General features: G+C 38.4%; 6 protein-coding genes across 10 annotated transcripts; 4 read left to right on the top strand and 2 right to left on the bottom strand.

Annotated features, from left to right (window-relative positions):
- Positions 1 to 3,222: 3,222 nt before the first annotated feature.
- On the bottom strand, positions 3,223 to 7,747 carry LOC130569729 (zona pellucida sperm-binding protein 3-like). The gene is made up of 10 exons (XM_057359547.1): positions 6,574 to 7,747; positions 6,359 to 6,474; positions 6,082 to 6,185; positions 5,521 to 5,698; positions 5,015 to 5,132; positions 4,800 to 4,885; positions 4,265 to 4,536; positions 3,940 to 4,113; positions 3,617 to 3,823; positions 3,223 to 3,510 (listed from the first exon to the last, which is right to left on the bottom strand). Exons 1-10 carry the CDS (start codon positions 6,973 to 6,975, stop codon positions 3,371 to 3,373), a joined length of 1,797 nt encoding a protein of 598 aa, XP_057215530.1. The 5' UTR covers positions 6,976 to 7,747; the 3' UTR covers positions 3,223 to 3,370.
- A 252-nt stretch (positions 7,748 to 7,999) lies between these two features.
- Positions 8,000 to 17,142, top strand: taf6 (TAF6 RNA polymerase II, TATA box binding protein (TBP)-associated factor). Its single transcript, XM_057360278.1, has 15 exons — positions 8,000 to 8,187; positions 9,267 to 9,430; positions 9,903 to 9,989; positions 10,082 to 10,235; positions 10,340 to 10,396; positions 10,719 to 10,838; positions 10,916 to 11,031; positions 11,349 to 11,426; positions 11,930 to 12,031; positions 12,245 to 12,427; positions 12,759 to 12,833; positions 13,348 to 13,473; positions 13,850 to 14,023; positions 14,115 to 14,306; positions 16,125 to 17,142. The coding sequence occupies exons 2-15, from the start codon at positions 9,275 to 9,277 to the stop codon at positions 16,404 to 16,406; spliced, it is 1,902 nt and encodes a 633-aa protein (XP_057216261.1). The 5' UTR covers positions 8,000 to 8,187; positions 9,267 to 9,274; the 3' UTR covers positions 16,407 to 17,142.
- Positions 17,143 to 18,546: 1,404 nt separating this feature from the next.
- LOC130563492 (transmembrane protein 272-like) lies at positions 18,547 to 22,313 on the top strand. 2 transcript variants are annotated; one of them, XM_057349043.1, is made up of 4 exons: positions 18,547 to 18,818; positions 20,476 to 20,559; positions 21,462 to 21,512; positions 21,599 to 22,313. In XM_057349043.1, the coding sequence occupies exons 1-4, from the start codon at positions 18,803 to 18,805 to the stop codon at positions 21,826 to 21,828; spliced, it is 381 nt and encodes a 126-aa protein (XP_057205026.1). In that variant the 5' UTR covers positions 18,547 to 18,802; the 3' UTR covers positions 21,829 to 22,313. The 2 variants fall into 2 exon arrangements, with proteins under 2 accessions (XP_057205026.1, XP_057205035.1); XM_057349052.1 differs by having other exon boundaries at positions 18,551 to 18,739; positions 21,599 to 22,305.
- A 31-nt stretch (positions 22,314 to 22,344) lies between these two features.
- On the top strand, positions 22,345 to 25,541 carry LOC130563484 (transcription initiation factor TFIID subunit 6-like). Its single transcript, XM_057349029.1, has 3 exons — positions 22,345 to 22,422; positions 22,514 to 22,705; positions 24,524 to 25,541. The coding sequence occupies exons 2-3, from the start codon at positions 22,532 to 22,534 to the stop codon at positions 24,803 to 24,805; spliced, it is 456 nt and encodes a 151-aa protein (XP_057205012.1). The 5' UTR covers positions 22,345 to 22,422; positions 22,514 to 22,531; the 3' UTR covers positions 24,806 to 25,541.
- Positions 25,542 to 26,961: 1,420 nt separating this feature from the next.
- LOC130546677 (transmembrane protein 272-like) lies at positions 26,962 to 33,393 on the top strand. Of its 2 annotated transcripts, none has more exons than XM_057322048.1 (5): positions 26,962 to 27,138; positions 28,890 to 28,973; positions 29,876 to 29,926; positions 30,013 to 30,219; positions 32,834 to 33,393. In XM_057322048.1, exons 2-5 carry the CDS (start codon positions 28,910 to 28,912, stop codon positions 33,037 to 33,039), a joined length of 528 nt encoding a protein of 175 aa, XP_057178031.1. In that variant the 5' UTR covers positions 26,962 to 27,138; positions 28,890 to 28,909; the 3' UTR covers positions 33,040 to 33,393. The 2 variants fall into 2 exon arrangements, with proteins under 2 accessions (XP_057178031.1, XP_057178023.1); XM_057322040.1 differs by having other exon boundaries at positions 27,126 to 27,232.
- Positions 33,394 to 33,491: 98 nt separating this feature from the next.
- On the bottom strand, positions 33,492 to 43,238 carry LOC130546657 (uncharacterized). Of its 3 annotated transcripts, XR_008961800.1 has the most exons (4): positions 38,438 to 43,238; positions 38,154 to 38,222; positions 34,606 to 35,208; positions 33,492 to 34,520 (listed from the first exon to the last, which is right to left on the bottom strand). XR_008961800.1 is itself a non-coding variant. In XM_057322028.1 (3 exons), exons 2-3 carry the CDS (start codon positions 35,204 to 35,206, stop codon positions 34,459 to 34,461), a joined length of 663 nt encoding a protein of 220 aa, XP_057178011.1. In that variant the 5' UTR covers positions 35,207 to 35,208; positions 42,987 to 43,238; the 3' UTR covers positions 33,492 to 34,458. The 3 variants fall into 3 exon arrangements, 2 of the variants coding, with proteins under 2 accessions (XP_057178011.1, XP_057178003.1); XM_057322028.1 differs by lacking the exon at positions 38,154 to 38,222 and having other exon boundaries at positions 42,987 to 43,238; XM_057322020.1 differs by having other exon boundaries at positions 38,154 to 43,236.
- Between the last annotated feature and the right edge of the window lie 9,110 nt (positions 43,239 to 52,348).

Below are 52,348 nucleotides of genomic sequence, written 5' to 3'. Positions count from 1 at the left end.
TCCCCATGGGGTCTTGAATGCAGTCAGTTCTCTGGACTGGCAGGTTAATAGAATTTGCCAGTAACCCTTTGAAAGGTCCAGCGTGGTCAGAAATTTGGAACTACCTAGACGATCAGTTAGGTCAGTTATGCGTGGCGTTGGATAAGCATCAAATTTGGTCACAGAGTTCAGGTAACGAAAGTCGATACAAAATCTGATCGTACCATCCTTTTTCAGTACAAGGACTATAGGGTGACACCACTCGCTTTTCGATGGCTCTATAATCCCCAGCCCCAACATCAGGTCTACTTCCTGCTTCATAGCCTCTTGAAGACATTCAGGAATTCGGTAACTCATCTGTCATACTCCTGCTTCGGGTTTCAGCACTATATCACGTTCGACCAGGGTAGCTCGTCCTGGATACTCAGAAAACACCTCAGGTACACAAAGGTCTCTCACCTCCTGTTGACATTGTGGGGTCAAGTGACTTAAATCCACTTTCCTAAGGCAGGTTGAGGCAAGTATTGATCATCCATATCCTCTTCCTCCTCCACTTTCTGAATCATTAATACAGATGTTGGATTATTGCCGCGATCCGTCCACGGTTTAAGGAGGTTAATATGCAAGACTCGGGTCTGTCTGTTCTGGCCTGGCGCACTGATTTCATAGGTAGTAGGACCTAGTTTCTTCTTTACCTCATAGGGACCTTGCCATTTTGCCAATAGTTTACTGTCCTGACTGGGTAATATTACCAACACTTTCTGGCCAGGTTCAAAGCAGCGCTCACGAACAGATCGATCATACCAAGTCTTTTGTCAAGCTTGGGCCTCTGCCATGCGAGATCGAGCCAGTACGGTCATCTTCTCCAGACGATCTCGCATCTGGATCACATAAGACACAATATTAACTGATTCTGATTCCTTTTGGGTTGCTTCCCAAACATCGTGCAAGAGAGCAAGTGGGCCTCTCACCTGTCGTCCGTATAACAGTTCAAAGGGAGAAAATCCTGTAGAGGATTGTGGCACCTCTCTGTAAGCAAACAACAGGTAGGGGATCCATTGGTCCCAATCCTTACCAGAGTCATTAACAAACTTCCTTAGCATTTGATTAAGTGTCTGGTTGAATCGTTCGGTCAATCCATCTGTTTGAGGATGGTAGGGAGTGGTTCGTAGACTAGTAATGTCCAGTAGTTTGTACACCTGTTTCAAGAGGTTAGACATGAAATTAGTTCCTTGATCCGTCAAGACCTCTCGAGGAAATCGGACCCTGGAAAACAACTGTACTAGACAGGTTGCTACATATTTGGCTTGTATGGATTTCAGGGGAAACACCTCCGGATACCATAGTCAGTCACAACAAGCATGAATCGGTTACCTGTACAACTTGTCTCAACCGGCCTGACAATGTCCATTCCTAATCTTTCAAATGGCGTACTTATCAAGGGAAGCGGTTGAAGAGGCACTCGGCGCGGACCCTGCATAGAGACTTTTTGACATTGTGGACAACTTTTACAGAATTGGGTTACCTCTGTTGTCAATCCAGGCCAAAAGAAGTATCTCCTTATCCTGTCGATTGTTTTACGTTTCCCCAGGTGTCCAGCCCAAGGAATCGAATGACCCAGAACAAGAATCACTTCACAGACACACTGGGGTACCACCAGCTGTGTCTCCAAGCCCCGATGACGGTAAAGCATCCCTTTTCGAACAAAGTATCTCTTCAGTGAACTCACCCTCATAGTTAGGATTCTAATCCCCCTCTTGCATTTCCCCTTTCCATAGAGGGACAAGGCTTGTATCCTCCTGTTGCAACTGCACTATGTTTAAAGGAAGCTTGAAGTCTGTCTGTGATTTCTCTCCAGATTCAGCTGACAATTTAGAACCATTGTAATGAATTTTTCCCAACCTTTTCTGACGGCAGGAGTGGCGAGATTTTACAGAGCTTGAAGTTTCCACCTCGTCATACACAGTTTAACATGTTACAAGCGCGACACTCATGGATTTGTCTGTATATCAATATCCGAGGACATAGACACGAGTTGTTCAGAGTTTATTTCATAAATGTTTCACTCCCTGCGTTCCATTCAGAAGTGACCATCCCTATGCCCTACTCCCTTCTAAGAGTAAAGCTCGTCATGTGTAAACTGTAGAGGGAAATTGCAAATGCAAGTTCTTATTTGTCAGTTTCAAATGACAACAATTTTTTCTTTATTTGGAGCTATGTTTTGTGTGGTGTTCCCTTCCCGTAGAGCACTTCGGGGGGGATATATCACGTTTAGAACGCACCAACTGTTTGAGTGAAGCTGCCTCAAACACACACTGAAGCGTCTTCACGATGACCCGCCAAAATAAAAGTCTGGCTAATTGGAATGAAAAATTTACTTTTAGTAAACTCACAAACTGTAATAGACACTGTAGTATACTTATAATATATAAATATTAATTATAATATATTTAATATTTAGTAGGGTTAAAAATACTGAATACTATAGTACCCAATTTCACTATAGTGAAATTATTATATTATGATTACTATAGTATACTGCAGTTTTTTATAAACAAATGCATTTACTATTGTATAGCAAAACACCGCACTTTTTATACTTGTGCTACAACTTTGTCCTGCGCTACGAAACTTTAAACCTCTGTAGCACCGGTGCGATCGATGTGCAAAACAAACAAGTTAACGTACAGCCCTGTTTATAACTGACATGGTTTCTACAGAGCTAAGCCTTTTGTCATCATGGATTATCAGTTACGTTGAATTTCAGCTATAATGCATTTTTTTTAACAAAGCAGCTGATATTGCCATCACGACCAAAATGGCGGAAATCGTAGGGCATTGCCGTTGTAATAGAACGTTCTATTGAGTTTCGCCTCTTCGTATCTATACACTTTGCTTAAGAAAAAAGATATCAGCTGACATTCTCGCCCAATGAGCATTTAAGATGTGTCATCAGGAAGTAGTTTCCCCATCACGCCTTTTTCAACGCAGTCGGTGGGAAACAACTGCACTCGCCTGCGGATTTCGGCCAGGCTGCATCGCAGTCACGAGGTTTTGGCACACGTGAGCATGACATCAGAGCAAGGCGGACGTAACTCCAACACATTTCTAACCGGCATGCACCTTGCGCTGACCGATTCTGCGCAGAATTTGGCAATCTCAAACAAGCCTACTGTAAAAGCTCATGTTTCCCCTCTCTGTTAACGATGAAAATGCAGTTGCGTAAATGAGGCAGAAGCAAAATAAATTAAACCGTAATTTATTTCTGAAACTAGATCAAAATGGTGAAAATGTATTACATCTCATGATTGTCTTGAGCATGGTTTTACTCCACCACAGTTCGATCAAATGTAATATCTAGCAGTATCTACAGCCTTTAGATTAAAGGAGTTCAGGAGTCCTTAGAAAGGTGATAAGCATCAGCTGGCTCCACATCATCCAGTGGTAAAGGGTTTATGCCCAGTGCATGCACTTCAAAGCGTCTATCATTGAGCATGGCCGGGGCACGAGTTGTAAACATCCCTTCAAAATCTGAAAGACAAAAGCAGCTCATGGAAACACATGCATCGCAAACAGGAGATGTGCTGTGTCATAACTTCTTCCCCCTTAAATCAACTTATAAACATTATAATCTTACCTTCTGGTAGGTCTTTAGTTTTCCACAGGCCTCTACCATCTTCTCCAGCATTTTTCTCTTCTTCAGAGTAGTTATCTGCAGCATTGCTTGCATCACCATAATCATCTTTATCCTCATCCTCATCGTTGTAGTCATTGTCATCCTTTTCCTTCTCCGGTTTTTCAGTGGGTTCCAAAGAGGGGGGATGAGTAACATTCCCTTCAGAGTCTGGTTGAAATGATCTTAGTTTAGGCAACTAGTTTTTCCTCACACATGCAACCTTGGTGCCAAAAAGAAGAGTTTTAAAACACAAAAGGAAACTGTAGCACATTTCATATACAAACCCATCTCTGCTGTGACACCATTTGTCCATATAATGTTATGAGGCATTGGTGTCTTGTCTTGGAGAGAAGGCAAGGGAGGGACTCCCTCCTTCACTCGAGGGGGAGGCAAAAATCCCATTTTGGTTTTCTTTGGAAATATGGCCAGTGGACCCAGAGTTTTTTCCTGTTCCCATCCTATAGGCACAGTTATCAAAACAGTCAGATTTGCATTGTAATTGTAATGATAGCACGGATAACATCTCCGCTCTAAAGATTTAAAACCGTAAATGGTAATAAAAACAGAAAACACTGCCAGTACCCCTAGACAATTACCAGCACTGCTTACCCACTGATTCACTCTCTTCCTCCTGAGGGATAATTATACTTGTCCAGGAAGGAGCAGCCTCTCTTGATGTTTGCACGGATTTAACAGAATCTGCGGAACCTGCTTGTATTCTGGGTTGGAATTTCATGAGCCTTTGGGCAGATGAGGCCTGGTCTGGTGTGGGATCAGAAGGGGGCCCAGATTGTTCCTGTGTAGAGCGGAAAGATGGAGCAAACTCCTTCCGTCTTTGGCAGCTGTAACAAGCCCAATCACCTCCATCTGCAGACTTCCAGCTTGTAAAATAAAAATAAAAAAGTGTGTTCCCAGAAGAAAGCTGTAGACGCTACAGTTTGTAAGTACATAACTATCCAAGTTCCCACAACGTTTGACCAATAAATTTCCATAATTTTCCCAGTCATCTATAATACGCAATATAAAGTTAGTTTTGAGACTGCACTCCCCATCACTTTTATAATGGTTTTAAGACATCTGGAAATTAATAAATCTGCTGTGGGAACCCGTAATATACAATTACTAAAGAACAGCTGCAAGTCACCTTCCGTCGATGAAGGAACATGCTTTATAAGTGGGATTAACTGCATCCATAACAGGGTAAGCTTGAAGAGTACAAGTGATGTATATCTGCATGACAAAGTGAAGTATGTGAGTAACATCAGAAATCTATTTTGGTACAGCAAATGATTCCTACTCCAACATTAACCTAAAGTATCAATTACAAACCCTCAATCAGACCCTAGACACTATATACACCTCTGGCCTCTCCTCTTTGTGGAACTTGAAGGCATCGAGCTGGAGTTGAAGTTTGTCATTCCGAATTCTGGGCAGGAAGCGAGATTTTGAGCCTGTTAGCTGTCCATCCGTAAGACACCTAAGGGGGAGAAGTGTTTGTAAATGAGTCTAGGGGTTTGGGAAAGGGACTACCAATAGCAAAATCAATAAATTAGAACGCATTCTCTTTTGTTTACCTACAAGAAGCACAAACTGCATTTTTTTTCTCAGAACAAAACAAGAATGCCAAACACCAAGTAATAGACACACACACTGTCCCTCACCAAGCCATAGGATTCAACTCGCATGCCAAAGGTTCATACTTACTGCCACTAACATACTAGCATTTAAAAACATATTCAGAAGCCAGAAGATAAAAGTAAATGAAATCAAATTTAAAAAACAATTTAACGCCTTCTGCCAAGACACAAAACATCCTTTTAATTACTAAAAATGCAGCTTGAAGATACTCGAATGAATGCACTTACCCATGGTTTTCAATAAATGTGTATCTTGGAACAGAGTTAACATCAGGAGTCACTGTAGCAACACAGCTCTCAAAATATACATGGAGGTTAGTGTGATGATATTGCCGAACAGAAGCCTCCATGTTTATGATGTCACCCAGGAAATACACAGAAGATGCCCGTTCATTGTGCCAATCAGCTGCACAAGAGAAAAGGAACATCTTCAACATGCCATCTAGACCGAGGCGAGTTAGAAATAGCAACAATATCATGGCACGAGGGCAGTTAATGAACAACAATCCAGTGTTTCTCTGTCATTTTCATTAAGTACAATGTTGCTGTCGTGAGTATCAACTCTACAAATCTATTCAGTCCAAAATCTATTGGTTTTCAAAATCTACTAAAATGCCTGTCAAAGGTTTGAATATTAATTAAATTGTACCACTCCGTAATGAGTGCGATATTGAAAGTAGCGAAGTAGAAGTATTAGCTAAATTTGTAACGAAGTACAAATATACTCAAAAGTATTCAAAAAATACTCTTAATTACAGTAACGCGAGTAGTTTAATTCATTACACATACTTGTCATTAGTTTTAATGAAAACTGCAAGTCTTCCACTGCAGATTGTGTTGAGCCGTAGGGAATCCACGTTGGTCTGATGGTGTTACTGGTTACGTCAAACTTCCTGAGAGACAAGACACCAACAAATACTAACATGTTATATGGGGTTACCAAAAGAATTAGCCAAAGGACTATGGTTTATTGATGGTATCAGAGCCTTGTTAAAAAACCCTGGATTTAAACACTGACAAAATGAACCAATATTTATGGGATTAAGCAAGTGGATTATCCTACTACCTGCTATAATAGCATTCAATCGGAACCACAGACTCCTCCAGACGAATCACCCCGTCTGGAGATAGTTGTGGAGAGAAGATGAGGAAGTTGGTGTAAATAAGGGAGTCGTCTGTAATCTGAACAGAAGTAGCAAGGTGCCTAAATTTAAGGTCTTAGGTTCGGAATAAATGAAATGCGGCATCATTAGAAAGCAATCAAGGAAAGGATGCTCATACCCAGTGTTGAGTGCCACAGTCAGTGAGTTCAGCAGCTATAATGTACGTGTCATTCGAGAACGCCCTCACTTTGCACGCAGGTATGGTTTGAGTGTCGAGGCCCAGCCGCAGCTCGGCAGCATCCACGGGTAGACCAACATGAAAAAGATCCGCTTTAATAGCAATTTCCATATAATGCTCGTGGCAAGTAACGGTTACAGTTTTAACACGCGTAATGTGTCTCCCCAGTGAATCTTTAACTTGGTTTGAGGGTTTCCTTAACGGTAAATGTTCGCTCATCTGCGACTGACTGGATGGATAGTGTATACGGGGCTCAGAGCTCCGCGGAGAGTACCTCACATCACTAAACTTTACTGTTAAAGTCAGGAGTAGGAGATGCAATATCAAACTTTCTGTCATCATCCTCGGTAAACTTAAAAGAGCCAAATCTGCAAGATAAAACCCCGCATCAACTAAGCGAGCCCCAGTCCACTTCCGATCCTTTAAATGAACAATTAAGCATATATTCAGGGAGTGATATAATTACTAATTGGTCGTTGAGTTGGATAATTAAAGTCCCTCCCGCTTGTTAAATAAGGCTGAAGACGTGTTCGACTTCACGCGCAGCTGCACTGACCGATCTGCGTATGACATCACGGTACCGCGACAATGAGTCAAAACTTGTGGTTTCAATTCTCTCACGGTACTTGGGTGTCATATGCAGATCATCTTGCGCAATACCGCATCAAGTCGTACCACGCTGATTCTTGGGGCGAACGTGTATTTACTTATTTAAACGAATAACAATGACTTACAGTTTCGTTTTATCCGCTCTTTATCTTCTGTGCACGTTTCCCGTTTTTTAAGTGTACACCTAGAGCTGGCCATAAAGGCTAAAGCCTTAATATAGTCTAACGTTCATACGGAACACGCTCTTTTTATCCACTCACTGAGATGGCTGGTTTGCGTTTTCCTGTTAAGCCGGCATTTCTCATTTTTACATTTGTGAAAATTTCGTTATCATTTATTGTATAAAAATATGATTATCGTCTTTCAATTACCTTTCTCCTATATAAGTCATAATAAAATGTAATATTCACATGAAGATTAACGTTTGCCAAATAAAATATTGCTATTTGATCAAGTATGTGTCATAAAAGTGAGCACGATTAGTTGCAAAGCTCGTGTTTGCGTACAGCGGGAACCTTTAGCAGGCTGACTAATGGATGACGAAGCAATCGATCGTGTCATTAAAGAGGCATAATAATTAAACCTCATAAACTTTATGATTTGTCTCATAATATTGATTTGTTTGACGTTAAGATGATTGAAGATTTGTATATAGGTGATATGAAGTGACATCGTGGACAAACAAGTATATTTAGCATTTGCTTATGTTTTTATGTTTCGATGTTCTCTTGATACACTCAGGACCGTTCATCAAATTCAAAATGGCGGATTTTCGGAAAAATGGTTCGGAGCTAGACAACACATATCAAGTATAAATAAAATAACAAGTACAGTGGTTACATAAACAAATAGCTGTGCAAATACAAAGTGAGTAGCGATAAATACAGGATTCGTTCGTTTTTATTTGTTTTAATCGTTCTATTATCCTGGGATACTCTTTTAAAGGTAAGAGCCCTGCAGTTCATTTCTTCTGCTTTTCCCCCCTTATTTTATTGCAGGACAACATCTACGAAAAGAGTCTCTTTGTATTGAAATAATCAGTTAAATTCATTTTAAGACACTTGCATGTGTGTGTGTATAACTTTTAAACAGCGTAATATTTAAGAATTAAGTGTTTGGTTTCCGCATTAAGTGTGTTATTTGTGCTCAAATGTGTGCTTTGAAATCCGCCAGGTCAGTTCAGTTCAGATAAATAAACACTTCCACTTTTGTGGGATTGTGTTTTGGAGCGAAATTAAATCTGACAGATCTTTAGAGTGAGAGAGGCACTGAATGAAGTCTTGATGCTACTTGATGCAGTACGGAGGAGGAGAAGGCTGCAACTATTTTGAATGAACGCGTAGCGGATTTTAATTGGAAATGTGATTTGGAACTAAATATATCTTTAGGGACCCAAATAGTGATTTTGTCTTCTTTATTCATAACACAAAACAAAAACTAGAAACTACTGTTTAAACACGGTTATAAATAGGTATGTTTTGTTTTGTTATGATCATCAAAAAGTCAATCTTTATGATTTAAAAACTCCTGCAACTATAATTAACCTCGATCAAGACTTTATCACATCACATCTCTTCTTGTATTGTATTCAAATATTATAGTAAAATAAAAGATTTTACATTGTTCTATAGGTCTAGTGATAACCAAGTATATATGCCAGGCCAATACATTTGTGATATTTGCTGATATTTGTGCATTCTGCTAATAAACATTTATTAACAATTTTAACAATACTTTCTTTCTGTTTTCAACCTGTTATCATTTTGGTCTCATTTCTTATGTATAAATTAGAATTATATGTAATTTATTGGCATTTAATTAACCTGTCATTCTTCCCTGTAGATCTGTATTGGCATTGATTGCTACAAAGGACAATAAAAGTTCAATTCTAGTTTCTGTAAACATATAGCATACATTGTGATCATATGTAAAAAGCAAGGTCTCGTTTCAACTGCTGTGGCTTTCAGCTTGCTTTGCACATGTATTGATGACAGTTACATGAAATGTAAATATATGTTCCGCAGTGTGAAACATGGCAGAGGAGCGCAGGCAGAAACTGTGTTCGGTGATCTTGCCCACTGAATCCATGAAGGCCATGGCAGAGTCAGTGGGTGTGGGCTCTCTGCAGGAGGACAGCTGCCTGGCCCTCAGTGAGGAGGTCAGCTACAGGATCAAAGAGATTACACAGGTATTTATGTTTGCACCTAAAAATGTGTGTTATGTTATACCTACTAGGAATTTATTCATGTTACAATCGAAAAATAAAAATGTTTAAACAATACAGGACCCTGTAAACAAACATTTAGAAAATTGTAAAAATAGTAAAATTGTTACAAAAAATACATTTAAGATTATTAAATACAATTTTAAATATCTAAATATCTCTGGTTCATTTGAGTTGTGATATAGCATAAAAATATCATGTAATTATTGTATTATACATTTAAAAATAGTATATTGAAAATACAATTTAGACAATACGCTTTATTTAGAATATTTGTGTGATAATTATGCAATGATAATTGCAGTAAGATCAAACAATCAGGTCATTACGTAATACATTTTACATCAATTGATCCTTTTAATCGTGCTTTCATAATGATAGAGATCGCACAAAAGCTGATGGTCTTGTTTGTGTGTTGATATAATATCTCCCACAGGATGCGATGAAGTTTATGCACCATGGCAAAAGACGCAAACTTACTACTAGTGACATTGACAATGCACTTAAACTAAAAAATGTAGAGGTGAGAAGTGTTTTCTATACTCTTGTTTCTCCTACATGCAGTTACCCTTACAAACGCCTATATGTATTTTTAATCGTATGCATCTCTTTTAGCCGCTGTATGGCTTCCAGTCTCAAGAATTCATCCCGTTTCGCTTTGCGAGTGGAGGCGGCAGAGAATTATACTTCTATGAGGAAAAAGAAGTGGATCTCAGTGACATCATCAACACCCCGCTCCCACGAGTCCCTCTTGATGTGTCACTCAAAGGTATTTAATAAGTTTTGATCTCAAATACCATTTAAATTTGTTTTAGTATTTAAAATAGCATTTAATGTTTAGTAGCAAAAATAGTATTTCATTCGATTTTTCAGCTCACTGGTTAAGTATTGACGGTGTCCAGCCAGCAATACCAGAGAACCCACCCCCTGGTAAGAAACCTTTCTTGTCAACTTGCTCACGACATCTTTCTCTATTTTTGGCCAAAAGGGAGAAACAAAACTTTGGAATTGCATACTAATATTTTTGTAGTACTGAAAATAGTCTGTATGTGTGATATATGAAGTTTTTTTTTGAGTCGTCATTTTATTAGATAGTTAATACTTCAGACTTTTTTAAACAAAAATGGTTAAACCTGGATCCACTTGCTGAATTAAAGAAGCAAAATAGTATAAAATGGATCACTACTTACTGTTTCAACATTAAAACATTTTTAGCCAGTATTTAGTATATCATCTCTTTCATCTCTCTCAGCTCCTAAAGAGCAACAAAAGGCAGAGTCCACAGAGCCTCTTAAAGCTGTCAAACCCGGACAAGAAGAGGAAGGTTCCATACAGGCCAAGGGTCAGGGTGCAACCGCAGCAGAAGTCAAAGGTCAGTAAATTAAACTATTTAAAATGAAGTGCATTTTTTATTTTCACTTTTCTCACATTTCTGTCTTCGGGTTTCAGGAAAGGAGAAGGTCCGGATGAAGCCACGCAGCACACACGAGCTGTCAGTGGAGCAGCAGCTGTACTATAAAGAGATCACTGAAGCCTGTGTGGGCTCCTGTGAAGCTAAAAGAGCGGTATGTGTTTACAAAACACATCCACAATTAATGTTCAGTTTTATCTTATATGGGGGAAATATATTTGTCCTCATTACAACTTAATTATTAAGTTGTTCATCTGAGGTATGTTTATGTTAAACGGTGTATGCCTTTTTGTTCACTGACACATCATAGTCATGCTTGTATTTAAGTAAAAAGCCACATGGTACAGAAATGTTGACAAATCAAAACGCTGTTCCTCATATTTCTGTTGCAACACCTTAACATCAGGAATGAGTTATTGCACTTATGTGTGTGTATGTGTCACGTATGTATGTTTGTGTATGTTCCACCAGGAGGCGCTTCAGAGTATAGCCACAGACCCAGGACTCTATCAGATGCTCCCAAGGTTCAGTACCTTCATTTCTGAAGGCGTGAGTATTTTCTTGGTTTATTAAATCATTTAAACAGAGATACACAGGTTGCCTAAAAATGTAAGGTAAGCTCTGTCCTCAACAATTAAGGTGTGCTGTCTGTTACCACAGAAAATAATTTCACTTCTTGCTTCAGTATATATATTTAATTCAGTTCATACTTTATTTCAGAACCTTAGGTCCATATCAAAAAAAGTACAAGAGACAGACAAACAATTACATGCAACAGACACTATTAATCATACAAGCTTTCATTCCAATGCTTCCAAAAGCCAGCGCCTTTATAGAGGGAAATTATTAACCAACTATATTGGTTTGTTATAGCTGCCTTTTTTGTGTTGTAGTCGATATGACGGTGGTAATAAATTTGATCAGAAATCAACTCAAATTTTGCATCTTTACTTATTTTTGATTTGTGACACACAGGCAGAGGCCTTAGTTGTGTAATTGTAAGTGTTGGTTTATACACTCTTGATGTGACACATATCATATCTCTCTATCAGGTGCGTGTTAATGTGGTTCAGAATAATCTAGCTCTGCTGATATATTTGATGAGGATGGTAAAGGCATTAATGGATAACCCAACTCTATATTTAGAGAAATATGTAAGTACTTCACACATTACATATTATAACACATTCATTATATAAGCTTGTATGTTTTAAAATGATCATGTCATATAATGAGTTTTACGAGGACCATTTTCTACCCTCCTACTAACCTGTGTTATGTATAAGACCCTAATGGTGGACCTTTAAGACATCTAGTTGAAATCTATTAACATGTTTCATAGCAAAGCCTCTTTCTGCTTCCACCAGCTCCATGAGTTGATCCCTGCAGTGGTGACATGTATAGTGAGCAAACAGCTTTGTTTGAGGCCTGATGTGGACAATCACTGGGCTCTCAGAGACTTTGCTGCAAGACTGATGGCTCAGAGCTGCAAGACGTTCAGCACGACCACCAACAACATCCAGTCACGTATCACAAAGACTTTCACCAAGGTATCTGTGTGTCAAAGATTAAACTTGTCTGAAGCATGATTATGTAATTATTCTATTCTATTAATTATCCAATGTTTTAAGGTTTATACAGTTGTTGGTGCTTTGTTGAACAATTAAAAAAATAGTGGGGGTGGTTCTCATAGATAAATAACACAAACTGAAGGAACACAGTTAGAATCATTTGAATATAGCAACTTGTATTTTTATGTTACGTTTGTTTTTCTAAGTAGAGATTATTATCTTAGCCTGTGTCTAAAGTTTTCAGAGTTGGCCAAGTATTGCCATGTCAGGTTGAGTCCCTACATCCTTAATAATTCTTTCTCTCTTTTAGTCTTTGTTGGATGATAAGACTCAATGGACAACTCGGTACGGCTGCATTGCCGGACTTGCTGAGCTTGGACATGACGTGAGTTTCTGAAATTCCACAGCCACTTTCTCACATACTTCAGCCTCCTTTATTGCGTGATGCTGACTATAAGTACTATTCTGTTTAACGTAGGGCTTCACAATAAAAAAAATACAAAATCAGTTACGACTGCCACAATTGCTCATCAGTTATTTACTATAAAGTGTCGATTTCGTTTAAATCTACTTCCGTTACGACATGTTTTGCTAGACAGCAGTAAACCAATCACAGACTGGTTTTCATTGTGTAAACGGCTTTTAAATGAGGCCTTTCAGTAACGGCTGTAAGACAAAACTAGAATGCGTCACGTGTAAATAAGAGATGTATAGTGCAATGTAGACAGCTTCATTGATTGTAAGGGAAATATTCAGAGGAGCGTAGAACTCACGGACAGTCAGTAAGTAAACACTGAATTGCAGGGCCCACACCTTCATGTGATTTTAGTCATGTAGTTCAACTATGTTAGTGTTGCATGGAGAAAAAAACATCTAAACTTCTTTTGCTTTTCATGTAGGTGATAAAGACGTTGATCATTCCACGGTTGTCAGTAGAGGGCGCTCGCATTAAAGCAGTGATGGATGGCCCGGTGATGTCAAACATCGATAAGATCGGAGCTGATCATGTCCAGAGTCTGTTACTGGTAAGCACAGCAGAGTAACACGGATCAGTCATTTACATGCACTGCTTATACTTCTTGAATTAAGGTCTGAAAGATTATGAAAACAACATTTTGTGGTTGCAAAACAAGCTTTTAGCACTCACACTTTTTTGGAAACTCTCACAATACATTTGTTTTAAAATGAAACACACAGTCGGTTCTGATTTCAGTATGAAAACTTAGTTTGAGTAGCACTTTGAGAAAAACTGACACACACTTTTGTTTTAGTGAAGGCAGGCAAATATCTATGCAACTAGATTTAAAGGTCTAGAGGTTAACATGTTGAGCTTTGGTAAATCTTATGCTTTATCAAAAAACAAATGTCTGACATGCATTCTCTCTCTTCACTTGTGTTTAGAAACACTGCGCAAGTGTGATTGCCAAAACTAGGCCGGTCCCAGATGTTGTGGATCAATACAAAGCAGATTACGGTTATCTGGGCCCCATGCTCTGTTCACACGTGGTGAAGGCTCGTGCACAGGCTGCCTTCCAGGCCCAAACAGTCAACAGAACTACACTTACCATAACACAGGTGAGTAAATGTGCATAAAAAGTAGATTGTTCTTTTATCTTATTTAAAAGGAAAAATATTTCAATCAAATGCAAACTGTCTCTCTCTGCAGCCCAGACCAACTCTGTCAATGTCCCAAAGCGGGTTGACGGCATCAAGCGGTTCTCGTACACCCAGCATCATTAAAGTGCCCAGTTCTCTCACACTCATGTCTACTCGGCCCGGAACGCCCACCCAGCCATCACCCCCAGCCACCAAATATATAGTCATGGCAACCAGTGCAGGTGCTGCCTCTACACAACAGGTAAAGGGTTTTGTAAATTTACATTTCATTTACATGTTATCATGTAGCAAACATTGTTATCCAATGGGTCATTCCGTGTCAACTCAACCAGAGGTCCCCTGCTCGAATGTTTTAAGCAAGAGCAACATCAGTAGTGATGAAAGCCAAAATATTAAATGCCACTGACGAATAGTTATTACCTAATCAATTAATTTGTAGAGGGAGTTAAAAACTTTAATTTTCACTTTAAATTTGGAGCCATATTTGAGGAGGTAAAAATTACATGAGAAATATGCCAGCATCCTAATTTTATTTTTACACAGAGATCGGTATGTCTGTTAGTAAATCTGTTCATTTTAGCAATCCTTGATGCATTTTATGCCAATGGTGACAGCTCAAAAATGAAGAAAGGGCATTTTTTGTGTTCTTTTTACTAAATTTGCATGCCTGTAATTCCAGAACTGTTAGAGATACCTTAATGTCCTTTTAGATTCTTGTACGTGACCAACTTGTCTTTTAAGAACTAGATATTTAAAGCCCTATATGTCTCAGTCCTAGAGATATGAGGATCTAAATGTGGCTTCATGAGTAAACTGTTAAAATGGACACATTTTCAATCATCAAAAACTAAATGTCAAAAATATGGCACTTCATTGCCCTTAAAGAGGAAATGTCTGAAGAACAAATAATGTAGAAACTAGAAATATATATTTTTTCCTTTTATCAAAACAACTGCACTAAACAACCATTTCAGTGTCCGTTTGGCACTGAGTTACTGTTAAAAATGATCGGGGTAAGGCACATTAACTTACTCTTAATAGTTTATTTATAAGATTCTATATTTCTTATATTATAAGTTATAAGGAAAGTTTGATAAAGGGATGTTGTTAATTATGACCGGAGCACTGATGATGTGAGGAATTGCTCTGGTTGTTATAATCCTCAAAATGAATCACGTTCTTGAGAGCCTAAACATGCTTGAAAATTCATAAAAGTTTACATACATGTCAGAGGTGGTAAAAATGTACATTTTATATGGGTTTCAGAATGAAGTGTGACAAAATGGCTCTACAGCGCACCTACAAAATATCTCTGAACCTTATAGGGCTTTAAAAATTTTGTTCCCAAAAGACAAGTTGGTCAAGTACAAGAATCTAAAAGGACATTAAGGTATCTCTAACGATTATGGAGTTACAGGCATGCAAATTTTGTAAAAAGAACACAAAAAATGCCCTCCTTTCATTTTTGAGTTGTCACCATTGGCATAAAATGCATCAAGGATTGCTAAAATTAACAGATTTACTAACATATACCCCGATCTCTGTGTAAAAATTAAAATTATTTCACCCAAATTTCGGGTGAAAATGATCATTTTGACCTCCCTTTACAAATTAATTGATTACTTAATTACTATTCATCTGTGGCATTTCATATTTTTTTAACATCACTCCAGATGTTGGTCTTGCTTCTGTAAAAAAATAAATAATTTGAGCCTGGCAAATATTCCTAATTTGGTTGATTTGACACGGAATGAACCCAACGTCACTTACTAATGACGAACATGAGGACCACGAGCAATTTGTCTTGCAAGATCCAGCAATACAGTTTTTCAATGGCAGGTTTCGAGCTTAAGCCAGAGTAGACTTCATTCATTTATAGTTGTGTTCTGGTATATAGCTCAACATATTTTTTATCATTTATACCATTTACTCGTTTTTACATTCAACCATTTCTTTTCAGTGCATAATTTACATTTTACGGTTATATTGATATATTATAGAAACACCTCTAATCTAGTCTGTAATCTGTTGTAATTGTAGATGTAATGTTTTCCTTTAGGTGATCACTCTCAGTTCCTCCCAGTCCGGATCACCTGTCACAAGTACTGTCCCCAGCACCCCCACATCTTTACAGTCACTCGTCAAACTGGAGTCTGGAAACGCAGGAGCAGTGGGAGGCTCACGCCCTCTCCAGAAATATATTGTGGTGTCTTTGCCTTCATCTTCCTCACTGGAGAACAAAGGCATTCTCCCCACTTCTACCTCACCAATCAGCATGGAGACAACGGTGAAGCTGGAGCGCTCCGAATCACCGGCCGCAAACATGCAGTCGCCACACTGAGAAGTGCAAATATTGTCACGTGCACCACAAAAACACAGAAGAAAAACAAATGTAGCTTGCAACTTGCCATAAGGTTTATTTAGCATTTTGAAACAAACTGACACACTCAGTATTAGAGGAGGCAAGCAAATAGCTATGCACGCTTGACCATTAAACTTACTCAAATACACTGCCCACACAGAATACTTCAAACATTACCACTCAAGCATGTATATTCAAAAACGTACATGTCTGCATACTGTAAATACCTGTACACACACAGGAATACACATTCGCCTTTATGGCTGGAAGCACAAAGATGCCAAAACATGGACAACCTTGTGCAACTTTTGCACACAAGAGTTGCAAACAAAACAGAATTGATGCTGATCGTGATATAAAGTTGCAGTGTAAACCACAGGAGTGATGCGGATGGTGATTAGTGATGTAAAGTTGCTGTGCGTTCTCCACAGGACTTTAGCAATGTTTCAATAATGAATATAAAGTCATGCTCGTATTTATAATGGGAGCAGGAGCGATGGATTTTGGATTGAGGGGGTACAAAAGAGACAGTGGGTGTTATCGCCATCGCTGTACAATATTCATGTGGATAATTTTGCACATACATGTGTGCTTGTTGACAGAAAACTGGGCATTTATAGGGTTTAACAAACAGTTTAATTGATTTACTATTTCGTATTCATTTTGTATCTTCTATAATAAAGATGGTTTTTAAATGTGGTTGTCAGTGTCTAGTTTTTTATGAAGATATACATACAGTTGTGCTCAAAAGTTTGCACACCCTTGCAGAATCTGGAAAAAGCTGAAACTTTTGGAAAAATAAGAGGATTTTTGAAAATTATTTTTAATTTAGTCCTGCCCTGAGCAAGTTATTTCACTAAAGAAATGGTAACATAAAGTTCACACTAAAGAATGATGAGTGTATGAGTCTCTTGATGGTCCTCAATGTAAAAAGAGGAATCTCAACATCATACAGTTACTGCTGGACATGAGTCAAATATCCAGAAATGCTGAAAAAGCAAAGATTGTGGAGGACCTGGGTGATTGTTTTGAAGATCAGTGGACAGTCTAATGACTCATGACAAACAAGAAACCCTTAAACAACTATGACTAAACATAAAAACTGTCTATAGCCGGGTTTCCATCCAAAGTTGCGATTATTTTATGCGCAAAATAGGAATATCGCATAAAACATTTTCGAATAAGTACAGTTTCCATCCAACTAGTCAACCGTCACTTCCTAATAAACTGCTACTAAATATCAGTAAGAAAAGTAAGAGAAGCCACTGAATATAATAATTTTCATAATAAAACTTGCGCAAGCAGACGATTACGAAACACAATAAATGCGGTGCTTTTGTGGATGCCTGCTGTTTGGGAAACACAGTCGTGACAGTTCTAAGAGGCAATTACAGAATACTTTGACGACTTAGCTCAGGCATTTAAGAATAACCATAACAACATTTCTGATCCTGTGTAACAAGATCAGTACTCTGGTTAGTCAGGTTACGCCGTCTCAGTGCAGTTACGTGACTTTTTGGAGGAATTTATTCGGCAAATGCGTTTCCATCTCCCATTATTCGCATTAACCCTTTTTTTTCGCAAAAAAGATAAACCACCTCAAGCGAGCTTAATTTTTTTTGCGAATTAAGGGTTTTTAATTCGAAATTTGCCGTTTCCATCATTCGTTTCTGATTCGAAACTTCAAAATGCGAATAAAACCAGAGTGATGGAAACCCGCTTATTATTGATTGTTTAGGTAACATCATGCAGTATTAAGAATCAGGGGCTTGTAAACTTTTGCCCTGGGCTATTTTTAGAAATTCTGTTATTATTCTTTAGTGTGAACTATATGTTTACATTTTTTAGTGAAATAACTTGCTCAGGGCAGGACTAAATTAAAAATAAACCTTAATTTTCAAAAATCCTCTTATTTTTCCAAAAGTTTCAGCTTTTTCCAGATTCTGCAAGGGGTGTGTAAACTTTTGAGCACAACTGTATGTTCATATTAAATAAATCACAAGTTAGATGAGCATGGCTAAATTTGTGAACAAAAGAATGTGTTTTTTGAAGGATGGGACTTATACTAATTTGTCAACTGTCTACGTACAATTGCAGGTTATTTGCGCAACTAACATTGTTAGCAGTCTATTCAATGTCAGAAAGTTTCTACTATTGTGTTTGTCAAACGAAAGCAAACTGAACGCTCCCTCCTCCCCCGACCCGTGTAACTTACGATTCAGGCTGGGTGTGTTTGGAAGGACATAGTTTCCGTATGTGGGAAAACTAATGAATAAAAACGAGTAGCTTGAAAAGGAGTATTTCTGGCTTCGGTAAGTTGTACATTTTGCTGAGCCTCGCAGAAGCTAGCTGTGTTTTCGCAACTGTCTTCCAGCATGATCGAAAATAAAGGTGGGGTTTGAGAGCCAACAGAACATGCAAAAATAACACGAGAGAAACTGTAACGTTAATTTTGAACCGTTCACAAAATACGCTACTATATTCACATACAGAAACATATACCGCAAGTTTGATTCGGAAAAGCGAACACAGGCCATCCAGCGCCTCTGGCGTGGTTTCGTTTTGAGGAAATCTGAGCAGCTGTTTTATGGCGTTTTAAAACTCGGTGCTGCTTTTTAAGTTAGGTGATTTTTTTATTGTGGCCTGCGTTATTTGTTTTAGATTGAATGTTGAAAGTTCATAAATATGTAGGCTATATGGCACTCATGACTAAAAGTACGACTTTAAAATTATAGCTTACTTTAAAAGGGCTAGTTGTTTTTAGAAAGTAAACACGTGTATTAATATTGTAATCTTTTGATTCAGGTGTTACCAATTATTTGCTGACAGCCTGTTCGAACAGGACAAGGCTTTTGGACTGTATGCAAATACACCTGTTCCACCGCTCGGGGGCAGTCGTGAATACATTTTGTTATTGTAAAGCAAGTGTGGGCCGTTTCTCAATATGCGGTCTTGTGGCCTCGTGTTCTCGCTCTACTTCATCAATAACCGTCAAAGTCCGGTTCCAATACTCAAGAACAATGAAAGTGAACGCATGAAACAATGAACGCATGACAGTACCCGGATGTGTTCTCGATATCAATGCACGAGTACGGAATCCCCTTGAAGTCTCAGAAGTCCAGACAAGTTCGTTCTAACGAGGCTGCCTCGCAAGACCGGTCTCCACAAGAACACAAGTCCGTTCTTTGGGTTCTTGGAATTGAGAACTGCCATAGATTTGTCTGCGCGCTTTCGAATCGCTCTCGCGGTACTTTGATGTCATACGCAATAAGCCGATCGGCGGCATGCGCAGCGCCGCAGTCAGTGAAACTCACTTATAGAACTATAGCACGTACTGATGAAATACACACACTGAATACACTTGAAGTGCGCTTTGAATAAAAGCTTCAGCCAAATGTTGAAATTAAAATTTTCCTGTTCTCTATAGACCACTTCGGATGACATAAACAATGCTGGTCCAAAAGAACTTCCTGTTTCACTACACAATCTTTTAAACAAAATACAACCAACAGATTCTTTAGAATGTGAAGTAAACATCTTTAAGATTGAATTATATGTGTAAAGTTTCAATAACTAATTAACAAATAAATAAAAACAAACTGAAACCGGAAGTGCACCTGCATCTTGCAAAGTGGTCTATACAGTACATGGTCATCTAGTGTAATGTTTGCACAGCATTTGTGTTTTGTCATTAGTTGTCATCAGTGTTTATTTTACATTGTGTGCATTTTTTGTGTGCTGTATTGTTTTCCACACTGGTAATGTGTGTATGGACTGTGTATGTCTGCACAAACGGTTGTACTGTATGTGCCTCATGTGTCACTATATGTATAATAATGTTTATATTAGTCTGTGTATTGTTTTAGTAGAGTTTCAGAGTTTGTAAAAATGTGTGCCCTGTACCATAATGGTTATTTTTGTTGCCATAAAATTGCATTTGTATTCCTATATATTGCATTACATATTACATTGTGACTGCATTGAGCTACACAATTTATAAGATGTTAAAAACTCATTGTAACGCTCTCCCTTCTTTTCTGTTGCTTAGGTCAAAGTGAAAGAAAAAAAATGGAAGACAGAAACTTACTGCAGAATATCCGTACACCACCCAAACTCAGCACACCTGTACTTAGTATGTACAATTGCACCGTGTATCTGTGTGTGAGTGTAATTGAGTTGACATGGTGCTTCATTCCATAACTTTATTAGTTTAAAATAATGAAGCTTTCAAAGGTTTAAATGCTTTTATGGCTTATTGAGAAAACCATGTCACAGTTATGTCCAAATAAAAATCAATCCTTATTCATGTATAGGTTAGGTTGTGGTTAGCAACCACAAAATGGGTTGTAAGTGTGTTGCACAGCAGGCCTGTGGACTGCTGGGAGAAAAATAATGTTAAATAAATTAACTTAAAGGAACAGTTCATCCAAAAAAATCACCCTCTTGTCATTTCAAACCTGTGTAACTGACTTTCTTCCGCAGAACACAAAATATATTTTAAAAAATGCTGTTTACTGGACCTCATTCACCTCATTGGTTTTGTATACAGTAGAAGTGAATGGGGTCCAGTGCTGTTCGGTTACCAACTTCCTTCAAAAGTATCTTCTTTTGTGTTCTGTGGAAGAAAGAAAGTTACACATGTTTGAAATGACAAGAGGGTGAGTAGATGATGATAGAATTTTCATTTCTGGGTGAACTATCACTTTAAGTTGTTCCAAACCTGTATTATAAATATTGTTGTTCTGCTGAAAGATATTTGGAACAATGTTTGTAACCAAACGTTCTGGGACACTATTGACTACCATAGTAGGAAAAGAAAACTAATATGGTAGTCAATGGTGCCCTGGAACTGTTTTGTTTCCCACATTCTTCCAAATATCTTCTTTTGTGTTCTACAGAACAAAGACATTTATACAGGTTTGAAAGAACTTAAGAGTGAGTAAATTATGACATAATCTTCAGTACATATCAACTTTTATTAGACTGGAAAAAATCTGGTTTCATTTTCTCTGCCTTTTTATTATTTTCTCACAGTAATCTCCAAACTCCTTGTGGTTGTTTTGCCCATCGCTCAGGTATCAATAGGTATGTGTCATTTATTTTTTGTTATATTTTTGTTATTATTTTAAAAATTGTGTTAATAAGCACATCATTTATGTAATCCTTCACAGGTGGGGTTTATCTCAACGACTGTCCGAAGCAGCCCTACATCCCCATTTATCTGCTGGTGTCAGGTGTGTTTGCACTAGTCTTGGGTCTGTTGTCCTGCCTGCCATGCACTCAGGAGCCAGAAGATGGTACTCAAACTCCTCTAAGCGGCCTCTGCACTGCTTGGAATTCACTGGTGTCGCTGTTTCTCTTCTGCTGGTTTATCGCTGGTAAGATTGCAACAGCAATGTAGAAAGACAGGAATGTTTTAATATTACGAGTGCAGTAAACAATTCTTCCAATGGTTCCAAATCTTTTTTATGGATGACAAGCAGCAGTTTTTATTTGAATGTTATCAAAATGGTACCATATAAAATATGTAGCCAAAAATACTTGAGTGAAATTAAAGTAGTAGGTTATCTACATTTAAAGAGCTAGTTTACCCCAAAATGAAAATTCTCCCTTAAACTCATGACATTCCAGATGTATATGACTGACTGACTTCAGTTGAACACAAACAAATAATTTGATATTAAAATGCCACTCATTTTGAAAAGAAATATGAGAATGTCCTCAGTTCACTCTCCTTTGGCAAGTGTGACATGAAAAGTTCATTTTTGACCCTTGTTTGTGTATGAGCTTAAATATTTTGGCAGACGTTTATATTTTTGATACAGATTTAACCTTACATATATATTTGGTTACTGAGTACCTCATGACAAGTGAAAATGGATACGATTTTTCTTAAAGGGACAGTTTACTCGNCTGTTCACACGTGGTGAAGGCTCGTGCACAGGCTGCCTTCCAGGCCCAAACAGTCAACAGAACTACACTTACCATAACACAGGTGAGTAAATGTGCATAAAAAGTAGATTGTTCTTTTATCTTATTTAAAAGGAAAAATATTTCAATCAAATGCAAACTGTCTCTCTCTGCAGCCCAGACCAACTCTGTCAATGTCCCAAAGCGGGTTGACGGCATCAAGCGGTTCTCGTACACCCAGCATCATTAAAGTGCCCAGTTCTCTCACACTCATGTCTACTCGGCCCGGAACGCCCACCCAGCCATCACCCCCAGCCACCAAATATATAGTCATGGCAACCAGTGCAGGTGCTGCCTCTACACAACAGGTAAAGGGTTTTGTAAATTTACATTTCATTTACATGTTATCATGTAGCAAACATTGTTATCCAATGGGTCATTCCGTGTCAACTCAACCAGAGGTCCCCTGCTCGAATGTTTTAAGCAAGAGCAACATCAGTAGTGATGAAAGCCAAAATATTAAATGCCACTGACGAATAGTTATTACCTAATCAATTAATTTGTAGAGGGAGTTAAAAACTTTAATTTTCACTTTAAATTTGGAGCCATATTTGAGGAGGTAAAAATTACATGAGAAATATGCCAGCATCCTAATTTTATTTTTACACAGAGATCGGTATGTCTGTTAGTAAATCTGTTCATTTTAGCAATCCTTGATGCATTTTATGCCAATGGTGACAGCTCAAAAATGAAGAAAGGGCATTTTTTGTGTTCTTTTTACTAAATTTGCATGCCTGTAATTCCAGAACTGTTAGAGATACCTTAATGTCCTTTTAGATTCTTGTACGTGACCAACTTGTCTTTTAAGAACTAGATATTTAAAGCCCTATATGTCTCAGTCCTAGAGATATGAGGATCTAAATGTGGCTTCATGAGTAAACTGTTAAAATGGACACATTTTCAATCATCAAAAACTAAATGTCAAAAATATGGCACTTCATTGCCCTTAAAGAGGAAATGTCTGAAGAACAAATAATGTAGAAACTAGAAATATATATTTTTTCCTTTTATCAAAACAACTGCACTAAACAACCATTTCAGTGTCCGTTTGGCACTGAGTTACTGTTAAAAATGATCGGGGTAAGGCACATTAACTTACTCTTAATAGTTTATTTATAAGATTCTATATTTCTTATATTATAAGTTATAAGGAAAGTTTGATAAAGGGATGTTGTTAATTATGACCGGAGCACTGATGATGTGAGGAATTGCTCTGGTTGTTATAATCCTCAAAATGAATCACGTTCTTGAGAGCCTAAACATGCTTGAAAATTCATAAAAGTTTACATACATGTCAGAGGTGGTAAAAATGTACATTTTATATGGGTTTCAGAATGAAGTGTGACAAAATGGCTCTACAGCGCACCTACAAAATATCTCTGAACCTTATAGGGCTTTAAAAATTTTGTTCCCAAAAGACAAGTTGGTCAAGTACAAGAATCTAAAAGGACATTAAGGTATCTCTAACGATTATGGAGTTACAGGCATGCAAATTTTGTAAAAAGAACACAAAAAATGCCCTCCTTTCATTTTTGAGTTGTCACCATTGGCATAAAATGCATCAAGGATTGCTAAAATTAACAGATTTACTAACATATACCCCGATCTCTGTGTAAAAATTAAAATTATTTCACCCAAATTTCGGGTGAAAATGATCATTTTGACCTCCCTTTACAAATTAATTGATTACTTAATTACTATTCATCTGTGGCATTTCATATTTTTTTAACATCACTCCAGATGTTGGTCTTGCTTCTGTAAAAAAATAAATAATTTGAGCCTGGCAAATATTCCTAATTTGGTTGATTTGACACGGAATGAACCCAACGTCACTTACTAATGACGAACATGAGGACCACGAGCAATTTGTCTTGCAAGATCCAGCAATACAGTTTTTCAATGGCAGGTTTCGAGCTTAAGCCAGAGTAGACTTCATTCATTTATAGTTGTGTTCTGGTATATAGCTCAACATATTTTTTATCATTTATACCATTTACTCGTTTTTACATTCAACCATTTCTTTTCAGTGCATAATTTACATTTTACGGTTATATTGATATATTATAGAAACACCTCTAATCTAGTCTGTAATCTGTTGTAATTGTAGATGTAATGTTTTCCTTTAGGTGATCACTCTCAGTTCCTCCCAGTCCGGATCACCTGTCACAAGTACTGTCCCCAGCACCCCCACATCTTTACAGTCACTCGTCAAACTGGAGTCTGGAAACGCAGGAGCAGTGGGAGGCTCACGCCCTCTCCAGAAATATATTGTGGTGTCTTTGCCTTCATCTTCCTCACTGGAGAACAAAGGCATTCTCCCCACTTCTACCTCACCAATCAGCATGGAGACAACGGTGAAGCTGGAGCGCTCCGAATCACCGGCCGCAAACATGCAGTCGCCACACTGAGAAGTGCAAATATTGTCACGTGCACCACAAAAACACAGAAGAAAAACAAATGTAGCTTGCAACTTGCCATAAGGTTTATTTAGCATTTTGAAACAAACTGACACACTCAGTATTAGAGGAGGCAAGCAAATAGCTATGCACGCTTGACCATTAAACTTACTCAAATACACTGCCCACACAGAATACTTCAAACATTACCACTCAAGCATGTATATTCAAAAACGTACATGTCTGCATACTGTAAATACCTGTACACACACAGGAATACACATTCGCCTTTATGGCTGGAAGCACAAAGATGCCAAAACATGGACAACCTTGTGCAACTTTTGCACACAAGAGTTGCAAACAAAACAGAATTGATGCTGATCGTGATATAAAGTTGCAGTGTAAACCACAGGAGTGATGCGGATGGTGATTAGTGATGTAAAGTTGCTGTGCGTTCTCCACAGGACTTTAGCAATGTTTCAATAATGAATATAAAGTCATGCTCGTATTTATAATGGGAGCAGGAGCGATGGATTTTGGATTGAGGGGGTACAAAAGAGACAGTGGGTGTTATCGCCATCGCTGTACAATATTCATGTGGATAATTTTGCACATACATGTGTGCTTGTTGACAGAAAACTGGGCATTTATAGGGTTTAACAAACAGTTTAATTGATTTACTATTTCGTATTCATTTTGTATCTTCTATAATAAAGATGGTTTTTAAATGTGGTTGTCAGTGTCTAGTTTTTTATGAAGATATACATACAGTTGTGCTCAAAAGTTTGCACACCCTTGCAGAATCTGGAAAAAGCTGAAACTTTTGGAAAAATAAGAGGATTTTTGAAAATTATTTTTAATTTAGTCCTGCCCTGAGCAAGTTATTTCACTAAAGAAATGGTAACATAAAGTTCACACTAAAGAATGATGAGTGTATGAGTCTCTTGATGGTCCTCAATGTAAAAAGAGGAATCTCAACATCATACAGTTACTGCTGGACATGAGTCAAATATCCAGAAATGCTGAAAAAGCAAAGATTGTGGAGGACCTGGGTGATTGTTTTGAAGATCAGTGGACAGTCTAATGACTCATGACAAACAAGAAACCCTTAAACAACTATGACTAAACATAAAAACTGTCTATAGCCGGGTTTCCATCCAAAGTTGCGATTATTTTATGCGCAAAATAGGAATATCGCATAAAACATTTTCGAATAAGTACAGTTTCCATCCAACTAGTCAACCGTCACTTCCTAATAAACTGCTACTAAATATCAGTAAGAAAAGTAAGAGAAGCCACTGAATATAATAATTTTCATAATAAAACTTGCGCAAGCAGACGATTACGAAACACAATAAATGCGGTGCTTTTGTGGATGCCTGCTGTTTGGGAAACACAGTCGTGACAGTTCTAAGAGGCAATTACAGAATACTTTGACGACTTAGCTCAGGCATTTAAGAATAACCATAACAACATTTCTGATCCTGTGTAACAAGATCAGTACTCTGGTTAGTCAGGTTACGCCGTCTCAGTGCAGTTACGTGACTTTTTGGAGGAATTTATTCGGCAAATGCGTTTCCATCTCCCATTATTCGCATTAACCCTTTTTTTTCGCAAAAAAGATAAACCACCTCAAGCGAGCTTAATTTTTTTTGCGAATTAAGGGTTTTTAATTCGAAATTTGCCGTTTCCATCATTCGTTTCTGATTCGAAACTTCAAAATGCGAATAAAACCAGAGTGATGGAAACCCGCTTATTATTGATTGTTTAGGTAACATCATGCAGTATTAAGAATCAGGGGCTTGTAAACTTTTGCCCTGGGCTATTTTTAGAAATTCTGTTATTATTCTTTAGTGTGAACTATATGTTTACATTTTTTAGTGAAATAACTTGCTCAGGGCAGGACTAAATTAAAAATAAACCTTAATTTTCAAAAATCCTCTTATTTTTCCAAAAGTTTCAGCTTTTTCCAGATTCTGCAAGGGGTGTGTAAACTTTTGAGCACAACTGTATGTTCATATTAAATAAATCACAAGTTAGATGAGCATGGCTAAATTTGTGAACAAAAGAATGTGTTTTTTGAAGGATGGGACTTATACTAATTTGTCAACTGTCTACGTACAATTGCAGGTTATTTGCGCAACTAACATTGTTAGCAGTCTATTCAATGTCAGAAAGTTTCTACTATTGTGTTTGTCAAACGAAAGCAAACTGAACGCTCCCTCCTCCCCCGACCCGTGTAACTTACGATTCAGGCTGGGTGTGTTTGGAAGGACATAGTTTCCGTATGTGGGAAAACTAATGAATAAAAACGAGTAGCTTGAAAAGGAGTATTTCTGGCTTCGGTAAGTTGTACATTTTGCTGAGCCTCGCAGAAGCTGGCTGTGTTTTCGCCTGGCGTGTTTTCGCAACTGTCTTCCAGCATGATCGAAAATAAAGGTGGGGTTTGAGAGCCAACAGAACATGCAAAAATAACACGAGAGAAACTGTAACGTTAATTTTGAACCGTTCACAAAATACGCTACTATATTCACATACAGAAACATATACCGCAAGTTTGATTCGGAAAAGCGAACACAGGCCATCCAGCGCCTCTGGCGTGGTTTCGTTTTGAGGAAATCTGAGCAGCTGTTTTATGGCGTTTTAAAACTCGGTGCTGCTTTTTAAGTTAGGTGATTTTTTTATTGTGGCCTGCGTTATTTGTTTTAGATTGAATGTTGAAAGTTCATAAATATGTAGGCTATATGGCACTCATGACTAAAAGTACGACTTTAAAATTATAGCTTACTTTAAAAGGGCTAGTTGTTTTTAGAAAGTAAACACGTGTATTAATATTGTAATCTTTTGATTCAGGTGTTACCAATTATTTGCTGACAGCCTGTTCGAACAGGACAAGGCTTTTGGACTGTATGCAAATACACCTGTTCCACCGCTCGGGGGCAGTCGTGAATACATTTTGTTATTGTAAAGCAAGTGTGGGCCGTTTCTCAATATGCGGTCTTGTGGCCTCGTGTTCTCGCTCTACTTCATCAATAACCGTCAAAGTCCGGTTCCAATACTCAAGAACAATGAAAGTGAACGCATGAAACAATGAACGCATGACAGTACCCGGATGTGTTCTCGATATCAATGCACGAGTACGGAATCCCCTTGAAGTCTCAGAAGTCCAGACAAGTTCGTTCTAACGAGGCTGCCTCGCAAGACCGGTCTCCACAAGAACACAAGTCCGTTCTTTGGGTTCTTGGAATTGAGAACTGCCATAGATTTGTCTGCGCGCTTTCGAATCGCTCTCGCGGTACTTTGATGTCATACGCAATAAGCCGATCGGCGGCATGCGCAGCGCCGCAGTCAGTAAAACACACTTATAGAACTATAGCACGTACTGATGAAATACACACACTGAATACACTTGAAGTGCGCTTTGAATAAAAGCTTCAGCCAAATGTTGAAATTAAAATTTTCCTGTTCTCTATAGACCACTTCGGATGACATAAACAATGCTGGTCCAAAAGAACTTCCTGTTTCACTACACAATCTTTTAAACAAAATACAACCAACAGATTCTTTAGAATGTGAAGTAAACATCTTTAAGATTGAATTATATGTGTAAAGTTTCAATAACTAATTAACAAATAAATAAAAACAAACTGAAACCGGAAGTGCACCTGCATCTTGCAAAGTGGTCTATACAGTACATGGTCATCTAGTGTAATGTTTGCACAGCATTTGTGTTTTGTCATTAGTTGTCATCAGTGTTTATTTTACATTGTGTGCATTTTTTGTGTGCTGTATTGTTTTCCACACTGGTAATGTGTGTATGGACTGTGTATGTCTGCACAAACGGTTGTACTGTATGTGCATCATGTGTAACTATATGTATAATAATGTTTATATTAGTCTGTGTATTGTTTTAGTAGAGTTTCAGAGTTTGTAAAAATGTGTGCCCTGTACCATAATGGTTATTTTTGTTGCCATAAAATTGCATTTGTATTCCTATATATTGCATTACATATTACATTGTGACTGCATTGAGCTACACAATTTATAAGATGTTAAAAACTCATTGTAACGCTCTCCCTTCTTTTCTGTTGCTTAGGTCAAAGTGAAAGAAAAAAAATGGAAGACAGAAACTTACTGCAGAATATCCGTACACCACCCAAACTCAGCACACCTGTACTTAGTATGTACAATTGCACCGTGTATCTGTGTGTGAGTGTAATTGAGTTGACATGGTGCTTCATTCCATAACTTTATTAGTTTAAAATAATGAAGCTTTCAAAGGTTTAAATGCTTTTATGGCTTATTGAGAAAACCATGTCACAGTTATGTCCAAATAAAAATCAATCCTTATTCATGTATAGGTTAGGTTGTGGTTAGCAACCACAAAATGGGTTGTAAGTGTGTTGCACAGCAGGCCTGTGGACTGCTGGGAGAAAAATAATGTTAAATAAATTAACTTAAAGGAACAGTTCATCCAAAAAAATCACCCTCTTGTCATTTCAAACCTGTGTAACTGACTTTCTTCCGCAGAACACAAAATATATTTTAAAAAATGCTGTTTACTGGACCTCATTCACCTCATTGGTTTTGTATACAGTAGAAGTGAATGGGGTCCAGTGCTGTTCGGTTACCAACTTCCTTCAAAAGTATCTTCTTTTGTGTTCTGTGGAAGAAAGAAAGTTACACATGTTTGAAATGACAAGAGGGTGAGTAGATGATGATAGAATTTTCATTTCTGGGTGAACTATCACTTTAAGTTGTTCCAAACCTGTATTATAAATATTGTTGTTCTGCTGAAAGATATTTGGAACAATGTTTGTAACCAAACGTTCTGGGACACTATTGACTACCATAGTAGGAAAAGAAAACTAATATGGTAGTCAATGGTGCCCTGGAACTGTTTTGTTTCCCACATTCTTCCAAATATCTTCTTTTGTGTTCTACAGAACAAAGACATTTATACAGGTTTGAAAGAACTTAAGAGTGAGTAAATTATGACATAATCTTCAGTACATATCAACTTTTATTAGACTGGAAAAAATCTGGTTTCATTTTCTCTGCCTTTTTATTATTTTCTCACAGTAATCTCCAAACTCCTTGTGGTTGTTTTGCCCATCGCTCAGGTATCAATAGGTATGTGTCATTTATTTTTTGTTATATTTTTGTTATTATTTTAAAAATTGTGTTAATAAGCACATCATTTATGTAATCCTTCACAGGTGGGGTTTATCTCAACGACTGTCCGAAGCAGCCCTACATCCCCATTTATCTGCTGGTGTCAGGTGTGTTTGCACTAGTCTTGGGTCTGTTGTCCTGCCTGCCATGCACTCAGGAGCCAGAAGATGGTACTCAAACTCCTCTAAGCGGCCTCTGCACTGCTTGGAATTCACTGGTGTCGCTGTTTCTCTTCTGCTGGTTTATCGCTGGTAAGATTGCAACAGCAATGTAGAAAGACAGGAATGTTTTAATATTACGAGTGCAGTAAACAATTCTTCCAATGGTTCCAAATCTTTTTTATGGATGACAAGCAGCAGTTTTTATTTGAATGTTATCAAAATGGTACCATATAAAATATGTAGCCAAAAATACTTGAGTGAAATTAAAGTAGTAGGTTATCTACATTTAAACTGTGCCAACAATGCTCCAACAACTCAAAAGTATTGACTGCATCTTCATGATAAAACAAATATTGTCATTAGTAACTAATTTGATATTGGAATATTTTTGAAATGTGAAATCATTTCCTGTACCAGAGGTGGACGAAGTACACAACTTCCTTACTTGAGTGAAAGTACAGATACTACTGGTCAAATATTACTCCACTACAAGTAAAAGTTGTAAAGACAGATTCTTACTGAGTAAAAGTACAGAAGTACGTGCTTTTAAAAGTACTCAAGTATTAAAAGTAAATTTCCTTTATGTCAGTTGTGCATTGTTTTATTGTCGTATACCTTATGCCTCTGAAGCAACCTACTGAATACACGAGTAGCTCACAGTATCAGTTGTATTAAAGGAGTAGTTCACTTCAAAATTTGCCCCCATTGACTTTCCATAGTAGTTTTTATTCCTACTATGGAAAGTCAATGGGGGCAAATTTTGCAGTGAGCAACTCCTTTAAGAGCTTTATATGTTTAGCACACATATGTTTAGTTTAGATATAATCCTGTATGATCATTTAGCCTAATTATCCTCATTAGCCCCCTAGGCCTATATGTATTTATGAGCAGTGTTCTTTTATTTTGTATATTCCCTTTACCAGTTTTAGCAGCAATTTACCAGTAAGTAGTAAGGTTCTTGTAAATAGTAAAGTGTAGAAGCCATGTGTTTGTTGGACTTATTACCATAATTTAACTACAAACATAAACTATAGCTAGTATAATAATGAATATAATGAAACTATGGTATGTTTAGTTGCTGTGGTTTTACTAAAGATTATTAATTGGAGTATGGTTCCTATATTTAGAAAATGGTAAATTTGTGGATACTGTGGTTTTAATGCAAATACCATCCCTGCTGAAAAAAAACAATGAATTTTTTAATTAGAATGAGATTTTTAAATTAAATTCCTCTTTGTAGTGTGTTTTGGGTTTTATTCCAATAGGATTTACCATCCCAGCAATAGAATCCATCACATACAAGTAGACAACAAGTATCCATAGTACAATTCCCATTATAACCATTAAATCCATTACATTTTATGTTGTATTTTGGGCAGGGTTCTATTGTTTTTATTTCAACAGGAATACTTCAACTATAGTTACTTCAGTAAAAACATCATTCATTTTCCAAATCGCTTTAAATGATATAGCAGCAGATCAGAAGTTAACACGCACGGTAGCTCAAGGTGTATGTGATGCTTATTTACCGTTTAGCCGTTATGCCGATCATTTTCATGACAATGTTTCTACGATCTTTGACTGATCGTAACCCACAGATGATTACACCACACTTTAACATGTGCCTTTTTCCTCTTTTAATTTCTATTTGCCTTTTCAGAGCGCTATCAACGATGTAGCAGCGCCTACGTTTACATTAGTTTAGCGGGGAAGATCCCAGAGTTGCCAGATTTGCGTTAAAAAAATCTGCCAAATGGCCATTCAAAGCTTGCCGGAAAACCGCGAGCTTAGAAAACTGAAATACTTGGCAACAGTAAAAGGTCCTGGAGATCGCAAGCCAGATAAATTGCGCACACAGGAAACCCCGCTGCATAGAAACCATTTTCTACTTTTGGACCTTTTTATAAATGTAGTGGAGTAAAAAGTATGATATTTGTCTTTCAAATGAGTAAGTTAAAGTACAAGTACTACAGTACAAAAATACTATACTACAAGTAAATAATAAGTAAGTACAGATACTCAAAAAGTGTACTTAAGTACAAGTTCAGCTATTTATTCGTCTGTCCCTCTGTATGAGAATGTCCTCAGTTCACTCTCCTTTGGCAAGTGTGACATGAAAAGTTCATTTTTGACCCTTGTTTGTGTATGAGCTTAAATATTTTGGCAGACGTTTATATTTTTGATACAGATTTAACCTTACATATATATTTGGTTACTGAGTACCTCATGACAAGTGAAAATGGATACGATTTTTCTTAAAGGGACAGTTTACTCGAAAAATGAAAATGAGTCATGAATTAATTATTCAACCTCAAGTTGTTCCATACATTTCTTTGTTCTGTTAAACGCAAAGACAGATATTTAGAAAAGCGTTAGCAACAGAGATTTCTGGAGCATCATTGACTACCATAGTAGAAAAAAATATAGTTTTTGTTATTGTTAAACACAAAATAAAATATTTTAAAGAATTTAGGAAAAAAACAGTTCTGGGCCACCCCTGACTACCATTTAAACATTTTCTACTGTGGTAGTCAATGATTTTTCTAAATATCTTTCTTTGTGTTTAACAGAACAAAGACATTTATACAGGTTTGGAACAACTTGAAGTTGAGTAATTCATGACAGAATTTTCATTTTTGGGTGAACTATCCCTTTAAGCTTGTTCTGATCACCCTCACACTATTTACTTTTACTCCCCCCACAGGTAATGTATGGATCTACTCTATTCACCCGCCAAGTTACACCCCTGGCACAGACCAATACTGCAACAAGACACTGTATCTGTTTGCTTTTTGGACCACTACATTGGTATATATTTTCCTGGGCATCATCTTTTTAGGGGGTTGCTGTACGTTGTTCTGTATGTGTTTGTTTGGAAGAGGGAGCGTAAATGCAGACAACGATGTATGATAAAGAGGGCCAGACATCTAATGCTTAAGTACTTTTGTGCCCCTTAGCTTCAGTTTTCAGTCCTAATAATCTTTGCTCCAGCCCCTTTTTTGATTAGAAATGTTTACTTGTTCTTGTGTGTGTAAATGTTTATTCGTATGCTGGGCATCAGAGTCTTTATCTTTATAGAGAAAAAAATATTTCATGGCTGTCTGAAATACTTGATTTTGATTGGTCAATCACAGCATCTGCAGCGTGTGACTGCTAAAATGTATTAAAATGTACATGCCAGGCAAACAATTTCCTGCATAGCTGTGCTAGTTTTATGTTTCCTATTTTCCAGTCTCTATAATAAATAAAAGAATTGCAACTCAAGTCAAATATTTCACATATTTATTGTATTGTATTTGTGTGTTAACCGGGATAATGTAGTCAGCCAGTCAATACAACAATATAACCCCTGACAAGGTGATCACATAGCAAACGTTATCCTATAAGTGTTAACAAGATATCCAGTATCTGCATCACTGCACACAAGTTAATGCAAGTTCAGGTTTAAGCCTTAAAGCAAAAAATATAAATATGAATCTTCAAAGTCCAGTGTAACAGTAGAAATGAAAAGAGTCAGTAATATGAAAGTAGAAATGTACAATTCCAGCCTACAAAAAAAAAGATTGTGTAATTCATACAAAATCTGCTTGCTGTCAGTTATAAGATAAGTTTAAACCATTAAACCAAACTAGTGCTGCTTCAGAATGTTTCCCACAATGAGCCGTTACAAAATTCACCTCTACAAAAGAAAAAAGAGGTTTTCAAGATTTTTGCTTAAACAGAACAAAACATTCTTTCTGTAAGTAGTCTCTCTTTGTCAGTGCTGTGAGAATAACGCTAGACTAAATTTGAGGAGCATTAAAAATGAGTAATGTGATTAATGTATTAATAATAATAAGTGTCATTTGATATGTGCGAACTTTGCAAGTGCTTGGAGATCTGTTAATGTACAAAGAACATTCAGGTCAATTTAAATACTACAAAAATGATGACATGCAACGTTTTAAGAGAACTCGACTCAAGCGCTGAAATAAACTATTGGACAACTAAAGCAAATGGCTTTTTTCAAAGCTCATGTTGTAATATTCAGAGCTTTCTTGATGCAATAGATTCAATGTGCAGGAAAAGCCCTGATTGCATTCCAAGAACTGGTAACACTCCGTAGTAACACGGACTAATCTAGAGCGATTGCAAATCATTCTCAGACTGCTTGCATAGTAAATCTGTCCCTGTTCTCACACTAATACACCTTTATACTCAAGGCAGATGTGTTTGCTTGTCAATGGCCATCCATTTTCTATGCAAACTGGTTTTCTGTTTCCCTAAAGCATTTCCAGAGAGTAACATTTTTTTAAAAGACCGAAGTTCAAGGGTTGAGGCACTCTTGTTTCAGTCACTGATACTAGTTCTTCTCATCAGCTCTCTCAAAGGACTTCGCTTCTGCCACTGACCTACAATCAAAGAAAATGTAAAAAAGTAATTCATGACAGAAATTTGTATTTTTTGGTGAACTGTCCCTTTGAATTCTTCCCTCACCTTTCCTCGGGTCTGCTGGTAGTGTGGAGCTTTTGCTTTGTCCCGTAGCCGGAAATGGCTTTCCATCCTTCGTGCTTTCTTCTTCTTTTGTGTGATTGGTCTCATCCTCCAACAAGTCATTCAAAGCCCTCTGGAAGTATCTGGCTAAGCAGGCAGTCATATCTCTTGCCCGGTCTGGTCTGCTACACCAGAACACTCTGCATTGCAGCTGTTGGCCTCGCTGCTTACAGATATACAGAAACACATTGGGTCTGGTTGTGTCAGCCGCACAATAAGCGATGTCCTTGAGATACGTTTTAGTAAGCTGCCGGCCTGTGCTGATCTCCTTGACCTCTACGTAGCGAGGCCGGACGACGAGAGCATGTTCCTTGCCTAGTTTGTCTAAGGTAGCCGCATCTGGCGATTTCTCCAGTAAGCGGCCTATGGCCTCGGCAGCCTGTTCTACATCCAGGGAGTAGATCTTCTCGGTGCCGAGGTAATGCACTTTGAAAAGGGGGTCACCGTGGGAAAGGGCTTGGGCTCGATCCTGGCGGAAGCGGCGGAGAACAGCAGGAGATTTCCTCAGAGTCTGCATGAGCTGGAATGAGCCGCCCCAAGACATGGCTGAAATAGCGAGATTGAGAGGGAACAAAGTTAAGATTTTATGTCACAAACGCACAACTGAGAAATCTTTATAAGACATTATGTAATCATTAGGCAACTGCATGCAATATTTGCAAATATTGTGCAAACTGTGATTGACTGTAGTCACTTCCATTAACGTTTCTCTATTTGTCTTTATATGGGAACCCTCAGAGAGCTTAAACACTTGGGTTGGGTTTGGTTTGAATGCAACCAGACATTTAACACTCATTTAACACACATTTAGCTTTCCTGTGGCTTAGTGGTTAGAGCATGACACTAGCAATGCAAAGGTCATGGGTTCGAATCCCAGGGGATTGCACATAGTTAGAAACAAATGTATAATACAATGCAAATGTAAGTCGCTTTGGATAAAAGTGTCTGCCAAATGCGTAAATGTAAAACAATTTATTGATAGCTGAAACCATTATCAAATGATTAAATATTACATTTTGGTGGTATTCTGTGGTAATATTCAGAAATGTTGGCAGTGTTCAATGGCCGCAGACTCTGTGTGGGCCTGTCAGTAAGCGACGTGTCTAACTATTAATACATGTCCGGAACATAATGTACAGCTTTCCATTCGTTCTCTTTTCTTGGGGCACTCTTTCATCAGCTCTCTGATGGTGCTTTGGCTAGCGAGCTGCGGACTTAATCTCAGGAAGTAACCGTTGCGTTCCACCCCAAATACTTATGCCGCTCCGAACAATAGGTGTGTGTGCATATGCGTGTGTGAACGTCGGAGTGAGCAGCAATGGATGTACACGTACAGTGCGGATGTATACTGAAACACAAATATGCTCTTGCTTCTGATGTAGATCTTAATTTGTGAATTTCACAAGAAAAAACATAACCAAACATGTATCATCAAGAAAAGTTTTACGTTAAAAAAAGTGACCTTTTTTGGATTATAAGTGAGCCTATTTACCTATTTTTTATTATTGTAACATTTTTGTAGTTCCTATCTCATTCATCACTATTCTCATTATTGTAAAATAGATATTTTGAATTACTGAAAAAATACTGGTACTGGTCATTTTATTAAAATCAACAGAAAGACAAATACTATTCTGATTAAGATGAGTACAAGTTACATAAAAAATCTTTGTTTTATTAATCACATTGCTGTAATTTGAATGCGCATTTTTACATTATGGTAATTATATTTAAGAGGGAAGATGTGCTAAATTGTAATGGTCATAAAAAGCTTCATTTTAAAAAGCAAAACAACATTTTTCTTTCTTTAATTATGCTTTTTTTCACAATTTCCTGAACACACAGACATTACAAAATGTACTGTCAATAAACTGTCAACACCATGAAGTAGTCATGTAGATTAAAAAAAAATCTCATGTAGAACAAAGATAAGCACACTTGTCTGGTGCTTATGTAAACATACTGTATGTTTGTTTGTGTGTGCTGAGTGTGGTGCATTAATACGCTTGGTTTCAACGGGGTAAAGACCCTCTCAGATTTTTCTTCACTGGTTCTAGTATTTTTATTTAGGTTGATTTTGAGTAAAAATGTAAAAAGTTTTCTGGAGGAAAAAATACAAACTGATTTAATCACTGCAAAAAAAATTCAAAGCAAAATGTTGCATTAGCTACATTTTGGAACATTTTGATAATTTTAATCATTTAAAAACATTTTTTATCCTTCCACGAAATGAATTGTTAAGAATGGTGCTGTTTGTTAGTATTTAGTGTTTTGAGAAAAAAAACAGGGGGCCTTTAGGCCTTTTGTTAGACTACATAGTATCATAATTTCACAAATAAAAAATGACTGACGTATACACAATATCCTGCATTAAGAAACTAAGCTCACATTACAATACTAAATAAAAATCACACTGTTAACACTTGGCAGTAGCATTATTCCCAGGACGGCACCTAAATCATAATCCAGCACAGGGAAGTGGGGGGAGCTGAATAAATCATAATGTTGTCAAATCTGCCACCACACAATGTCAGATAAATCATATGTGGGGCATTATTTAAAACCTGATGAATATATGCGTGTTTGCACACAGCTTCTGTGTAACTATCCTTCAGGGAAAATGCTCATAAAAGTTACATTTTTAACGGTAAAGGAAATGTGTAAAAGCATACATGTTTCAGTTTAGACACTGTTTTCTCAAACACTGTAAGTCTTGTCAAAGACAGCTCATTTAACAGAAGATTAGTTAAACTTAACAACTTAAATTTGTAATTTATACATTTAACAGGTCAGGCCAAGACGATTTGTAGTGTATTCAAGGCCCAATAAATAACTGTAAATAACTACAGGATTGCATTAAATGTGTGACCTTAAGGCTGCACTGTAACTATGAGCACAATGAGCACAAAGTGCTTTCCCCCGTCAAGTGCCTGACTGTCCCTGTTGGTAAAATGCTCCAGACTCTCAAAACATGGAATAGAATAAAAAGAGTGAGGAAGCTGGTATTGTATTTACACAGGAAACACTTATTATTTTAAACTGACTTCCGAAACTTGACAATGAGCTAGCCCTAGAGCCATGTATCATTGTCACTAGACAATGTTTATGAAATCTCATAAACACAAGCCCAGCACCCTAACCCATGAGTCCATATAATGTAGTTTATAATATATTGTTTAGTTTATAAAAAAATATAAAACAGAGAAATACTATTCTCATAATTTTGGGCACAACTGTATACAGTATAGCCTATGTATGAAGTTTCTGAAGAGCTGATTCTTAAAAGGAAGAAGAGCCAATATAAGACAAAAATATTAAGTACAATTATTTCAAACATTATTTCGTTCAGTCATAAAGCGAAACTGCAACTCTCCATTCATTTGTATGGAATTCTAAGCATTCCTTGAGCTAAACCTAAACGAGCCCCTATACGGCATTTTTTGTGCTGGATGAATGCAGACAGAAGTCTGGGTTTAAAAAATGCACCTCACCTCAGCGTCGCGTTGCGGTGCGTTATCAGCACGTTTCAGACGCGCTCCTGCGTCAGTGCGATTGCATTTCTGTGCAGACAGACCAATAAAAAACTGTAAAAACTACATTCAGTGAACAAAATGCTATACTGAAAACTTTGACTAAAAGATCAAAGTCAGATTTAACCTAGACTATAGATCATTAGGGGTTTGTTCGCGCATATACAAAAAACGCCAAATCCTTCAGCAACTAACGTAAATAAAGCGCTATTATGTAGTAAGTGCAAATATTATGAAACACTTACCCAGGAGACGTTCGGATTAATACACGCCAAAGTTGTTTGCTGTTCACCGCTGGAAAATGTAAATCACGGATGAATACCGAGTGATGTGGTTTTGAATTAAGGCTTTACTTTACCCTTTTGCTCAAAACAACATGATTAAATAGCCAGTGACACCAAGCATGTCATAAAATTCCTTAACTGTATTGAAAAACAAGAAGGTTCCTCTCATCATCTTGCTCTGTTGGATTTAACGGCTTCTGTTTGCCCAGCTCATGTGTATTGAGGTTCTTTGTAGTGAAGGGGGCGGGTCCACTAGAGAGCTGATGTGAAGTGGGAGCAAGTGGGCGTGCTAAACATGTGATCCAATAACCTTTTAAACAAACTAATTTAAGGAAGAAAATATGAACCTAAACACTGGTCAAATCATGCACAACAGAATAAAACATAACTTTGAAAAATAACTAATTTTGAAAAAATAACAAGGGTCTTTCTCATTAAATGGTTAGTCTATGGAACTTGTGTACTACATTTCGAGTCTTTTCAAAACATTTAAAAGTGTGGTATGATTGAATTTAATTAATGTAAGATGAATAAAGTGTGATAATTATACTTGAAAGAGAATAAAAACATTGTTTATCTTTGATGTCCCTTGAGAATTTTTTTTTTTAAATAAGATGACAGTAGGATACTAGGCTATACTTTACAGACTCGTGTTAGTTCTTTTGTTCTTTGTTTAGTTCATGCATGACTTAACAAATTGTGAACTGGGACTCGATGTGGTATTGTTAGGAAATAATGAACATCAAATGCATGCATAAGATGAGAAAAGCCTTGATGTTGGTGTTTTTGTGTTCAGCATTCTTTGGTTATTCTTTTCAGCCAATTGTGAGATTCCCTAAAACAAGAACACAATGTTAACCCTAGCTTACAGTCTATAGACATCATAATCGAAACAACATTTTTCTTTGAATAGTCTTCCGATGAAATCACTCCTGTTAGTAATATGTCCCTAAATCCAAACTTCTTTCAGGTTATTTTATACTGTTATGAAACTGTCACTAATAATAATGGTATGGTCTGTACATATACTGAAGTGAAAATGTGGGAAAATCCCATGCAGTGATGTAGTAAGATTCATGTCTGCTCCCATTGACCTTTTTAACTTATACTCATTTCCCGGTGAGTTATGATTACTGGTCAATGTGTGCCTACACTGACACAGTCACCCAGGACTATGGCCCTTACATATGACTTCACTGTCATATGACACAGTGACAGCACAAATCAAATGGCTAAATAAGGTAAAAGTAAATAAATGGTTCCTCCTAAGGGTCAACAAACATCCCCTGGGGTGAATTATAAAAAGACACAGTTTACAGAATGATTTGCGATTACCATGACGATGGATTCACTTCCTCTGCTACATTTGAAATAAATATATAGGCCTTTTAAGGTAACCATTTCAAAATTTGTATTTTAGGACATAAAGTACTGAGGCTGGCTGTAGGCAAAAACTTCAGTTAATCCTTATTCATTAAAAGATGGCTTAACCCTATTCATTATTGTACAAAACGCCATTGTATGATTACATTTACATTTAGAAGACGCTTTTATCCAAAACGACTTACAGAGAAGACAAGGAAACAGTAAAGCGATTTGTCAATAGGAGGCAATAATACAACTGCGCCAGTGATACGATGAGGCTCAATAAATAGCTAACACGAGAGATTAATTTAATCTAGCCTTTAATGGCGCACATTCACAAGGATAACAACAACGCCAAAGCGCATGCACTGTCTGGGTCAGCGGGGCCAAGTACTACATCCAGGACGTCACGAACCACGCCACACACGCTGCTTATACCAAGATACTAGTTTTCACAAAGCCAGATCAATACCTATTGAGAGAGTGTGTGTGTTAGTGATCCGGGTTTCAACCGGTAGCCAGTGAAGAGAGATGAAGAGGGGCTTCACATGTGCTCTTGGTTCCTGGTCCTGGAAGATGAGCCGTGGTGCTGTGTTCTGAACCAGCTGAAGGGGTTTGATTGCCTTAGCAGGAAGACCAGTGAGGAGAACGTTGCACTAGTCCAGCCTAAAGATTACAAGGAAGGGCCTGGACAAGGACTTGTGCTACATGCTCAGTAAGGTCTTCCTGATTGGCATAACCGTGTTGTTTAAGCAATGTGATCACCGAAGAACAGCTGGTCATTGAAGATTACTCCGAGGTTCCTGGCAGTTTTGGAAGGAGTAGGGGTTGTATTGCAGACATCACACGTACTCTCTCTGCACTGTACACAATTTAATTGCAGTAAAATGACTTCATTTTCTTGCTCGCTAAATGTATGCCACTCTAGTTCACACATGCTACGATGTTTAGCCCTTTAATTAGGGTCAAGCCCTGAAGGGGCAGAGACCCCTATTGAAATCGTTAGTTTTCTAAATATTCTTCTTCTGCCATTATGTCTACGCTGTAGCCTCCAGTAGTTGACGCATTGTTACATTTTTGGACTGGAGAGGTGCACGTCAGGCTACGCAGAGCTACATACAGCCTATGGAATTTTTCACCATTTTGAATTTTTCGAAAAACGTGCTTTTCGAACTCCTCTTACACCGTTTATCCGATTTGCACCAAATTTGGTATGTAGCATCTAGAGACAGTGTTGACAAAAAGTTATTAGAATATTTTTGATCTGCCAATCCGTTCTTGTATAGCGCGTCAACGAATTTAACGACGAGCATGCCAAAATGGTTTAAAGGCTGTGTCTTCGCCAAACTTTCATTTATCTATACAAAACTTGGTATATGTCCTCAAGGTCTAGCCTGAGGTGACACATCAAGTTTCGGCACAGCGCCACCTACTGGTCATAAGATATAAAAATGCTATTTTTTCTAAAAAACTTATTGAATCTTTCATCTAAAATCATAAGTGTGGTCTAGTTTAATTCCTTGAGTCATACCGAGTCGAACCATACCAAATATTCCTCAGTCAGCCTTTGGGGGTGCCACTCATTTCATATTTTGTCATAAAATGCAGTGTTTTACAAACGCAATGGCGTGCCACTACAACGCGTGGTATGGTTCGTCAGGACCATATTCTGAGAGTATCTGTAAAGTTTCAAGACAGCACCAACTAGTAGTCAAGAGACATAACAAAATTTGTTTAATTGTGTATAACATATGAAAACTTCAACATATTGTCATGGGATTTACATTTGATCGCATATGTCGAGACCAAAATTGACATATTCCACCATACTCGCTGGGCAAAGATACACAAAAACTGGCCAAAGCTACACTACTCTGACATTGTGAGGGATTGGGAAGATTTCTTCCACTACAGTGGAAAATTTGTTTATTTATCCATTTGAAGAGCCACCCCGTGTCCAAAATCGAGTACTTTTACACTATATAGAAGGCATAAATCAGTATGCTAGCAAAAAAAAAGAGTGAGCAGAAAATATTCGGATGGTCTACTGCAGGGGTCTCCAACCCTGTTCCTGGGGAGCTACCACCCTGAAGATTTTAGCTCCAACCCAGGGGTGCCTGTCACATGTCCTGAAAAGTGAAGTTGCCGGTGTGGTGCTGAAAAATGACTTCTGCCAAATTATGACACCCCATTCCCCACTAACATTAGGTGTGAGGATTAGCTAATCCCGCAGCAATTTCGATGAGGGGAGTCGTAATCTGGCGCGGAGTCAAAATTCGGCACAACACCGGCTCTTTGATCATACCCTGGTGGCTGGCTGCAGTACAGGTCATAAACCCCGCCCTCTCCATGTAAACATATGGGACAGGAGCCACTCTATAAAATCCAATTACACTTGAAAATTTTTTTTTCCAAAGATGTTTTCTAGTATTTTAGTCCGTTTTTTCATGTTGATTTATGTCCAAGTGTTCGTTTTTTTAATAAATTTGGTTTAAGTTAATTATATGATGTTATAAAAAAAGGTGCGTTCACATGATTTCTTCGTTACAATGGAAGGAAGCAGGGTCACGCTGTCCATCTTTTATACAGTCTATGCTCCAACCCCAGCTAATCAACATGTTCAGGGTTGCTTGATAACAGACAGGTGTGTTGGAGCAGGGTTGAAGCTGCAGTCTGCAGGACGGTAGCTCTCCAGGACCAGGGTGAGCGAGGACACTATCATGATGAGACCATAGAAACTGGGGTTGTTAAATTAAAACTAACACACCTATGTCATAGGCCAAAGAAAATAATAGGTCAAGTAAGAGAATAATGTAGTATCTTATGGCACTTTTTCACTGCATAGTACTGCACGGTACGGCGCGGTACAGCTCCCTTTTGGGGGGGTTTCCACTGGGTACAGTACCTGACACTTTTTTTAGTACCACCTCGGTTGAGGTTCCAAGTGTACTGTACCGATACCAAAATGTGACATGTTTACACACAGATGACTGATTGGGCAGAGAGAATCATTACCAGTGTCATTGGATTTGCAACACAAGAATATGCATTTTAATACGTAATATTAGCATTTCGTTATATGCTTTGTGACTGTAATATAGAGATTAAGACCCTTAACGCAATGCTAAATGCAAGATTAGATTACCCTTGTGCGCCGTCGAGCAAACCAAATGATGATCATCGTCTGCTCCTTGCTGTAAGATTTCCCAAACTCTCTGGTATTTTTACCAGTATTTTGTTTTGCTCCCATCCGCCATCGCTATGCTCCATTACTCCTGCGTTGTGCGTTTGTTTGTGTCACGTTTACGATGAAGCTATACAGCAGTAGAGGCGACGCAACTATGACGATAAGTTTACAATCCCACCCACTTTGAAGCGGTACCAAACTGAGCTGAAGTGAGCTGTACCGATCCGAGTCGTACTAAACCTGACAGTACCATGCAGTGGAAAAGTGCCTTTAATCCTCAGAAAGATGCGGTATACGGAGGACCCTCAATTTAAATTGCGTCCCGAATTACATAAGTACTATACACTTGCACTTAAACTATGCACTGTACACTCTACCATAGTGCATTAATTAATTAATTTTGGAAGGGATGTATAGTCCCAAATGGAATACTTAACTGTTTTATACTAACTGGAAGTATAAGCGGTTTCCCAGATGAGGGTAAATGACATTAATTGTATAACACAATGTACATCAATAAAAACAATATGTACATTGTATTTTGATATCATTTTTATTTGTTTTGCCCAACCATCATGAAGCGTAATCACTCCACAGGAGAACTTTGCTTGCGCAGCAGCTAGCCCTGCCTCACTTCCGCTACGTAAGCGAAACTGCGACCGTTGAGTGTGTAAAGTGTTCCAGAGTTCCACACTTCATATTTTTGGTTGAATGAGTGCACCATCCGGGTGCACAATGTGAATACACTACACACAATATTTATACTACAAAATGGCATAGAATAGTGCATAAGTGAGTTGGTTTGGGACACACCTTTAGAATTAAACAAGACATTTAATTGTGTTCTCACACCTCAACACATCCAATCAATTTAAATGATTTCTACACAGTTTTAAAAGGTGAAAAGTTAGTTACTTTCTACCATAAACAATGCCAGAAGTGTCAGAAAATGCAAGGACTGAACCCAGACGCAGACAGCAGGTGAGGGGTTAACAAAAACTGTTTTAATTTAAAACAACAAAAAAAACCCACGAGGGTGTAAAACAACAAATCAAGGGTAAAATACACGACGGGTGAACAGGGACATGGACTAACTTCTAGACTAGACTAGACTAGACTAGACTAAATACAACACTTGACATAAACTACAAATAACTAAACTAGATTAAACACAGCAGTACAAACAAGGCGAGTGAAATGGAACAAACGAATCAAAATGAACCAGCACAAGACAGAAAACACAGGGGCATTAAATAAGGGATCAAATCAAGAGGGGAACAGAACAGGGCATGAAATCATTAACAATCAATAATGAGGAAACGAGAGGGCGGGCCAAGAGACAAGACCGGAGAGAGCGCATGGCCAGCCAAAACAAACAATGCCACGTCTCTCTCGCACAAAACACGTGGGTCTGTCATGATCCTGCCACAATACTAAGAAAACATGATCAAAAGAGGCAGAATCATGACAAGAAGAGTTAAAGAAATTTACAATTTCTTGCCTTTCTGTTTTAAACGTTTAAAAACCACGAAACACTTTTATTCCTATTTACTAGGCTACATATGCCTGCTGAGGTATAAAACGTAACACCAAATTATAAACTGTTTACATTTAAACACCACATTTGATTGATTTATTGAAGGGTTTATTAGGCTGCATTAGTTTGATCAACCGGAACCAGGAACACTTCCCATAACAACTGATGTCCTTGTTGCATCAAAGAGTGCAGAACAGTACTCTACTCTCAGCTGTATTTTCTCATTTTCTCGAGCAGGATGCAGTACAAAATTCAACAAATCATTTATTTAATACATTTGGTATACAGTAAAATAATAATACAAATTAATATGAAAATAAATGAAATAAAACACAACTAGTTATATTATTAGACACTAGCCAAACACAAATTGGAAGTTAACTGGGGGTCAGGCGTGCACACGTCCATTGAAACCAAAGCCCTTTTAGAAGGAAAGCCTGCAACCTTTAGCCAAAAACACGTAACAGCTAATGCTAATGCCGGTACGCAGCAAATTCAATTCAATTTTATTTATATAGCCCTTTTCACAATGTGCATTGATCCAAAGCAGCTTTACAGGAGAAAATAAGAAAAACAAAGAAAAGGTCAAACACAGCACAGTGCATGGTGTTTATTGAACAAGCAAGATCATTTTAGTAAATAATATCTAATAAATGCAGCCTCCCAGTGAGCAAGCCAACACTGCCCTTTGGCGAGGAACCCAAACTCCAATGATAAATAAATGGAGAAAAAAAACCTCTGGAGAGACCAGTCTCAGCCGGGAGGGTCAGGTCTCCTCTATCGTGTCACAGCTGCACTCAGTGATTTTGATTAAAAGTTACTAAGTAAATGTTTATGACGCATAGGGAGAGCTTATTAGTTGTGATTTAGGAAATTTCATTTGTTGAAACTGAGGAGACCAGAGACCAGAGGCAGTTTCTTTTGAATGGATGTCAATGAAAGAGAAGTTTCCCTACACCGCATAAACCGCTTTTGTGAAGAAACAGATATTCATTTAAGGAATCAACTGCCTGTCCATTAATGTTCAACATGTTTTACACCAAACAATACTTCGTTGGGAACGATATGTGGATTTTACTATGATAAAAATGTACTTTTTTAAGAGAAGGCAGAGTAGCGAATGTTGCGACAGGCAGGACTCACTTACGGCAATATCATAGAATTTAATAGTAATATTGAATGGTGGATTTCAGGTTTTAGCAGTTATGAGAACACTTGAATTGTAATAACTAAAACTGCATGACCTACATTTGGACTTGTGGATCATCTCTGAATGTGTAAATTATAGGAATTGGCCGTTTATGAAAAGATTCCAGACCAAGTAAAGATAACCCACAAAGGTGTTGTTATTTTAATTCAACTTTACCGGCTAAATTTATAACACCCAAAAAAAGTTTTGTTTCTTTTTTACTGCAGTTTTCTAATTTTACAGAGTTGGAGAGGGACGGATTTGGAAGCAGTCCTTATTACGAATGTTTGGTAGCTGAGGTGACTGAGGATGACTAAAGTCTAAAGATGGTAATAATAAATCTTGAAATACTAAAACGACACCAGGATATAAGTAGCCGATATGGTTATCAATAAAAATGTATTCACATTGAGCGCCACGCGGTGATGCCAAGCGAATCTCTGAGAAACGACTTCACACCGAAGACAAAACGGTTGTTTGCCTCCAGATCTTGACTCAGGTCATTCACGGAGACCCACGTATTTCAACCAGTTCACACGCTACACCTTGCTCACGCTGAAAAGTAAGCTTTACACAATTAATGGACGATGAATGTGAACCAACTTATACGTTACACCATTATTATAGTCACGTTCACGTCTGAACGCGGTGCATCAGTTATTTTTTCCATGTCTGAGAATGACAACCGATCATAGCGCATGCCGTGAACATGAATTCCAATTACAACAGCAGTAGGCTACTCTGTTGTAGTGATTTTGCTGGTATATGTCTCATGAATTGCATATAAATAACACGCGCGTTGCATTATCGTGAAATACATACGCCAAAGTTCGATTTTGCGTGCATAAATACGCCTATTTTTGCATGCATATGATGCGCCAATTTAGCGCGCTTGCATATTAACCGGCAATTTGTATTATTAACCTGTCCCCTAACCCAAACCCTAAACCTAATGTTAGCGTGCATGCATATTATAACCTCTACCCTAACCCAAACCCTAAACCTAATAGTACTATTTTAATTATTTCAGTGTTTCCTCTTCATGTACGTTTCAAAATGGCTGCTCTCCAGCGAGGTGCACGCAAACATTGGCGTATCATATGCACGCAAAATCGAACTTTTTTTCACAGGAGTTGGTTTGTTTCACTCATAGCTTAGAGCATCATCAATGGCATATACCAAGCCACGCCCATAGCAACCAAACAGGATAGCCTAGCAACCGTTTAGCAAAACCTATATCTCTGCATCAGAACATCGTAGAGACACGGGACTTGGTTCGTTTCACTCATAGGTTAGAGTATTATCAATGGCATATACCAAGCCATGCCCATAGCAACCAAACAGGTTAGCCTAGTAACCGTTTTGCAATACCTATATCTCTGCATCAGAACATCGTAGAGACACAGGGGTTGGTTCGTTTCACTCATCTTAGAGTATCATCAACTGACAGATGCTAAGCCACGCCCATAGCAACCAAACAGGTTAGCCTAGCAACCGTTTAGCAATATCTATATCTCTGCATCAGAACATCGTAGAGACACAGAGGTTGGTTCGTTTCACTCATAGCTTAGAGTATCATCAACTGACAGATGCTAAGCCACGCCCATAGCAACCAAACATGTTAGCCTAGCAACCGTTTTGCAATATCTATATCTCTGCATCAGAACATCGTAGAGAAATGGGGTTTGGTTCGTTTCACTTATGGCTTGGAGTATAATCAATTACCAGCTACCAGGCCACGCCCATAGCAACCAAACACATGACCTTAGCAACCGTTTAGCAGGACCAATATCTCTGCTTTAGAACATTGTAGAGACATGGGGGTTGGTTCGCTTCACTTGTGGCTCAAAGTATTATCAGTTGCCAGCTGCAAAGCCACGCCCATAGCAACCAAACCCATGACCTTAGCAACCGTTTAGCCAGACCTACACCATATCTCTGCATCAGAACAATGAGAACAAAGTTTAACGATAAGTTTAACGATAAAACCTTTCAAACTATTTCAAACTCTTCAGGACAGGCTTTGTACTCGAACTTTACTTTCTAGTTATTCTTGTTCCGCCAAAAGTTTGGCACGCTACTTGTCCCGCAGCTTTTGACGTAGACCCATGAATGAATACATGATAAAAGATGGACCAACGAAACAGAGCAGGCCTTACAAGCCTGTTTCGAGTGCAAAGATTGGAGTGTTTTTGAAGCTGCTACCAGCGATCTGGACGAGCTCACAGAGACTGTAATATCATACATCAGTTTCTGTAAGGATTTGTGCATTCCTACCAGGACTTCCTTAAAATACAACAATGATAAACCATGGTTCTCAGCAAAACTCAGACAGATTCGCCAAGCCAAGGAGGATGCCTACAGAAAAGGGGACAAAGTCTTGTACAAGCAGGCTAGGAACACATTGACAAAGGAGATCAAAGAGAAACTACTCTAAAAGGTTGGAAAACCAGTTTTCAGCCAACGACCCTGCGTCTGTGTGGAAAGGCCTTAAAGACATCACCAACTACAAGACACCATCCCCCAATTTTGCAGGCAATCAACAACTGGTCAATGATCTGAATGACTTTTACTGCAGATTTGAAAATGCTAACTTTACACCTCACACCAACTCTGACATTCTCTCTACACAACACCTATCACCTTCAGTCACCCCACCTCCTGCACTTCAGATCAGTGAAGAGGATGTGTGCCGAGTCTTTAGGAAACAAAAGACAAGAAAAGCACCAGGCCCAGATGGTATCTCCCCAGCCTGTCTTAAAAGCTGTGCTATTCAACTGGCCTTCATCTTCTCACAGATCTTCAACAGATCACTGGAGCTGTGCACAGTTCCTTCCTGCCTCAAGTGCTCCACCATAATCCCCATCCCAAAGAAACCCAAAATCACAGGACTGAATGACTACAGACCCGTCGCTCTCACAACTGTGGTCATAAAGTCATTCGAGAGACTGGTACTGGCTTATCTGAAGGACATCACAGAACCCTTACTGGACCCCCTGCAGTTTGCCTACAGAGCAAACAGGTCTGTTGAGGATGCAGTTAACATGGGGCTGCATTTTGTCCTGAAACATCTGGATAGACCAGGGACCTATGTGAGGATCCTGTTTGTGGACTTCAGCTCTGCTTTCAACACCATCATCCCATCACTGCTCCAGACAAAGTTAACCCAGCTATCTGTTCCTGGCTCTATCTGTCAGTGGATCACCAGCTTTCTGACAGACAGGCAGCAGTTAGTGAGAATGGGGAAACTCACATCCAGCACCCGCACAATCAGCACTGGCGCCCCCCAGGGGTGCGTTCTCTCCCCACTGCTCTTCTCCCTGTACACAAATGACTGCACTGCCCAGGACCCTTCTGTCAGACTTCTGAAGTTCGCAGACGACACCACACTCATTGGCCTCATCCAGGATGGTGATGAGTCTGCGTACAGACAGGAGGCTGAGCAGCTGGCTGTCTGGTGCAGTCATAACAACTTGGAGCTGAACACGCTTAAAACAGTGGAGACGATTGTGGACTTCAGGAGAAACCCCCCTGCACTCCCCCCTCTCACCATCATGAACAGCACTGTGGCAGCAGTGGAGTCATTCAGGTTCCTGGGCACCACCATCTCTCAGAACCTGAAGTGGGACAATCACATTGGCTCCATTGCTAAAAAAGCCCAGCAAAGGTTGTACTTCTTACATCAGCTGAAGAAGTTCAACCTACCACAAACTCTATTAAAACAGTTTTACTCAGCTGTCATAGAGTCTGTCCTCTGCACATCCATCACTGTCTGGTTTGGCTCAGCCACAAAGTCAGACATCAGAAGACTACAGAGGACGGTTCGGACTGCTGAGAAGATCATTGGTGCTCCCCTGCCCACCCTCCAAGAACTCTATACATCCAGAGTGAGGAAAAGGGCTCAGAAAATCACCCTGGACCTCTCACATCCAAGCCATCATCTCTTCACAATGCTGCCGTCTGGTCGGCGCTACAGAGCACTGAGCACCAAAACAACCAGACACAAAAACAGCTTCTTCCCTCAGGCCATCTACCTCTTGAACAGTTCAATGTTTTTACCCACCGTGCAATTAATAACTCTGTGCAATAATAATTAAGTGCAATATTAATTATATCCTCCAGATAATACACTATCTATTTTTATACAACTTTTTCTGTAAATTATATTTCATTCATTCTGCTGTATATAGCACATACCTTGTACTACAATAGTCTATTCTTATTTTTTACTTGTACATATTTACATACATACATAGCTTTAAACTCTCTATATCTTTATCTTATGTTTATTGTATTGTATTTCTTAATTTTTTATACCCATAGGCCCTTATTTAAATCATTGTGTACTGTATTCTATTGTGTTATGGTCTCTGTGTACTGTTGTTGCTGTTTCTGTGTTCTGGATGCTCCTGTCACCAAAACAAATTCCTTGTATGTGCAAACATACTTGGCAATAAAGCTCTTTCTGATTCTGATTTCTGATTCTGATACATCACATCGACGGGCCTATTCGGGAATGGTGTGCTATGACTTTTATAAGCGATCAGGTGGGGGGGGGTGCGATGGGGGGCGAAAAACCACCCGAAAAATCCCATTGACTTAACATTGCGCCCAATTCTGAGGGATCGTAGCTCCGAGTGAGGATATTGTAGAAACATGAAAATAATACACGATTTGAAGGGGTTATCAGGCTCTATAAGAACATAAATCACAATGGGGTGTAAGTTGCACCCCTGGGGTGTGAGAGCCTCCCAAAATTTCTGTATACCTATAATGGGGCCCATAGTCTCCCATTCAAAACCTAGATACCTATATATTCACATGTTATTTTTTCGCATTCGACCCATGAATGAATACATCAAATCGAGCGGCCCATTGAGGAAAGGTATGTGATGACTTTTGGAAGTGATCGGGTGAGAGGGGTGCGATAGGGGGGCGAATAAAAACCCGAAAAATCCTATTGACTTAACATTGCCCCCAACTTTGACAGGTCGTAGCTCCGAGTGAGGATATCGTAGAAACATAATAATACATGATTTGAAGAGGCTATCAAGCTCTGTAAGAACATCACTCACAATGGGGTGTAAGTTGTACCCCTGGGGTGTAAGAGCCTCCCAAAATTTCCCAATAACAGGAAGCATGCCCATATAAGGCGTAAAACGTCCCGTGTTGAATATCTTAGCAGTACAACCACTTAAGGTGCGTTTACACTTGGCATTAACATGCGACCTGTATCTGGATGTTGTCCACATACACATTGAAAAGACAAGTGTAAACGCGCTTCTGATCGGAATATCATCCGATCAGCGTGTCCTGATCCAGAGGTAGTCGAGGACGCATTGTGATCGGATCTCAGTGTAATGTAAACGCAATCCAGACAGTTTATCTACATTTACCGGTACAATTCACAGAAAACCCCGCCCGCTATCATTATTCTCACGTCTGTCCGAAGCCTCTCAGACTGCGGAGCAGCTGACAAATGCAGAGGAAAGTTTACTCTTGCTCCCGAACGTTGCACAGTCGTTCATTTTCCCACGAAATGATCATGGATACTTTAACCTACAGAGGATTTATGTCAAATCACACGAGATGTTTTACTTGACCACTTCAGCTGTATCATCACTGTATTTGTGACTGCCATGAATGGCGTTGACTCGCACACACAGCGCCATCTTAAAAAGCATCATTTGTTTATTTTCATGTCACAACACTATACCAACACTATGGTATAGTGTTGNTCATGTCACAACACTATACCAACACTATGGTATAGTGTTGCCACTATACATCTTTATGTATAGTGGCAACACTATACCAGCTTGTTTCTAACATATTTAGGGCGCGGACCAAAGAAACGACGCTCTGTCACTTTCAGCCGAACCAACCCAAATAGACGAGAACGATGTAAGTGGTCGCTTTTGATCATAGGAACTTCGGCCTACTTATGTGAATATTTTATGTGTCCGTGACATGAATAAACAAATGATGTGTTTAAAAACACCGTTAGAGTATGTGTGTGTGTGTGTGTGTGTGCGCGCTAGTGAAACCCGCCACAGCTCAAGTACAAAAGCTTGTGTCATTTTACAAACGTCCTCTGCTTATACTTTCACATATAAGATCATTAATCGTTTTAACCGCGGTTTACTTCCCACCGCTGCTTCGAGTTCAACATAGCTGCGTATCAAATGTGTAACATGCTCATCCTCCCCGTTATACGTGTTGTGTGAAATCTCCCCGCACCGGGGCTATTTTTAAATTGCAGGCTTATTAAAATAATGGGCGGGACACTATAGAGATCCGATCAGTTATCCAGATGTGGAAGCCACTTGTTGACAAGTGTAAACGCGCTGTGTCCTGATTGTCTGAAGATCCGATCTGCTTGTTCGGATCACCGAGATCGCATGTTAATGCCAAGTGTAAACGCAACCTTAGAGACAAGGGGGTGAGCTCATTTTACTCACGCTACCAATCAGTGTCACATGATCATTATGAAGTTATTAAGCCACGCCCATAGCAACCATTTACAGCAACCGATCCCATAGACTCCCATTATAAAAAGTCCATGTGGATATCTTTGCAACACAGTGTCGTAGA

This window comes from Triplophysa rosa, linkage group LG2 (genome assembly GCF_024868665.1).
Source record: "Triplophysa rosa linkage group LG2, Trosa_1v2, whole genome shotgun sequence".
Taxonomy (NCBI): Eukaryota; Metazoa; Chordata; class Actinopteri; order Cypriniformes; family Nemacheilidae; genus Triplophysa; species Triplophysa rosa.
This window is presented reverse-complemented; position numbering and strand designations above follow the sequence as displayed.

Bases quoted from the DNA above. Each gene is read 5' to 3' on its own strand.
- LOC130546677 (XM_057322040.1), top strand. The intron at 29,927-30,012 runs GTATGTGTCATT...AATCCTTCACAG, and splicing joins CATCGCTCAGGTATCAATAG to GTGGGGTTTATCTCAACGAC. The intron at 30,220-32,833 runs GTAAGATTGCAA...CTCCCCCCACAG, and splicing joins CTTCTGCTGGTTTATCGCTG to GTAATGTATGGATCTACTCT.
- taf6 (XM_057360278.1), top strand. From the start codon at position 9,275: ATGGCAGAGGAGCGCAGGCAGAAACTGTGTTCGGTGATCTTGCCCACT. The intron at 13,474-13,849 runs GTAAGCACAGCA...ACTTGTGTTTAG, and splicing joins ATGTCCAGAGTCTGTTACTG to AAACACTGCGCAAGTGTGAT. The intron at 14,024-14,114 runs GTGAGTAAATGT...CTCTCTCTGCAG, and splicing joins CTACACTTACCATAACACAG to CCCAGACCAACTCTGTCAAT.
- LOC130563492 (XM_057349043.1), top strand. The intron at 20,560-21,461 runs GTATGTACAATT...ATTTTCTCACAG, and splicing joins ACTCAGCACACCTGTACTTA to TAATCTCCAAACTCCTTGTG. The intron at 21,513-21,598 runs GTATGTGTCATT...AATCCTTCACAG, and splicing joins CATCGCTCAGGTATCAATAG to GTGGGGTTTATCTCAACGAC.
- LOC130569729 (XM_057359547.1), bottom strand. From the start codon at position 6,975: ATGATGACAGAAAGTTTGATATTGCATCTCCTACTCCTGACTTTAACA. The intron at 6,186-6,358 runs GTAGTAGGATAA...CTTGTCTCTCAG, and splicing joins ATTGAATGCTATTATAGCAG to GAAGTTTGACGTAACCAGTA. The intron at 3,824-3,939 runs GTTTGTATATGA...CATTTCAACCAG, and splicing joins TGGTGTCACAGCAGAGATGG to ACTCTGAAGGGAATGTTACT.
- LOC130563484 (XM_057349029.1), top strand. From the start codon at position 22,532: ATGTCCCAAAGCGGGTTGACGGCATCAAGCGGTTCTCGTACACCCAGC. The intron at 22,706-24,523 runs GTAAAGGGTTTT...GTTTTCCTTTAG, and splicing joins GTGCTGCCTCTACACAACAG to GTGATCACTCTCAGTTCCTC.
- LOC130546657 (XM_057322028.1), bottom strand. From the start codon at position 35,206: ATGTCTTGGGGCGGCTCATTCCAGCTCATGCAGACTCTGAGGAAATCT. The intron at 34,521-34,605 runs GTGAGGGAAGAA...CTTTGATTGTAG, and splicing joins ACCAGCAGACCCGAGGAAAG to GTCAGTGGCAGAAGCGAAGT.